Source organism: Miscanthus floridulus, chromosome 14 (genome assembly GCF_019320115.1).
Source record: "Miscanthus floridulus cultivar M001 chromosome 14, ASM1932011v1, whole genome shotgun sequence".
In the NCBI taxonomy this organism is placed as follows: Eukaryota; Viridiplantae; Streptophyta; class Magnoliopsida; order Poales; family Poaceae; genus Miscanthus; species Miscanthus floridulus.
The window spans coordinates 22,703,111-22,775,199 of record NC_089593.1 but is presented as its reverse complement, the minus strand read 5'-3'; the positions used below and the strand labels follow the sequence as shown (position 1 = coordinate 22,775,199).

The 72,089-nt window shown below is 45.5% G+C and overlaps 2 protein-coding genes, 1 long non-coding RNA gene and 1 pseudogene across 4 annotated transcripts; 3 read left to right on the top strand and 1 right to left on the bottom strand.

Annotated features, from left to right (window-relative positions):
* Positions 1-784: 784 nt before the first annotated feature.
* On the top strand, positions 785-2,828 carry LOC136502759 (uncharacterized). 2 transcript variants are annotated; one of them, XR_010770690.1, is made up of 5 exons: positions 785-1,335; positions 1,620-1,732; positions 2,360-2,459; positions 2,590-2,685; positions 2,766-2,828. It is a non-coding gene; the product is annotated as an uncharacterized lncRNA (long non-coding RNA). The 2 variants fall into 2 exon arrangements; XR_010770689.1 differs by having other exon boundaries at positions 2,567-2,807.
* A 23,753-nt stretch (positions 2,829-26,581) lies between these two features.
* LOC136505782 (uncharacterized) lies at positions 26,582-29,146 on the top strand (annotated as a pseudogene).
* Positions 29,147-44,112: 14,966 nt separating this feature from the next.
* On the top strand, positions 44,113-57,485 carry LOC136505061 (uncharacterized). Its single transcript, XM_066500150.1, has 18 exons — positions 44,113-44,351; positions 45,003-45,135; positions 45,286-45,444; positions 46,156-46,218; positions 46,294-46,383; positions 46,473-46,766; positions 46,889-46,986; positions 48,211-48,246; positions 48,354-48,474; positions 48,557-48,793; positions 49,244-49,339; positions 49,421-49,486; positions 49,662-49,700; positions 49,782-49,916; positions 50,197-50,549; positions 55,793-55,886; positions 56,265-56,450; positions 57,078-57,485. Exons 2-18 carry the CDS (start codon positions 45,037-45,039, stop codon positions 57,174-57,176), a joined length of 2,265 nt encoding a protein of 754 aa, XP_066356247.1. The 5' UTR covers positions 44,113-44,351; positions 45,003-45,036; the 3' UTR covers positions 57,177-57,485.
* A 2,165-nt stretch (positions 57,486-59,650) lies between these two features.
* Positions 59,651-60,019, bottom strand: LOC136503183 (glycine-rich RNA-binding protein 10-like). Its single transcript, XM_066498339.1, has one exon. It carries the CDS (start codon positions 60,017-60,019, stop codon positions 59,651-59,653), a length of 369 nt encoding a protein of 122 aa, XP_066354436.1.
* Between the last annotated feature and the right edge of the window lie 12,070 nt (positions 60,020-72,089).

Below are 72,089 nucleotides of genomic sequence, written 5' to 3'. Positions count from 1 at the left end.
ACCCGTCGACTCTGATGCCGGTAGAAAATGAAATCATCCTAACACAAAATTTCTTGGGAGAAGCCGAAGTTAAGGTCACCATTTTTCAAATGAACCATAATTGAGTATGGATATGCTCCTCTACAGAGTGGCTACGTTGGTGCAAAGGTGGGGGATCCTGTGTCAGGAGGAGAAGAGGGAGGTCCTGCATACGAAAGTTGCAAGGCTCAAGGAGGTTGATGCTCAAGTGATGTGGCTTCAAAAGTAGAAGCAGTCTTTGGGAACCTGTGGAACGGCTGGGAAGAGAAAGCGAGCTTCAACTTAGATCTGCAGGGAGTCTGAGAAGATGATGCTAGTTGCTGCTGTTTCACCCAGTGGAAAGTCATTATGAAAACTTTCTGTTTGTGCTAAGTCTGACATAATCTCTTTGGGTTCGTTTTGGCTTTGGATTCTTAATGGTATATACCGCGTCTGCTTTGCTGTAAACGATACTTTGTCTTTTGCCAATGGTTAAAAAACTAGGGCTTGGCCCTATAATTCTAAAAAAATGAACCATAATTCAGCACATCAAATTTATCTTTAACATGCCTCATCATAGATCCAACACATCTAGATCTCTTACCCTGATATGATGAGCTGATCCGATCGGAAAATCAGTCGGAAACTTTTACATTAACATCTTTCTGTTAGGTACAACTCCGCACCAGTTTTTTTTTTTTTCACCGATATTTTTCTTACCCGCCCGCCATACCCACGCACTCCCCTCCTCTTCCGACGCTTCGGTCGCCCCCACAATCGCCCACCACGTAACCGCCAGCTCCCGTAGTGCGGAAGATGAAGAGGGAACGAGAATAGGCGCCGGCGGCACCGTCTCCTCCAGGGTGTCCACAGTCGCCGTCCCTGTCGTTCCTCTCCTTCCGAGCCTCACCGGCGCACCGTCTCCTCCAGCGGCCAGCAGGGACGACAGAGACGGAACAGCGAGCGCCTGGAGGCTAGAACAACGAGGGTACTTCCATCTACCCTTCCATATCCATCCATCCTCTCCTCGCCAAACCATTCTCCTCTCCGATCCGGCGATGTCACAAAAGTGGACATGGATACCCGTGTGTCCGGCGAGGAGTCCGATTCAAGGCCAGCCGCTTGCCTCAACGTGGCCGAGGGGGGAGGATCGCCACGGCTTGGACGCGCGATGGCCGATGGGGGCGGGTGCCGCCCGCAGCCTCGACACGCGACGGCCGAGGGGGTTGGCGCTGCCACGGCCTCGACGAGCGGGCTGCCGTGGGGTGGAAAACGGCGCGAGTATTCTTTGGAAGGACCGATCTTGGTGCTGCTTCATAGTTCAGCCGACAGTTAAAGGTTAGTGTCTGGATTCTGAAAGCAAAGAAGATTTTGTCGCTTTCTGACCTAAGGTTAGGTAACTTTATCCCATTTGTCATATATATTGTTACAACCTTTCGCTCTGATAAGAGAATCAGAAATGAGCCTATCTAATGATATCATTGACACAATCCTGGACAAGGTTCTTTTAAACATTTCATTAGAAATTAATTTGTTATTTGAGTTGTAAATTGTTCCTGTCATCCTGTGACTCTGACCATTATTGGAACTAGGACTTACATTGAGTTTTGTGTTGATGACAGACATTTTTGGATGCTGATGCAAATCAGGATGGGAAAACAGATATAACAGAGAGGGAGAATTTTCTCACAAGAAATCTCTCCCTGATCAAGATAATGACTCTGCCATAGCTCAAGTAAGAATGTACAACATAGGAAGCATATATATCTTTTATCTCCTCATGTCTAAATAAGTAAATGCTATATCATTTTAAATCCTAACTGATGCGTCTGCCAGCAAAAATGGAAAACAAACTGACCTGCAGTTATTGTTTTAAAAAAAAGGGAGCATTGTTTTCTGTGTTCAATTTTTTCTGACAACTTAAAACTTTGCTCTCATGTATTAATTAATTGTTTCAGTACTCTGTAACCTGGTGAAGTGCCGCAAGGAACCCGCTTTAAACAGTCCTCTTTTTTATAACTCCCATTTATTATAAGCATCTATTAGTGTAGTTAGCTAATTGCCTGTCTGTTGAAAAACAGGTGAGTCAAAAATGCTAAATTTTCTCCTTTTATACGATGCTTAACTATTTGTAAATGTATTTTTTATTTATTTTGCAAGATACCACATATTTGTAATTGAGAGTTGGGGTGGTTGGCAAAACAGGCAAATTGATTTTGTATTCAGTATAGAATAATCAATGCGGTATCCAATTAGTGTACAAAATGGTTACAACTTGGTTAGGCAGTTGAACTAGTAGTTGACGATGTACTCTAACGTGATTTCAAAACCAAATTCAATAAGATTGAAATTGTGCCAACAGGTGTTGTGAAGTTGGCTACTTACTCGACTCAACGTCATTCAAAGCGAAGCCTGTTCTGCACCTCTGATGGTTGATGAAGGTGAATGAGGAGAAGCCTGAGGTATTGTACTCATGCACTGTCGTTCTTGGTTTTTCAGATCATGTCAGTTATTTTATATTGGGTGGGTAGTGTCATGTCAGTTATTTTTAATTGTTGGCCTGAAGTAGTGTCATGTCAACTGTGAGGCAAGATTTATTCCTGGGATCATGTCATAGTGCGTTGCATTTGGAGCAGCGCGCGACCATCCATTGTGGCCACACACCAGCCACCGGCGGCCAACAGCCAGGTACGAGCTGCCAACCACCAGTGGCCACTGAAATTACATCCAACATAGATGCTGACCATGATGCTCCTCCATATGTATAGAGGGAGGTGGAGAGAGGTAAATATGTCGCCATAGACACAAAGATGGAGAGAGATAGCTCTATGTGTATGAAGAGTGCACTTGATGAATTTTTAATAAGTATGTGTCTCAGTAAGACTAATTATGTTATAACCATGTCCAAAGAAAATGTATATAATGATATATGTTTTTAAATTCCAAATATATTCAGGAGTTATATAAACTTAGCGATTAGTGATGCATTTTATATCATATATTATAAGGAAAATCTTTTTAATAAACATGTACGTGTCCATTTATACTAGTCTATTAAACATCCAATTTGTGGTAGAATTACATCACATCACTCTAACGTATCCGTCTAACCCTAGTAGTCCAACTAGACTATGTAGATCCGTACCGATAAATGAAAAGAATCTACGTCATTTCGCAGCAAATAAAGATAAACCGCGTACACTCATGCACGCAGATAACTGCTCCCCATATTTCATCTACTAGTAGCAGAAGCTATACTTTGGACTTGCGTGCCATGCTAACCACATGATCAAAACGCTGCGCATCACAGGGGACCTTGAGGGGGGCTGTTCGTACCCAAACTGTTCCTCGGCCGCCTCCAGCAACGCAGCCATGCACGGCTCCTTGAGGTCGCTCACACGCACCAGCACCCTCGTCTCCGTCGTCCCTGCACCGCCCTCGCCGTCGTCGCCGTCGCGGACCAGCACTATGGGGAGGTACCCTTTCGGGACCCTGGTCTTCCTCTGCTTGTCGTCGTCGCGAGTGACACCGCCGGCGGCGGGCACACGGCTCGCCAACAAAGCGGCCTTGTTGCTGCTCGCTTTCCTTGTCGTCCAAGCGGCGGCCATTGTCGTCGCTGTTTCTGTAGTAACACTATATGTGCTGTTGGATTAGCTAGCTGTTTTGATCTTATGACTTGATCGATCGATGGTCAAACTTGATGATGGACAAGGGATGCAATGCCATGCAGGGGCTTTTATAGTGGTGGATCGGTGGTTCAAAGCCAAATGGGACTTTTTCCAGATGAGTAGACAGACACTGCGTGGATTGTGTGATTCGGCATAGTGATAGTGACCGGCCTGTGCGTATACGTACATGCATGCAAATTGATGAGTCGTCGGTATTACTGTCCCCATCAACATCGTTAATCAAACTTGTTAGTAATAGAAGGCTCCTATATTGTAATGAAAACTATGGTGGTTTTTTTTTTTTTACAGTGCGTGAGGATTGAGGACACGTTTGTTAGTGCTCCGGCTCCAACTAAAACAGATTCATCTGTAGCTTCATCCATGCAGCAAATTCATTCAGGAGCTGAAGCATTTTTTTTTTACTATTTAGCAAAACAGCTTCACCTAGTAGTCCAAAAGGGTAAAATGTTCATAATACCTATCTTTTTTTTTCTTTTTTCTATTTTTTCTGAAATTTATTTCCTTGTCTCTCTCGCACACCTGCCTTATCTCTTCTTCCTCCCGTCGGTCGTCGCTCCCCTATTCCTCTTCCTCGCGCCTTCCCGCGCCGTGGCCGCGGCTCGTGGCGCCTCCACGGCCGCGCGCGTCGCCCTATGTCTTCCTCATCCCACCTCTATCAGGGCTGAGTCGCTCGTCCAGGCCAGGTTCCAGCGGGGACTTCGCTCCCCAGCCACTCTCTCCGGCGTCTCGTCCGCACGGGCTCGCCTCCCTCGCCGCATCTCGTCCGCATGGGCTCCCCGCTTTGCCCGCTGCATCTCATTCGCACGAGCTCGCTTCCCTCGCCAGGCCGCCACTCGCGCTCCTCTGTCCATTTCTCCAAGAGGCTCGCCGTGCTCGGAGGAGCAAGGTTCTTGGCTCGCAGCTGCGTCCGGCACCGGTGAGGAGGGCAAAATTGGATCTTGCCTCTCTGGCAATGCAAGGACGCACACGGAGCCGGTTGAAGCTCTTTTTTCCGCTTCATCAGGTGGCAGCGGGCTATGAGAGTGCATTTTCTGAGGATCCTCGTGAGGAGAACCTACAAAAACAGCCGTTTTGTATACGGAGCTTAAAAAAAACTGCTCCAGATTCTGCCTCGAAATCCACACCAAACTGCCCCTAATTATTTGCGTTTAGGCCTCTTTGGTTAGTACAGTTCCTTCTAAAATTTTTGTCACATCGAATGTTTGACACATGTATGTAGTATTAAATATAGACTAATTACAAAACTAATTGCACAACTTGTGACTAATTTACGAGACGGATCTTTTAAGCCTCATTAGTCCATGATTTGACAACGTGGTGCTACAGTAAACATATGCTAATGACAGATTGATTAGGCTTAAAAAAAGATCTTGTAAATTAGCCTCTATCTATGTAATTGGTTTTATAATTAATCTATATTTAATGCTCCTTATTAGTATCTAAATATTTGATGTGATATGAATTTTAGAAGTGACTAAAGAACCAAACACCCTCTTAGACTTGTAGTCAGTCAACCGACATCGTCTCTGACCACGTACGATAGTGTTCTAGGACGTGTGATCTTTCACAGGGTATGGGCTACATATAAAGGTAACATATAAGTGTAAATCAATCAATCTGTACAAATTTAAAAACTACTTATCATGACCACCAGATGCTGATCTAATGGATGGGGTCAGGGAGCTTAAGTGCAAAAAAAAAAGCCGACGGGTGGGGGTTTAAGCGCAAAAAATCCCACCTCTCACCCCTGAAAGGTCCTAATGGCTAGAGGGGGGGTGAATAGCCTAATAAAAATTTCTACAACAACACTTAACCAAATGGTTAGACAATTATGAGGCGAAGCAAGTGTTGCGCTAGCCTACTCAAAATGCAAGCCACCTACCACAATTCTAGTTTAGATAGTGTCAATTCACACAAGAGCAATGACACTACCCTATGTTAGTGTGCTCTCAAAGGTTAACTAAAGAGCCACACCAACCAAGCATGCAAGCTCTCACAACTAGCTACACTAAAGAGCTTGTCAACTAGTTTGCGGTAAAGTAAAGAGAGTGATCAAGAGGGTTATAATGCCGTGTAGATGAATGAACCAATTAATCACGAAGATGAATAACAATGATGACCAATCACCTCGGAATTAATGATGAACACAATGATTTTTACCGAGGTTCACTTGCTTGCCGGCAAGCTAGTCCTCGTTGTGGCGATTCACTCACTTGGAGGTTCACGCGCTAATTGGCTTCACACGCCAAACCCTCAATAGGGTGCCGCACAACCAACACAAGATGAGGATCACACAAGCCATGAGCAATCCACTAGAGTACCTTTTGGCGCTCCGTCGGGGAAAGGTCAAGAACCCCTCACAATCACCACGATCGGAGCCGGAGACAATCACCACCTCCGCTCGACGATCCTTGCTGCTCCAAGCCATCTAGGTGGCGGCAACCACCAAGAGTAACAAGTGAAATCCGCAATGAAACACGATCACTAAGTGCCTCTAGATGCAATCACTCAAGCAATGCACTTAGATCACTCTCAATCTCACTATGATGATGAATCAATGATGTAGATGAGTGGGAGAGCTTTGGCTTAGCTCACAAGGTTGCTATGTCAATGAAAATGGCCAAAGATGTGAGCCACAGCCGGCCATGGGGCTATAAATAGAGCCCCAATCAAATAGAGCCGTTATACCCCTTCACTGGGCACAACGCGCTCTGACCGGACGCTCCGGTCATACTGACCGGACGCTGGCCCTCAGCGTCCGGTCGCCCGATGGACGCCACGCGTCATCAGCTTCAAACGCTGTACGTCAGATTCCAACGGCTACGAAGCTGACCGGACGCTCCGGTCAAAACTGACCGGACGCTAAAGCCCCAGCATCCGGTCGTTTCCAGTAAGCTCCCCGAGGCATGTTTTTTCGACCGGACGCGTCCGGTCCACCTTGACCGGACGCAGACCAGCGTCCGGTGCTCAACCCTACCTACTGTGTCGTCTGACAGCTCGACCGGACGCAGCCTTTCAGCGTCCGATCGCTGAATGACCCAGCGTCCGGTCAGTAGACCGACGCCAGCATCATTTCGACCAACTCTATTTTAACTCTAACTTCTTCACCCTTGCTCAACTGTGCCAACCACCAAGAATTTTGCATCCGGTGCAATAGAAAATAGACATTTCATTTTTCTAAAAGCGCCGAATCCTGCCTCGCAAGCTCGGTGGGAGGGAGAGAGGGACCCAAATCCATCTCAACCCTGCAAACACCTTGTGCACATGAGTTAGCATATTTTCACAAATGTTATCAAGGGTGTTAGCACTCCACTAGATCCTAAATGCATATGCAATAAGTTAGAGCATCTAGTGGCACTTTGATAACCGTATTCCGATACGAGTTTCACCCCTCTTAATAGTACGGCTATCAAACCTAAATGTGATCACACTCTCTAAGTGTCTTGATCACCAAAACAAAATAGCTCCTACAAGTTATACCTTTGCCTTGAGCTTTTTGTTTTTCTCTTTCTTCTCTTCAAGTTTAAGCCCTTGATCATCTCTATGCTATCACCATTGTCATGTTATGATCTTCATTTGCTTCTCTACTTGAAGTGTGCTACCTATCTCATGATCACTTGATGAACTAGGTTAGCACTTAGGGTTTCATCAATTCACCAAAACTAAACTAGAGCTTTCAATCTCCCCCTTTTTGGTAATTGATGACAAACCTTATACAAAGATATGAATTAAAATTCAATTGAATTCATGTTGCTTGCCCAAGCATATTTACCATGTGTAAAAGGATATGGACAAGTTTCGTGAACCCTAAGTGGTAGCAATTGCTCCCTCTACATATGTGCTAAGAGTTTGGATTGAAGCGTGCATATATGCTTAGATAGGAAATGTAGGAGTCAATGTCTACCATATGATGCTAAGGTATAAAAGATGAACCTTTGAAGCGTGATACCAATCGGAGTGCACCAATATACCATCCTTAACATCATGGTTAGCTCAATACCACTTAGAAATATTTGGAAGTGAAATCACTAGATATCCTATACATGCTAGTTTGCATTTCATCATTCAAATCTACAACTAGCATACATCACACAAGCATGGATATTATAAATATGGAACTTATGCCATACAAGCAAACATATGACATGCATGTTTAAATGCACCATACAAGTTCATGAGCTTGCTCCCCCTACTTGTGTGCTCAAAATTTTAGTTGATCCCTTTTCTTTGTTTCTCTCCCCCTTATCCCCTTTATCTTTGTTTTTCTCCCCCTTTATCATCAATGACCACAAAGGTTCTAAATAGAATTACTTGTAGGGTCGAGATTATCAATGTCAATCAACGGGGTGAGGGTCATTTTCCTAAATTTGGTTCAATTCTAGATTATTTCCCAAAGATATTTAACTCGGTTTGATCCAAGGACAAGCTTCTTCACACCTCCAAATAAGGGTTATCTTGTACCATGTTGAGTTAAACACTTATAGTTCATTTCCTAGATTAAACACTAGGTTTACAAGCCCATAAACATGTCATATGCCATCACTAGATCAAGTCAAGCATAGAAGCAATAGTGATACCATATTGACATCAAAATTCATTTGATTTTCATGAATGAGCCTAATAAGATAGAACCACTTGCAAGGTCCTAATGAGATTGAAAATATGACTAAATGCACTAAACATGTCCTTAGCAAGGATGTATGTCATGCCAATCAACTTTTACCTTAGATTGCTCGAAGGAGAGGCATGTCATATGAGTGGGGGTGCATCAACACATATTTGAGAAATCCAATATGTTCAACTCATTCCTTAGCTTGCAAAACCTTTTCTCATCCAATGGCTTGGTGAATATATCGGCAAGTTGATCTTCGGTGCCTATACTCTCAATGCAAATGTCCCCTTTTTGTTGGTGATCTCTTATGAAATGATAGCGGACATCAATGTGCTTTGTTCTTGCATGTTGCACCAGATTGTTTGTCAACTTGATTGCACTCTCATTGTCACATAGCAATGGCACCTTTTTGAACTTGATTCCAAAATCACTCAAAGTGGCCTTCATCCAAAGTATTTGTGCACAACAACTACCGGCGGATATATATTCGGCTTCGGCGGTTGATAATGCAACACTATTTTGCTTCTTTGATGACCATAAAACAAGTGATCTTCCCAACAATTGACATGTGCCCGATGTGCTCTTTCTTTCAACCTTGCATCCCGCATAATCCGAGTCGAAGTAACCAACGAGCTCAAACTTTGCTCCTTTGGGATACCACAAACCAATATTTTGTGTATGCTTCAAATACCTCAATATCCTCTTTGTAGCCTTCAAATGACTTTCTCTTGGTGAGGCTTGAAATCTTGCACACATGCATACACTAAACATGACATCTGGCCTTGATGCGGTCACATAGAGTAGGCTTCCAATCATAGACCGATACAACTTTTGATCCACCATGTTTCCACTTGCATCACTATCCAAGTTGCCATTGGTTCCCATTGGTGTGCTAATGACTTTGCTATCAATCATTCCAAACTTCTTGATAATATCCTTGATGTACTTGCCTTGACTCACAAATGTACCATTCTTCAATTGCTTGATTTGAAGACTAAGGAAGTAACTCAACTCTCCAATCATGGACATTTCAAACTCATTAGCCATCATTTTTTCAAACTCATCACAAAATTCTTGATTGGTTGATCCAAATATAATATCATCAACATATATTTGCAACACAAATAGATCTTTTCCAATCTTCTTGATGAAAAGAGTGGTGTCAACCTTGCCCATGGTGAACCCTTTAGAGAGTAGGAAGTCCCTCAATCTCTCATACCATGCTCTAGGTGCTTGCTTCAAGCCATACAATGCTTTCTTCAACTTGTACACATGGTTGGGCTTCTTATCATCTTCAAAACCGGGAGGTTACTCAACATATACTTCTTCATTGATATAACCATTGAGAAATGCACTCTTGACATTCATTTGATAGAGCTTGATGTTGTGAGCACAAGCATAGGCTAGCAAGATTCTAATTGCTTCCAATCTAGCAACCGGGGCATATGTTTCTCCAAAGTCAAGACCTTCAACTTATGTATAGCCTTGTGCTACCAATCTTGCTTTGTTCCTTACAACTATCCCATCTTGATCTTGCTTGTTTCTAAAGACCCATTTGGTTCCAATCACATTGTGTCCCTTTGGTCTTTCTACCAATTTCCATACTTGATTTCTTGTGAAGTTATTCAATTCTTCATGCATAGCATTCACCCAATCAATATCCTTCAAAGCTTCATCTATCTTCTTTGGTTCAATGGATGACACAAAAGAGAAGTGTTCACAAAATGATGCTAATCTTGATCTTGTTTGTACACCTCTTGAGATATCACCAATGATTGTATCCAAAGGATGATCTCTTGCAATACTTGTTGGTTAAAGCAATGGAACTTGATTGCTTGCACTTGCTAGATCATTGGGTTGAGATGATGTACTAGTCACTTGACCTTGATCAATATCATGAGAGTTACTTGCACTAGCTTGATTTGTATCATCTTGCACATTAGAGTTGGAGAGCACTTGCACTTGATCATCTTCATCATCAATCACTTGCCTAGGCCTCAATTCACCAATATCCATGTTCTTCATGGCATTTGAAAGTTGAATGCCTCTAACATCTTCTAAGTTCTCATTCTCTTCTTGTGAACCCTTGGTTTCATCAAATTCAACATCATGAACTTCCTCAAGAGTACCACTATCCAAATTCTAAACTCTATATGCTTTGCTTGTGGTGGAATAACCAAGTAGGAATCCTTCATCACATTTCTTATTAAACTTGCCCAATCTTGTGCCTTTCTTCAAGATATAGCATTTGCAACCAAAGACCCGAAAATATGCAATGTTGGGCTTTCTACCATTCAAGAGCTCATATGGTGTCTTCTCTTTCAATCGGTGACAATAGAGGCGGTTGCTACAATAGCAAGCCGTGTTGATAGCTTCGGCCCAAAAAGATTGACTCACATTGTACTCACTAAGCATAGACCTTGCCATATCAATGAGAGTTCTATTCTTTCTCTCAACAAGGCCATTTGATTGAGGTGTGTACTTGGCCGAGAATTGATGTCTAATTCCAAATTCATCACACAACTCATCAATTCTAGTGTTCTTAAACTCACTACCATTGTCACTTCTAACTCTCTTGATAGTTGTTTCAAATTCATTGTGAATGCCTTTGACAAATGATTTGAATGTTGCAAATACATCACTTTTGTCCACTAGAAAGAATACCCATATGTATCTAGTGTAGTCATCCACTATCACCAATCCATATTTATTTCCACCGATACTAGTGTATTGTGTTGGCCCAAACAAATCCATGTGCAATAACTCAAATGCTTTACTAGTGCTCATCATGCTTTTCTTAGGATGGGTGTTTCCAACTTGTTTGCCGGCTTGACAAGAACTACAAAGCTTATCCTTTTCAAACACAACATCTTTCAAGCCTTTAACTAAGTCATGCTTAATCAATCTATTCAATTGTTTCATTCCAATATGACCAAGCCTTCTATGCCATAACCAACCCATGCTAGACTTAGTGAACAAGCATGTAGACAATCTAGCTTCACTAGCATTGAAATCAACCAAGTATAGATTCTCATATCTAAAGCCTTTGAAGATCAAGTTAGAGCCATCTACACTTATGATCTCTACATCATCTATTCCAAATATGCATTTGAATCCAAGATCACACAATTGAGCTACGGATAGCAAATTAAAGTTTAAGCTCTCTACTAGCAACACATTGGATATGCTCATGTCATTGGATATAGCAATCTTACCAAGCCCTTTGACCTTGCCTTTGCCATTGTCACCAAATGTGATACTATCATAGCCATCATTGCCATTGGTGTTGATCGAGTTGAACATTCTAGCATCACCGGTCATGTGTTGAGTGCACCCACTATCAAGAACCCAATACCTTCCTCCAGCTTTGTAATTGACCTAAAAAAGAAGATCAATTCTTTTTAGGTACCCAAACTTGCTTGGGTCCTTGAAGGTTAGTAACCAAGCTCTTTGGCACCCAAATGGCTTTCTTCTTTGAGCCCATCCATGGTTTGCCAATGAACTTAGCCTTCACACCATTTGTACCCTTAACAAGCATATAGGAAGAATTAAGCTTAATAGAGGATACATTAGCATTTTTGCTTTTGTTGGTGCATTCATGCTCTCTATGACCAACTTGCTTGCAACTAGTGCAAAACCGATCATTGTTCTTCACAAAACTTGTCTTGTGAGGAGTAAAGGCTGCCTTGCCTTTCTTGGGGGTATAGCCCAATCCCTCTTTGTAGAGAGAAGCTCTTTGGCTACCCAAGGCCATAAGCAAGCGGTCCTCGCCACCATAAGCCTTAGCCAAGGTGTGAGTGAGCTTAGTTACCTCCTTCTTGAGGTTCTCATTCTCAACCACTAGTGAGGTATCACAAGTGTGACCATCACTACTAGATGAGGTAGAAGTGGAAGTGCTACAAGAAGGGTTAGTTGGAGGAACCATGATAGGCATAGATAGTGATGTATCAATTAAATCACAAGTTACACCTACATCGCAAGTTTCAACATGCTTCTTTTTATCTTGTTCATTAAGCAAAGTGGAATGAGCTTTTTCAAGCTTTTTGTGAGCCTTGCCAAGCTTCTCATGGGCATCCTCTTGCCTCTCATGAGATGCACTAAGCTCATCAAATGCTTGCTTAAGGGCTTTTAGTTCCTTACGCAAGCTTTTGCATTCCTTTCTTGAGATGTCAAACTGTTCTCTAGCATCTTCTAGCATGTCAATTAATTCATCTTTTGTAGGTTCATCATCATCATTATCACTATCACTATCATGTTCACTATCACTTCCATCATCACAAGTTTGTACCTTAGTGGCCTTAGCCATGAAGCATGATGGAGAGTCGAAGAGAGAAGGCTTCTCATTGATTGCTATACTTGCAAGAACCTTCTTCTTGGTGGTCTTGTGATCATCACTATCATCATCATCATCACTTGAGGAAGCATCACTATCCCAAGTGACCACATATGATCCACCCTTCTTCTTCTTGAAGAATGTCTTGTCCTTCTTCTCCTTCTTTTCTTTCTTGTCCTTCTTCTTGTTCTTCTTGTCATCATCATTGTCGCTATTATATGGGCATTGAGCAACAAGATGATCTTTGCTTCCACACTTGAAGCATCTTCTTGACTCATCTTTGTTCTTGGATGAAGACTTCTTTCTTCTTGCACGGTAGCCTTTCTTTACCATGAACTTGCCAAACCTCTTGACAAAGAGAGCCATCTTCTCATCATCATTATCATCCCATGAATCATCATCCTCACTTGATGTTTCTTGCTTTGCTTTGCCCTTGGATGATATGGCCTTGAATGCCACGCTCTTCTTCTTGTCATCCTTCTTCTCATCTTTCTTCTCCCTCTTTTCTTCCTTCTCATCATCATCTCTATAAGCATCATCGGTCATGATATCTCCCAAGATTTGATTTGGTGTCATTGTGTTCAAACCACTCCTCACTAGCAAGGTGACCAACATTTTAAATCTCCCGGGCAAACATCTCAAGAACTTGTTTGAGAAGTCCTTGTCCTCTATGTTCTCACCAAGTGCTTTGAGATCATTTACAATCACCTCCATTCGGTGGAACATGTCCGGCATACTCTCATCCTCCTTCATCTTGAAGCTTGCAAACTTTTCTTTGAGGATGTATGCCTTTGCACCCTTCACGGCTTGAGTACCTTCAAATGATTCTTCCAACTTCTTCCAAGCCTCATGTGCTATCTCAATATTTTTGATTTGCTCAAATGTTCTTGCATCAATTGCATCATGAATGGCACTTAGAGCAATATCATTGTTTTGGAGAAGTACTTCTTCGGTGGCGGTGGGATTTTCCGGATCACCAATCTCAATTTTGGTTTCTACCACCTTCCACACCTTTCTATTGATTGACTTGATATGTGTGGCCATCTTTAACTTCTAATAAGAATAATTTGAGCCATCAAATTGGGGTGGCCTCTTGGTGTTGTTGATTTGAGCCATTTTAACACCGAAGGTTGTTAAGCCTCAAATAACGGTGACCTCGGCTCCGATACCACTTGAAAGGTCCTAATGGCTAGAGGGGGGTGAATAGCCTAATAAAAATTTCTACAACAACACTTAACCAAATGGTTAGACAATTATGAGGCAAAGCAAGTGTTGCGCTAGCCTACTCAAAATGCAAGCCACCTACCACAATTCTAATTTAGATAGTGTCAATTCACACAAGAGCAATGACACTACCCTATGTTAGTGTGCTCTCAAAGGCTAACTAAAGAGCCACACCAACCAAGCATGCAAGCTCTCACAACTAGCTACACTAAAGAGCTTGTCAACTAGTTTGCGGTAAAGTAAAGAGAGTGATCAAGAGGGTTATACCGCCGTGTAGATGAATGAACCAATCAATCACGAAGATGAATAACAATGATGACCAATCACCTCGGAATCAATGATGAACACAATGATTTTTACCGAGGTTCACTTGCTTGCCGACAAGCTAGTCCTCGTTGTGGCGATTCACTCACTTGGAGGTTCACGCGCTAATTGACTTCACACGCCAAACCCTCAATAGGGTGCCGCACAACCAACACAAGATGAGGATCACACAAGCCACGAGCAATCCACTAGAGTACCTTTTGGCGCTCCGCCGGGGAAAGGTCAAGAACCCCTCACAATCACCATGATCGGAGCCGGAGACAATCACCACCTCCACTCGACGATCCTCGCTGCTCCAAGCTGTCTAGGTGGCGGCAACCACCAAGAGTAACAAGCGAAATCCGTAGCGAAACACGATCACTAAGTGCCTCTAGATGCAATCACTCAAGCAATGCACTTGGATCACTCCCAATCTCACTATGATGATGAATCAATGATATAGATGAGTGGGAGAGCTTTGGCTTAGCTCACAAGGTTGCTATGTCAATGAAAATGGCCAAAGATGTGAGCCACAGCCGGCCATGGGGCTATAAATAGAGCCCCAATCAAATAGAGCCGTTATACCCCTTCACTAGGCAAAACGCGCTCTGACCGGACGCTCCGGTCATACTGACCGGACGCTGGCCCTCAGCGTCCGGTCACCCGATGGACGCCACGCGTCATCAGCTTCAAACGCTGTACGTCAGATTCCAACGGCTACGAAGCTGACCGGACGCTCCGGTCAAAACTGACCGGACGCTAAAGCCCCAGCGTCCGGTCGTTTCCAGTAAGCTCCCCGAGGCATGTTTTTTCGACCGGACGCGTCCGGTCCACCTTGACCGGACGCAGACCAGCGTCCGGTGCTCAACCCTACCTACTATGTCGTCTGACAGCTCGACCGGATGCAGCCTTTCAGCGTCCGGTCACTGAATGACCCAGCGTCCGGTCAGTAGACCGACGCCAGCATCATTTCGACCAACTCTATTTCAACTCTAACTTCTTCACCCTTACTCAACTGTGCCAACCACCAAGAATTTTGCATCCGGCGCAATAGAAAATAGACATTTCATTTTTCTAAAAGCGCTGAATCCCGCCTCGCAAGCTCGGTGGGAGGGAGAGAGGGACCCAAACCCATCTCAACCCTGCAAACACCTTGTGCACATGAGTTAGCATATTTTCACAAATGTTATCAAGGGTGTTAGCACTCCACTAGATCCTAAATGCATATGCAATAAGTTAGAGCATCTAGTGGCACTTTGATAACCGCATTCCGATACGAGTTTCACCCCTCTTAATAGTACGGCTATCAAACCTAAATGTGATCACACTCTCTAAGTGTCTTGATCACCAAAACAAAATAGCTCCTACAAGTTATACCTTTGCCTTGAGCTTTTTGTTTTTCTCTTTCTTCTCTTCAAGTTTAAGCCCTTGATCATCTCTATGCTATCACTATTGTCATGTTATGATCTTCATTTGCTTCTCTACTTGAAGTGTGCTACCTATCTCATGATCACTTGATGAACTAGGTTAGCACTTAGGGTTTCATCAATTCACCGAAACTAAACTAGAGCTTTCAATCTCCCCCTTTTTGGTAATTGATGACAACCCTTATACAAAGATATGAATTGAAATTCAATTGAATCCATGTTGCTTGCTCAAACATATTTACCATGTCTAAAAGGATATGGACAAGTTTCATGAACCCCAAATGGTAGCAATTGCTCCCCCTATATATGTGCTAAGAGTTTGGATTGAAGCTTGCACATATGCTTAGATAGGAAATATAGGAGTCAATGTCTACCAAATGATGCTAAGGTATAAAAGATGGACCTTTGAAGCGTGATACCAATCGGAGTGCACCAATATATCATCCTTAGCACCATTGTTAGCTTAATACCACTTGGAAACATACTTTAGAAAGATACCACTTGTAAAGACTTACTTGGAAATGAAAGTTATCTAGTGATTTCATTACATCATTCAATCTTACAACTAGCATATATCACACAAGCATGGATATTTTGAATTTTAGAACTTGTGCCATGCAAGCAAACATATGAAATGCACATTCAAATGCATCATCCAAATTCATGAGCTTGCTCCCCCTACTTGTGTGCTCAAAATTTTAGTTGATCCCTTTCATTTGTCATATTTCTCCCCCTATGTCATATATCAAGATATCTTTATGTTTCACTCCTTTTATGATATTTCTCCCCCTTTTTCACTATTTTTACTACTATCTTTGTTTCTCTCCCCCTTTGTCATCAATGACCACAAAGGTTCTAACTATAGATAGTATTACTTGTAGGGTCGAGATTATTAATGTTAATCAATAAGGTGAGGATCATTTTCCCATATTTGGTTCAATTTAGAATATATGCCAAAGAAATTTAACTCGGTTTGATCCAAGGACAAGCTTCTTCACACCTCCAAATAAGGGTTATCTTGTACCATGTTGAGTTAAACACTTAGAGCTCATTTTCTAGATCAAACACTAGATTTACAAGCCCACAAATGTGTCATATTCTACCACTAGATCAAGTCAAGCATAGAAGCAATAGTGATACCAAATAAACATCAAATTCATTTGATTTTCATGAATGAGCCTAATAAAATAGAACCACTTGAAAGGTCCTAATAAGATTGAAAATATGACTAGATGCACTAAACATGTCCTTAGCAAGGATGTATGCCATGCCAATCAACTTTTACCTTGGATTACTCGAAGGAGAGGCATGTCATGAGTGAGGGGTGCATCAACACATATTTAAGAAATCCAATATATTCAACTCATTCCTTAGCTTGCAAAACCTTTTCTCATCCAATGGCTTGGTGAATATATCGGCAAGTTGATCTTCGGTGCCTACACTCTCAATGCAAATATCCTCTTTTTGTTGGTGATCTCTTATGAAATGGTGGCAGACATCAATGTGCTTAGTTCTTGCATATTGCACCGGATTGTTGGTTAACTTGATTGCACTCTCATTGTCACATAGCAATGGCACTTTCTTGAACTTGATTCCAAAATCACTCAAGGTGGCCTTCATCCACAGTATTTGTGCACAACAACTACCGACGGATATGTATTCGGCTTTGGCGGTTGATAATGCAACACTATTTTGCTTCTTTGATGACCATAAAACAAGTGATCTTCCTAATAATTGACATGTGCCCGATGTGCTCTTTCTTTCAACCTTGCATCCCGCATAATCCGAGTTGGAGTAACCAACTAGCTCAAACTTTGCTCCTTTGGGATACCACAAACCAACATTTGGTGTATGCTTCAAGTACCTCAATATTCTCTTTGTAGCCTTCAAATGACTTTCTCTTGGTGAGGCTTGAAATCTTGCACACATGCATACATTAAACATGATATCTAGCCTTGATGCGGTCACATAGAGTAGGCTTCCAATCATGGACCGATACAACTTTTGATCCACCATATTTCCACTTGCATCACTATCCAAGTTGCCATTGATTCCCATTGATGTGCTAATGACTTTGCTATCAATCAAGCCAAACTTCTTGATCATGTCCTTGATATACTTACCTTGACTTACAAAAGTACCATTCTTCAATTGCTTGATTTGAAGACCAAGGAAGTAACTCAACTCTCCGATCATAGATATTTCAAGCTCATTAGCCATCATCTTTCCAAACTCATCACAAAATTCTTGATTGGTTGATCCAAATATGATATCATCAATATAGATTTGCAAAACAAATAGATCTTTTCCAATCTTCTTAATGAAAAGAGTGGTGTCAACTTTCCCCATTGTGAACCCTTTAGAGAGGAGAAAGTCCCTCAATCTCTCATACCATGCTCTAGGTGCTTGCTTCAAGCCATACAATGCCTTCTTCAACTTGTATACATGGCTGGGCTTCTTATCATCTTTAAAATCAGGAGGTTGCTCAACATATACTTCTTCATTGATGTAGCCATTGAGAAATGCACTCTTAACATCTATTTGATAGAGCTTGATGTTGTGGGCACAAGCATAGGCTAGTAAGATTCTTATTGCTTCCAATCTAGCAACCGGGGCATATGTTTCTCCAAAGTCAAGACCTTCAACTTAAGTATAGCCTTGTGCTACCAATCTTGCTTTGTTCCTTACTATTATCCCATCTTGATCTTGCTTGTTTCTAAAGACCCATTTGGTTCCAATCACATTGTATCCCTTTGGTCTTTCTACCAACTCCCATACTTGATTTCTTGTGAAGTTGTTAAGCTCTTCATGCATAGCATTCACCCAATCAACATCCTTCAAAGCTTCATCTATCTTCTTTGGTTCAATGGATGACACAAATGAGAAGTGTTCACAAAATGATGCCAATCTTGATCTTGTTTGCACACCTCTTGAAATATCACCAATGATTGTATCCAAAGGATGATCTCTTGCAATACTTGTTGGTTGGAGCAATGGAACTTGATTGCTTGCACTTGCTAGATCATTGGGTTGAGATGATGTACTAGCCACTTGATCTTGATCAATGTTATGAGAGTCACTTGCACTAGCTTGATTTGTATCATCTTGCTCATTTGAGTTAGAGAGTACTTGTACTTGATCATCTTCATCATCATTTACTTGCCTAGGCCTCAATTCACCAATATCCATGTTCTTCATGGCATTTGAAAGTTGAATGCCTCTAACATCTTCCAAGTTCTCATTCTCTTCTTGTGAACCCTTGGTTTCATCAAATTCAACATCATGAACTTTCTCAAGAGTACCACTATCCAAATTCCAAACTCTATATGCTTTGCTTATAGTGGAATAACCAAGTAGGAATCCTTCATCACATTTCTTGTCAAACTTACCTAATCTAGTGCCTTTCTTCAAGATATAGCATTTGCAACCAAAGACCCAAAAATATGCAATGTTGGGTTTTCTACCATTCAAGAGCTTATATGGTGTCTTCTCTTTCAATCGGTGACAATAGAGGCGGTTGCTACAATAGCAAGCCATGTTGATAGTTTCGGCCCAAAAAGATTGACTCACATTGTACTCACTAAGCATAGACCTTGCCATATCAATGAGTGTTCTATTCTTTCTCTCAACAAGGCTATTAGATTGAGGTGTGTACTTGGCCGAGAATTGATGTCTAATTCCAAATTCATCACACAACTCATCAATTCTAGTGTTCTTGAACTCACTACCATTGTCACTTCTAACTCTCTTGATGGTTGTTTCAAACTCATTGTGTATGCCTTTGACAAATGATTTGAATGTTGCAAATACATCACTTTTGTCCACTAGAAAGAATACACATGTGTATCTAGTGTAGTCATCCACTATCACAAATCCATATTTGTTACCATCAATACTAGTGTATTGTGTTGGCCCAAACAAATCCATGTGCAATAACTCAAATGCTTTACTAGTGCTCATCATGCTTTTCTTAGGATGGGTGTTTCCAACTTGTTTACCGGTTTGACAAGAGCTACAAAGCTTATCCTTTTCAAATACAATATCTTTCAAGCCTTTAACTAAGTCATGCTTAATCAATCTATTTAATTGTTTCATTCTAACATGACCAAGCCTTCTATGCCATAACCAACCCATGCTAGACTTAGTGAACAAGCATGTAGATAATTTAGCTTTACTAGCATTGAAATCAACCAAGTATAGATTCTTATATCTAAAACCTTTGAAGATCAAATTAGAGCCATCTACACTTATGATCTCTACATCATCTACCCCAAATATGCATTTGAATCCAAGATCACACAATTGAGCCACGGATAGCAAATTGAAGTTCAAGCTCTCTACTAGTAATACATTGGATATGCTCAAGTCATTGGATATTGCAATCTTACCAAGCCCTTTAACTTTGCCTTTGCCATTGTCACCAAATGTGATACTATCATAACCATCATTGCCATTGGTGTTGATTGAGTTGAACATTCTTGCATCACCGGTCATGTGTTGAGTGCACCCACTATTAAGAACCCAATGCCTTCCTCCGACTTTGTAATTTACCTACAAAAGAAGATCAATTCCTTTTAGGTACCCAAACTTGCTTGGGTCCTTGAAGGTTAGTAACCAAGCTCTTTGGCACCCAAATGGCTTTCTTCTTTGAGCCCATCCATGGTTTGCCAATGAACTTAGCCTTCACACCATTTGTACCCTTAACAAGCATATAGGAAGAATTAAGCTTAATGGAGGATACATTAGCATTTTTGCTTTTGTTGGTGCATTCATGCTCTCTATGACCAACTTGCTTGCAACTAGTGCAAAACCGACCATTGTTCTTCACAAAACTTGTCTTGTGAGGAGCAAAGGCCACCTTGCCTTTCTTGGGGGTATAGCCCAATCCCTCTTTGTAGAGAGAAGCTTTTTGGCTACCCAAGGCCATAAGCAAGCGGTCCTCACCACCATAAGCCTTAGCCAAGGTGTGAGTAAGCTTAGTTACCTCCTTCTTAAGGTTCTCATTCTCAACCACTAGTGAGGTATCACAAGTGAGACCATCACTACTAGATGAGGTGGAAGTGGAAGTGCTACAAGAAGGGTTAGTAGGAGCAACAATGATAGGCATAGATAGTGATGTATCGATTAGATCACAAGTTAAACCTACATTGCAAGTTTCAACATGCTTCTTTTTATTTTGCTCATCAAGTAGAGAGGAATGAGCCTTTTCAAACTTTTTGTGAGCCTTGCAAAGCTTCTCATGGGCATCCTCTTGCCTCTCATGAGATGCATTGAGCTCATCAAATGCTTGCTTAAGGGCTTTTAGTTCCTTACGCAAGCTTTTGTATTCCCTTCTTGAGATGTCAAAGTGTTCTCTAGCATCTTCTAGCATGTTAATTAATTTATCTTTAGTAGGTTCATCATCATCATTATCACTATCACTATCATGTTCATTATCACTTCCATCATCACAAGTTTGTACTTTAGTGGCCTTAGCCATGAAGCATGATGGAGAGTCGAAGAGAGAAGGCTTCTCATTGATTGCTATACTTGCAAGAACCTTCTTCTTGGTGTTCTTGTGATCATCACTATCATCATCATCATCACTTGAGGAAGCATCACTATCCCAAGTGACCACATATGATCCACCCTTCTTCTTCTTGAAGAGTGTCTTGCCCTTCTTCTCCTTCATTTCTTTCTTGTTCTTCTTGTCATCATCATTGTCGCTATTATATGGGCATTGAGCAACAAGATGATCTTTACTTCCACACTTTAAGCATCTTCTTGACTCATCTTTGTTTTTGGATGAAGATTTTTTCTTCTTGCACGGTAGCCTTTCTTCACCATGAACTTGCCAAACCTCTTGACAAAGAGAGCCATCTTCTCATCATCACTATCATCCCATGAATCATCATCCTCACTTGATGTTTCTTGCTTTGCTTTACCCTTGGATGATGTGGCCTTGAATGCCACACTCTTCTTCTTGTCTTCCTTCTTCTCATCTTTCTTCTCCCTCTTTTCTTCCTTTTCATCATCTTCTCTATAGGCATCATCGGTCATGATATCTCCCAAGACTTGGTTTGGTGTCATGGTGTCCAAACCACTCCTTACTAGAATAGTGACCAATGTACCAAATCTTGAGGGTAGTCATCTCAAGAACTTGTTTGAGAACTCCTTGTCCTCTATCTTTTAACCAAGTGCCTTGAGATCATTTACAATCACTTCCATTCGATGGAACATGTCCGGCACACTCTCATCTTCCTTCATCTTGAAACTAGCAAATTTATCCTTGAGAATGTATGCCTTTGTACCCTTGATTGCCTTGGTGCCCTCAAATGATTCTTCCAATTTCTTCCATGCCTCATGAGCTCTCTTAATGTTCTTGATTTGCTCAAATGTTCTCTCATCCAAAGCATCATGGATGGCACTAAGAGCAATGTCATTGTTTTGGAGTAGCAATTCTTCGGCGACGGTGGGAGCCTCTTCATTTTCTATCTCAATTTTAGTTTCTACCACCTTCCAAATCTTCCTATTGATTGACTTGATATATGTTGTCATCTTAGCCTTCCAATAAGGATAGTTGGAGCCATCGAATTAAGGTGGCTTCTTGGTGTTGTTGATTTGAGCCATTTTAACACCGAAAGTTGTTAAGCCTCAAATAACGGTGACCTCGGCTCTGATACCACTTAAAAGGTCCTAATAGCTAGAGGGGGGTGAATAGCCTAATAAAAATTCCTACAACAACACTTAACCAAATGGTTAGACAATTATGAGGCGAAGCAAATGTTGCGCTAGCCTACTCAAAATGCAAGCCACCTACCACAATTCTAGTTTCGATAGTGTCAATTCACACAAGAGCAATGACACTACCCTATGTTAGTGTGCTCTCAAAGGCTAACTAAAGAGCCACACCAACCAAGCATGCAAGCTCTCACAACTAGCTACACTAAAGAGCTTGTCAACTAGTTTGTGGTAAAGTAAAGAGAGTGATCAAGAGGGTTATACCGCCGTGTAGATGAAAGAACCAATCAATCACGAAGATGAATAACAATGAAGACCAATCACCTCGGAATCAATGATGAACACAATGATTTTTACCGAGGTTCACTTGCTTGCCAGCAAGCTAGTCCTCGTTGTGGCGATTCACTCACTTGGAGGTTCACACGCTAATTGGCTTCACACGCCAAACCCTCAATAGGGTGCCGCATAACCAACACAAGATGAGGATCACACAAGCCACGAGTAATCCACTAGAGTACCTTTTGGCGCTCCACCAGGGAAAGTTCAAGAACCCCTCACAATCACCATGATCGGAGCCGGAGACAATCACCACCCTTCGCTCAACGATCCTCGCTGCTCCAAGCTGTCTAGGTGGCGGCAACCACCAAGAGTAACAAGCGAAATCCACAGCGAAACATAAACACCAAGTTCCTCTAGATGCAATCACTCAAGCAATGCACTTGGATCACTCCCAATCTCACTATGATGATGAATCAATGATGGAGATGAGTGGGAGGACTTTGGCTAGGCTCACAAGGTTGCTATGTCAATGAAAAATGGCCAAAGATATGAGCCATAGCCGGCCATGGGGCTTAAATAGAAGCCCCCACGAAATAGAGCCGTTATACCCCTTCACTGGGCACACTGCGCTCTGACCGGATGCACCGGTCCAACTGACCGGACCCTGGACTCAGCGTCCGGTCCACTGATGGACGCCACATGTCACTGGCTTCAAATGCTGTTCGTCAGATTTCAATGGCTACGAAGCTGACCGGACGCTCCGGCAAAACTGACCGGACGTTGGAGCCTCAGCGTCTGGTCGAGTACAGTAAGGGTCTAAAACCGGTTTTCCTCGACCGAACGCGTCCGGTCCACCTCGACCGGACATAGCCCAGCATCCGGTGGTAAACCCTAGCCACTGTACCGCCAAGTCAGCGCGACCGGACGCAGGTAGTCAGCGTCCGGTGCTTTTGGATCCAGCGTCCGGTCACTTGACCGACGCTGGCATCTCCTCCGTTCTCTTCACCCTTGCTCAAGTGTGCTAACCATCAAGTGTATCACCTTGTGCACATGTGTTAGCATATTTTCACAAATGTTTTCAAGGATGTTAGCACTCCACTAGATCCTAAATACATATGCAATGAATTAGAGCATCTAGTGGCACTTTGATAACCGCATTCCGATACGAGTTTCACCCCTCTTAATAGTACGGCTATCAAACCTAAATGTGATCACACTCTCTAAGTGTCTTGATCACCAAAACAAAATAGCTCCTATGGATTATTCCTTTGCCTTGAGCATTTTGTTTTCCTCTTTCTTCTTTTCAAGTTTAAGCCCTTGATCATCGCCATGTCATCGCCATTGTCATGTTATGATCTTTATTGGCTTCTCCACTTGAAGTGTGCTACCTTTCTCATGATCACTTGATAAACTAGGTTAGCACTTAGGGTTTCATCAATTCACCAAAACCAAACTAGAGCTTTCAACCTTCCGGTCAGAGAGGCGGGCCGGAGTCGGAAGCGAGCGTTGTTCCTCCTTAGCGAGGCCTTTCGGTCGGAGATTGGATCGCCCTTCTGGCCTGTCGTTTAGGTATTTGGGCCGGCCCAGGAGTTGCGCGTCGTTCGCAACGTCGTCTGTTGGACCGAGCCTTTGCTGGAAAGCTGGTCCATGAAGGACCCTGGGTTTATGAACCCGACACAATTTTTCATATAGGAGTATGGGTCATGGAATTTCTTTAGTCTATAGTTGAGCAAAGCCCGATTAAATCCACCAAAAATGGCTAGCTCATTACTATTTGCACGAGCATCACGCGACAAATTGTGCAACTTGTTCCAACACATGGAAATATTTTCCAGCATTATTAAAAAGCGAAAAAAATCTTTTATCTCTCGCTCTCTACACTCAATCCATCAGTTCAGCATCCCACACTCTCACCCTTCTTATTTTGAGTTTAGAGTCGTAAAACCTTCGTTGGCATTGCACCACTCATGTCATGGACTGGCCACTTGAGCCTGTTTGTGGTGCGGCATGTGTGCAGGCACGTGGATCGCCTTCCACGTCTTTTCTAAATGCACAATAGTTGCATTAGTAGTCATCTATTTAAGTTGAGACAACGAGGTTGACCCTTTATTGCACTTGTATTTATTATAGGCCTTGGGTATATTTGATTTAAGGTTGGACCAGGGCCAATAAAATCCAACAGAAATTGCTAGCTTATTAGGGCATTCCCAAATGGGATATTTCTGGTAGTTTATATCCCTATTAATTATCCTGCTAGCTAAGCAAAAATCTGACCAGTCAATCTAATTAATGAGGAAAGAGAGAAAGTCTAATGAAACTGTTTCTTAGGAGGGAAATCATGTCTACTCGTCAACCTATAGGTACGAAGAAATCGCTACTTTGGCGTTGAGATAAAACGAGCGGTTTCTACGTAGGCGGCCCCCGCGATATGACTTCCTCCTCTGCACTCGTTGTAGCACCGCTGTCACCTAGGCCGCACTTGCTACCACACTCATTGCGCCGCCACCGCCCTTTGAGGGTGGATCAACTATCGCAATGCATGGCTAAACATCACATAAACCGAAAACCAAAACCCATGTAAAGCAACTCTTATTGGATTGGGACGCGTCGCACCAAAACCTTTAGAACACAACCCACAACAAGTGCAACCAAAAGAAACCTAACAAAGAGGCAACAATCCCCGCCAGAAGGTCCCAAAAAGCATGACCTTTCGCACGCATGAGACTATTGCATTGGGTAGTCTGCGTAGTGTTGAATTATATCCTGATCAAACTTCCCGTCCTTCCCAGTGATGCCCAAGTTCCTCAAACTATTGCATTGGCCAAGGCGAGCACTCCGATGAAACGACGATCTATCATAAGACTTGCGCCTGTGTCTTGTTATTGTTGTCAATGGCGTCCTCATTATTGATAGGAGATGCATATCATCGTCTGGAGGTGGCATCACCTCCAGTAGTAGATCGATTAGGGGCTACGGTGAGGTAGGGCTATCGTCGTCGAAGACAATGTTAGGGTTTTCTTCCTCATCATCAGATCCATCTCCCACCAACACGATATCCTCATATGGGTGTCAACCTGTGCTCCTTCAATCTTCGCGATGTTGATATCCATGGGAATAGTTGCCTGAGCAGTTCGTTTGATAGCTGAGGCTCTCTCTCTCTCTCTCTCTCTCTCTCTCTCTCTCTCTCTCTCTCTCTCTCTCTCTCTCTCTCCTTGATCTATCTCGACAAAAGGTTGGTTGGATCCATCCTTGGTGACAGCGAGGGCAATTAGGGGGGGTGTTGAGTAAGTTGAATTGGCCTGTCCAAAGGGGTTTAGTCCATTTCACCTATCTATTCACATCAGAATTTTATATAAATCTAGATAGATTGATTTTAGGGTCATCTTTTTGTTCTTCATTTGACTTCCACGCTAACAAGCTTTTAGAGTTGTCTTTTTTCTTCTTCTTTGTTTGACTTTCACACTGACAAGCTTGTCAAGTATCTGTCAGACAGTCGCCGCTATCTCACCCTTTGGTCCACTTGTTTAGGGCAGCTTAACTCAAACTGCTAGATTTGGCACCCTTCCGGCCACAATGATGGTAGGGACAATCTAAAGTGGAGGCGGGCTGGCTGAGCCTTCACTCCTTACAAAATTATCCAAAGCCTACACTTCAGCTCTAGATGGGACGACTTCTCATGCCAAGTTGCCCACCTTTGTTGCACTACCACATCTCCGCAAACATTCTTCACCATGGTCCGCGGATATCTTTTCTCCTCTGTCGTATATCCAAAACCTTAAACCCTGAACCCCTAGCAGTAACACCAAAATCCCCTAAACCTCTTGTATCTTTTTTATTAAAAAAAAGAATATGGTCAGGCGAGATTGCGCTCATAAGATGAGCACGTCGTAGGTTGGTACACTGACAAAAAGGATTCTTTCCAAACCAACGGATCAATTGAGGTCCTGTTGAACTATAAACAATACAACAACCTGTTACTCTGTTAGACCTGCTCCGTTATTCTTTGCACGTACGCGTAGAGCTGGGAGCCCAGCAATCGTTATTCTTTTTTTTTTCTTTACAGAAAGCTACGTAGTAGGTTCCTTGGCCAAGCAAAGACGTTTGCTCTGAAAACGTTCCACCACATTTCTGCCGCCGTGTCGATCGGTCTCTTTGATTTGATCAACGTGTACGAACGACGACTGAACAGCAAGAACCAATCAAGTAGCCTTTCCGCCGACCTGAGCCTGAGCATCTCTTCATTCCAAACCCACCCCGGAGAGGAATGCATCCGTGCCGTGCTACCAATGCAAAGGCACCCCGCCGGGCGCTGGCCATCCTGCCTCCAAGCTCGATCAAGACGCGCTCACATTTTGGGTCCAGTCCAGACCTGCTCCGACTCCGAGGTTTAAGCCCCACAGGAATCCACCCCACACGCATGGAACCACCACCACAGATCGTTCACGCCGCCGCGGCAAGCCAGGCGGGCGCCAGCCATGGACCTCGACCTCGACCTCGCCGTGCAAGTCACCTGCCCGCCCGCGCCCGGCGAGGACTTCGCCTTCGTCACCACCGAGACCGATGCCGCCTTCCTCGTCCTCGCTCACCTCCCTGGTACATACGCACGCAGCATCCATCCTGATCGATCGATCGTCCGCTCGTAATTCTCCTCCGATCCGTTGGCGTTGCGTGCGCGTGCAGGCTACGCCAAGGATGAGATCGAGGTCAGCGTGGGCGAGGCCAGTGGCGTGCGCGAGCAAGGACGCGTTCACGGTGGACAGCGCGGTGGGGAGGCTCCGCGTGGCGCACCGCCAGGCTAGGTTTTCATTATAGGAAATAAAAATTTATCAGATAAATAGGATAAGTAGGATATATTGGAAATGTCGGATCAAATTAAAAAAAAAATCAAATTGCTTTGAAAAAAAATTCATAGAATTTAACTTGAAACTATTCCTAAGCTATTAAACATCACTTGTTCACAGATAAAAACATGAATAAAACATTATAGTGTGGGACCGTCGCACGGCTGAATTTGGATTGTCTGTGTGGAAGCAAGAAAGAAGAGAAAAATTTGGCCGATGTCAAATTTATCAGACCATGTGGATAGAACGGAAATTTCAGAAATTTCCATAAATTTCGGTCGATAAAAAAAACCTTGCCGCCAGGTGGTGGACGGGTTCCGCCGCGTGTTTGACGTGCCGCCGGGCGCGGATGTGGCCCGGATCACCGTCGGCTTCGACGAGGACGACGGCCTGCTCGTCGTCATCTTGCCCAAGCTGCTCCCGCCAGACGGCGACGAGGAGGAGGCGCGGCTCGACGTCGAGAGCTCCGGCTGCGTGGAAACCGACAGCGACGTCGACGTCGAGGAGGAGCTCGACCTCGGCGGCGACGAGGAGGCGTCCAGCCTCGAGCTCGAGCACGAGGACTGGATCGACGTCGAGTCGGAGGAGTCGGAGCCCGAGCCGCCTCCGCCTCCGCCGCGTGACGTGCCGGTCGTGACGGAGCTGCCCGTGGTCACGGACGTGGCCGTGGAGACTCCGGTGCCGGTGGAGACGCCGGTGCCGGTCGTCACGGACGTGGCGGTGGAGACTCCGGTGCCGGTGGTCACGGATGTGGCGGTGGAGACTCCCGTGGAGGTGGAGGAGGAGGACCGAGACGTGCCCGTGGAGACGCCGGTGGAGGTGTAGGCCGAGGCCGAGCCGCGGGTGGTCGACATCGAGTGCGACGTCGTGTTCGACCCGCCGCCGGAGCCGGAGCCGCTGATGGAGACGCCGATCGAAGTGCTCGGGCCGCCACACCGCGAGCCCGACCCGCCGGCCGACGTGCCGCAGCCTCCAGTGGACATACCCTGCGACGTAGTGGAGTCGAAGCCCGAGCCGGCCGTCGTGCAGGAGCCCGAGGAGCCGCCGCCGCCGCCAGCGGAACAACCTGTGGAAGAAGAGCCACCGGGGAAAGAGGAGGAAGAAGAAGAACCCGTGCAAGAGCCGCCGGCGGAAGAACCTGTGCGAGAAGAGCCGCCCGTTGAGGCGCCGGCAGAAGAACAAGAACCCGTGCAAGAGCCGCAGCCGGTCGAGGCGCCGGCCGAGGAACCTGTGCAGGAGCCACCCGCCGAGGAGCCGGTGCAAGAGCAGCCACCGGCTGAGGCGCCAGCCGAAGAACCTGCGCCGGAGCCGCCTGCCGCCGAAGAGCCCGGGGTGGAGGTTCCAAAGCCAACGACACCACCAGCAGAGGAGAGTTCGGGAGGGACGACCGAGTCGGAGGAAAGCAGCAGCTCTGACGGTGAGGGGAACCAAAACGGTAGCAGCAGAAATCGTCGCGGCAACAAGGGAGGAGGGCGAGGGCGGGGCCGGCGGCGGCGACGGCGACACGGCGGGTTCCGGCTCGGCTTGGTGGTCGGCCCCGTGCTGATCCTGCTCGCGCTCGCGGTGGCCGCGGCAGCAGCAACAAGTCCGGTGAGCCGGGCGGCTTTGTCACCGTGCATGTTGTTGGGCACAGGAATGACAGACACAGGTGTTGTGCGCAGTAGTGTAGCGGTGCAGTGAGTGTGGTGTGTGCTAGCATTTTGTGAACGCGTGGTGTAGAGCGTAGTATGGAATGGAGTTTTTCGTGTGATTGCTATAACAAAGTACAGATGATTTTTCAGATTGCAATCATCTGTTCCGAGGTCCTTTACGCTTCAAACAGAATTTCTCAATGTCATAGTTTTCTTTTTTTTTATTCAAGGTGCTCTTTATTACTCATTCATACCAGCTAAATCGCTGGTCACCACAACCTTAATCTCATGAGGTACACCCTCCCAGGTAGCCATATGCCCACTGCGAAAATTATGACCATGAGCAGCCAAAGCGTGTGCCGCTCCATTACAAACACGATTTCAAACACTGATGTTACAGGAAGGGGACTCTGTAGCTAACAACAGTTTCATCTCAGTAATGATACCTCCGACCGCAGAGAGCCTGTGATCATCCGACTCCAGAGCTGCCTTGACGAGCGTAGCATCCGTCTCGATGTGTAAATGGGCGATCTCCATCCGAGCAGCTTCTTGCAAGCCCGCTGCGCAACCCAGGAGTTCTGCATGGAACGCATCCAGCAAGAAACCCTCTCCTCCTGCCCCCGCCTTGATTACCTGGCCTTAGTCATCTTTGATCACAAAGCCCCACCCGCCGTCCTTCCTCTCTCTTTGATAAACGCTCCATCATAGTTCAGTTTCAGGACACCCTCTGGTGGTTTTTTCCATCTAGGTCTCTGACTGTTATCCGATAATAGCGTGCGAGCCGGTGTTTTCAGAAATTTTGCAGCGTAGAGACTGCTGCCAAATTTGCCACCTCTGTATGTGACCGACTTCTCCCCTCTTCCCTTGTCTTGTTCCTCTCATTCCACCACATCCATAGCAATAGGATAACGATGAGTTGCTCCTTACCCCGTAAGCCCAGTATGGACTCTATGACTTATTCTTGCCGAGCCTGCTGCCATCAGGTTGTTGCACCTGACCCCTTCCAAATTCAGTTTGCGCCATGCAACTTTCACTTCCTTGCACTTCAAAAACAGATGCCCGCCATCTTCATCTAGTCTGTTACGTACAAATGCTGCAAAGAGTATCAGTCTTCACCCCCTGTGCTTTAGGACTATCTTCACAGCTAGAGTATTGTGGTTAATCCACAAAAAATGTTTGACTTTCGGCGGGCACTCCAGTCTCCATATCTGTTTCCAAAACTCTAACCCCCCGTTACTACCTCCTACTCCAGCATGACCAAGGCTTCTTTGTCCACTAATTTCAAAAGCTTGCTGCACTTTGTACACAGACTTCACATAGAATATACCTTTCGCATCAAAATGCCACCCAATGACATCATCCATCTCCAAGTGTGTTGGTATGGATCAAATGATTTGGACGTCCTCCTCTCTGAAAATTTCTTCAAGCAATGGGATATCCCAATGTTTAGCGTACGGGTTTGTGAGCTCATCCACCTTGGTGATGAGATTTCTTCATGGTAACTGCTTGATTGTTGTCAGTAGTAGTACCAGATCCTATCTGGACCATACGATACTGAAAACAGAAACTTACCTATTTACATGGGAGGATACGTTGTGATTTTTCAGAGGCACCCTACGTATAGAGACTACTGGACCATCTTTGTTTCCATATAATTCTACTTTGATAACATCAACAAGTTTGTCGCGGGGAAAGTTAAATGTGCCCTTGAGGGCATATGCTCCCATCCTCATTGTTGTTGGATTCGTATTGGGATGGGTGCATTGCAGGAGAGAGACACCCAATGTGAATCCAATGGCAATGGGGATGGGAGCACATGCCCCTGAGGGCAAAAAAACTACGTCGGTTCGTTGAAAGAAGAGCCGCCAGTGGAAAAAATGTGTAAGAGGAGCCGCCCATTGAGGCGCTGGCTAGAGAACCCGAACCCATGCAAGAGCCGCTACCAGTCGAAGCCCCGGCCGGGGAACCTATGCAGGATCCATCCGCCGAGGAACCGGTGCAAGAGCAGCCACTGGCCGACCGAAGAACCTACGCCGGAGCCGCCCACGGTGGACCTTCCAAAGTCAGCGACACCACCAGCAGAGAGTTCGGGAGGGACGGCCAAGTCGGAAGAAAGCAGCAGCAGCTCTGACGGTAAGGGGAACCAAAACGGTGGCAAGAAAAAACACGGCAACAAGGGAGGAGGAGGGCGAGGGCGGCAGCGTCGCGACGCCGACACGGCGGCGGCGGTGGGGGCAGCAGCAGCAAGGCCGGTGAGTCGGGCGGCTTTGTCACTGTGCATGTTCTTTGGCACAGGAGTGACAGACATAGGTGTTATGCACAGTAGCATAGCCGTGCAGTCAGTGTGGTGTGTGCTAGCATTTGCGAACGCGTGGTGTAGCGCGTAGTATGAATTGGAGTTTTCGTGTGTGTCAGGTTCATAAACCCGGGGTCCCTCATGGACCGGCTTTCCAGCAAAGGCTCGGCTCAGCAGACAACGCGCAACTCCTGGGCCGGCCCAAATACCTGACAACAGGCCAGAAAGGCGATCCAATCTCCGACTGGAAGGCCTGGCCGAGGAGGAATGGCGCCCGCTTCTGACTCTGACCCGCCTCTCCGACCAGAAGGCCTCGCTTCCGACTCCGGCCCGCCTCTCCGACCGGAAGGCCGGGCCAAACGCCACTTCCAAACTCTGACCCGCGTCTCCGACCGGGGATATACCTAACCTCTACTTACAGCTCTTCTCCGACTGGCGCAGTCGGAGCCGACTGGGACCAACCGACCGGGGACGCCCACTCGGTGAGGACCAGGTAACGGGCAGAGTAGGTAAAATAGGACACTCAAGTCAACCGCAATACCGAGGATCGTACCCTGTACACCTACAGTACCGACAGGATATGTCAGAAGGGTGCCCTGCAACCTTCCAGGCATGTCAGAACCCAAGCAGTGTTGTGGGCGCCGATATTTGCCCTATAGTGTTGTGGGCGCCATCAACTCTCATACCATGACAAGCATGGTAAGGCTCTCCCCACATGCTTCTGGCCACCAACAGTGTTGTAGGCACCATCATTTGCCCTACATGGAGAACACGGTAAAAACCTCCCATATGCGTCTGATAATCAACAGTGTTATGGGCGTCTACCATCATCTTGTACCCGACGACATGGGCTACAAGACTTAGTAGCAAGCGTACTCTCACTCACTCTCTCTCTCTCTCTCTCTCTCACTCACTCACTTGTAAAGGCCATCCCTTTCATCTATAAAAGGGGATGCGCTCTCTTCCAACAGGGGGATCAATCAGTTCACAACTCAAACAACACACACATGATCCGAACGACCAAGGATCCCAACGAACAATAGACGCTCGAACACTTAGCACATAGCGGAGCTCTCGTCACTCTTGGCCCTTCAGACCAGAGTCCGACCGGACCTCTTGCACCCTCATCTTTCTCCCTCTCGTTTGTAACCCCACAGCAAACTTTGAGCACCTAGGCTCAGGAATAAAGTCACCGACCGACTCAAACTGGACGTAGGGTACGTTGCCTAAACTAGTATAAACCCTGTGTCATTGAGTGCTAGGCCACATCCGATCACAACGTACGGCAAAACTACAAATATTTATGTGTTGGTCACTTTCTGCACCGACAGTTGACGCCGTCCGTGGGGAAGACTTTGTACGTTCACACTTTTTGTCATCGGATGGCCCACTTTTCCGCCATTTTTGCCATGGCAGGCTCAAGCGATATGAGTCGCTTTGGCTCATTGGAGTTTCCCGTACTCCCACCTGTTGGGATGTGGGTTCCACCCATCTTCGAACCGTCACAGACATTCCTCTTCAAAAGCCTAGACTTTATCGTCGACCGGCTCAGCGCGCTCCACCTCTGCGAGGAGGCACCCATCCCGGCGCCCGTTAGAGGGGCGCCCTCCATCGGCTACGGGACACCCGATGACTTTAACGGCGAGGCGCCTGTGCTTCATTCCGAGCATGCGCTCTGCTCAAACCCCGCTGTGAGTAATGTACGCTTTGTTATTTACTCGCTATTTACTATCTTTCGCCGATTCTCCGGAGGTACGCCGTTGTCCCCGCCGCGACCGCCATGCAACCAATTCCCCTATGGCCTCGCATCCCCCATGGACGCGTATGCCCGAGGGCTCTGAAGGATGCTGGCGCCACCCCTTCTCACATCTGAATTCATGGGGATGGCGAGCTACGCTCCCACCTGTTTCCACGACCTTATGGATGACGATGTTGAGAGCGACGGCTCCAACATTGGCGACGTCGAGGCACCTAGACACCCTCTGTCCTGGAAGTGCACTATGGCAGACACCCTAGGACAACCGCCGGTGGTGGTGGAGTCTCTACAGACCCACACCCCTCTGGACCCTCGTACGGATGCCCTTGCATGTGCATAGGCGCATGGCGAGGAGCTATGACAAAGGCGGCAGAACTAGTCGCCACCTACGCAGCGCGCTCGACGCACCACGATGTGCCCCGTGCGCGTAACCCGACGAGCGGTGCCCAGGGTCACGCCCGCTAGGTCCAGCATGGCATCATCCATGGGGGGGACAATCCCCCATAGTTCGCTCGGGCTAGCCAGAACATCGCTGTGGCGCCGATGCTCCTGCATGGCCTTCCTGAGCCAGACAACCCCCGGGAACAGGCAATACACCAAAACCTTCGGGCACTGGTGGAGACCGTCGCTGTTCAACAGGCGGTAGCTCCACGTCATGACACCGACTCATGGCCTCCCTCCCCACCAGGGGTAGGGACACACCAGATGCGTCGCTCCATCCGCTCACCAGTATAACCACCAGGCGCGGAACAGGAGGGCGCAGCCACGCCACAGCCTGACCCGGCACCCGCTCCACACCGACTGCCTGTGCACGAACGCCTTGGGCTAAACCAAGACGCTCACAGCATCATTAGCAGCCGGCCTTGGGCCCGACATGATGATGACATCCATCAGGCAGCAGTGAGAGCAGACAACACGGGCTCTGACTGGACCATCGAGGAGACTAGGGAGACGCACCCCAGGCATGGTCGCCGACCAAACGACCGGAGTCCTAGCCCGGATGGCCTAGGACCACGGGCCTTTGCCTGGCGCATCTAGAGAGCGTCGTTCCCACAGTGCTTTTGACCACCGACCAACATCACTAAATATACCGAGGAGACGAATCCCGATATATGGCTCAAAGACTTCCGGCTCGCCTGTCGAGCCGGGGGAGTGGACTTCATCATTCAGTATCTCCCCATCTATGTAGGGGAACATGTTCAAGCATGGTTCGAATTTCTCCTGCATGATAACATCCGTGACTAGGCGGACCTCAAGAGGGTCTTCGTTGGGAACTTCTAGGAAACGTATGTCCGTCCTAGAAACTCCTAGGACCTCAAGAGCTGCCAATAGGAGCCCAGCGAGTCCCTGCAGGATTACATCTGCAGGTTCTCAATGCAGTGCAACTCCCTACCTGATGTCGTCGACACGGACGTCATCAACGCATTCCTCTCTGGGGCAACCTGCGAGTCCCTAATCCATAAGCTTGGCTACTTGAAGCCTTGAACCACCCGTGACCTACTCAACGTCGCCATGAACCATGCCTCCAGCGAGGAGGCAGTTAGAGCGGTCTTTAATGAAGGCTAGGACAAGGGCAAGGCCAAGCGCGAGGACCAAGACGAGGGCCCCTCCACATAAAGGGCCAAGAAGAACAAGAAGGATTGGCGCCAATAGACCAACTCTGCATTGGTCGCCGTAGCTGATCGCGTAGGCAAGCAGCCCTAGTAGGGCATGCCTGACCACTTCAACAAGCTCATGGATAGCCCATGCACCAACCACGCCTACCCCGTCAAACACCTCTACAAGGACTGCGAGCTCTTCAAGCGTTTCCTACGATAGGCTGGTAGGCCAAAAGAAGGGAAATGGCAAAAGGGCGACAGCCAAGAAAGGAGGCGCAATGGGCAAGGACGAGGATAGCTTCCCTAACCCTAAGGAATGCATCATGATCTTCAAGAGATCTGACGCCATCTGCTCCAAGTGCTAGCATAAGGTATGCTACAGAGAGGCATGTGCCACTGAGACGGCCGTCTCCTCCTTCCTTAGCTGGTCGGAATCTCCAATCACCTTCGATTAGAGGGACCATCCCTTCCACGATGCCAGACCAGGACACTACCTACTCGTCATCGACCCCATTGTCCACAAGAAGCGCCTCACCAAGGTGCTGATGGACGGAGGTAGTGGCCTCAACATCCTCTACGTCGACACCCTCGACGCCATGCGTATCCCCCGGTCAGAACTCCGCCCAGCGGGCTCTCCCTTCCATGGCATGATCCTAGGAGCGCAGGTGTACCCGCTTGGGTAGATGGACCTGCCCATCACGTTTGGCAACCGAGCCAAATTCCGCTCGGAGGTCCTCACCTTTGAAGTAGTGGACTTCCTAGGGTCCTACCACGCCACCTTGGGGCGGCCATGCTACGCCAAATTCATGGTGATCCTCAACTATACCTACCTCAAGCTGAAGATGTCGAGACCAAACGGCGTCTTCACTATGGGCAGCGCCTTCTCACATGCCTTCACATGCAACCATGAGCATTTCGAGCTCGCCACCGCCATCATCAACTCGTTAGAGCTCCCACGGCTTGGGGAGTCATCAACCCTAGCAGTCCCGGACTACAACAAATCAACCTCCTCGACGACCTTTCACCCACTCGAGGAAACCAAGGCAATAGGAATTAACCCCATTGACCCAACCAAGATGGTGCGGATCAGGACCTAGCTCTCGGCCAAATAGGAATGCGAGCTCATCGACTTCCTGTGCGCCAGTCGCGATGTCTTCATATGGAAGCCATCTGACATGCCGGGCATACCCTAGGACGTTGCTGAGCACGCACTACGCCTCATCCCAAGCTCGAAACCCACCAAGCAACGCCTATGCTGCTTTGACGATCAGAGGCATAGGGCCATAGGCGAGGAGATCACCAAACTCCTAGCGGTCGGATTCATCAGAGAGGTATTCCACTTTGACTGGCTTGCCAATCCTGTTCTTGTTAAAAAGAAGACCAGGAAATGGAGAATGTGCGTTGATTATACTGGCCTCAACAAAGTATGTCCAAAGGATCACTTTCCTTTGCTGCGCATAGACCAGATAGTCGACTCCACCTCAGGATGCGAGATCCTCTCTTTTCTGGATGCCTACTTAGGCTATCAACAGATCACGATGAAAGAGTCCAATCAACTCGCAACCTCGTTCATTACCCCGTATGGTTTGTACTATTATGTAACCATGTCTTTCGGTCTAAAGAACGCTAGCACCACCTACCAAAGGTGTATGCAGCAATGCTTCACTGACCAAATCGACCCGCTAGATCAGCCTGGTTAAACCGAGCGGCCGAAACCAACAATCGCCATCTATGTTGATGACATAGTGGTCAAAACGGCTTAAGCTTGCGACCTGATCGCAAACTTGGCCGCAACGTTCGTGAACCTTCGAAGGTTCAACATCAAATTGAATCTCGAGAAGTGTGTTTTTGGGGTTCCGAAGGAGAAGCTGCTTGGATACATCATATCTAAACACGGCATCGAGGCCAACCGTGAAAAGATCACGGCCATCTCCAACATGGGCCCCATACACAATATCAAGGGCATAAGAGGCTCACTGGCTGCCTAGCCACCCTGAGCCAGTTCATCTCCTGGCTTGGCAAACGGGGGATGCCACTCTATGAGCTCCTCAAAAAGACGGACACCTTCGTCTGGACTGAGGAAGCACAACATGCTTTGGAGAGCCTCAAAGTGTCACTAACGTCGGCCCCAATCCTCATTGCTCCTGAACGGGGAGAACCCCTCCTCCTCTACATCGTGGCAAGAAACCATGTGGTGAGCGCCGCTCTGGTCGTCAAAAGGGAGGAGCCGGGACACCACCTTAAGGTCCAGTGACCCATATACTTTGTCGGGGAGGTACTCATCGACCCCAAGGTCTGGTACCCCCAGGTGCAGAAACTCCTATATGCCATGCTGATGGCAACCCAGAAGCTCCTGCACTACTTCACCGACCACGAAGTCACAGTCGTCACTTCATACTCGCTCGGAGACATCGTCCACAACCGTGATGTCGTGGGACAAATCTCCAAGTGAGCACTCAAACTCATGGGCCACGACATCAGGTATATCCCCTATACCGCTATCAAGTCTCAAGCTCTCATGGATTTTGTTGCCGAATGGATGGAGGTCTAGCTACCGACCCTAGATGTCACCCACGAGTACTAGACAATGTACTTTGACGGATCTGTAATGGCGCCCGACTTGGGGGTTGGAGTGGTTCTGATCTCCTCGGACAGGAGTAGGCTTCGCTACGCCATCTACCTCCATTTCTTGGCCTCAAACAATGTCATGGAATATGAGGCCCTCATCAATGGGCTATGCATCGCCATCGAGCTCGGCGCTACGCGACTCTACGTCCACGGTGACTCAGAGTTGGTTGTTGACCAGGTCATGAAAGAGTCCTCCTACAAAAACCCCCTCATGGCAGCATACTACCAGGAGGTGTGCAAGCTCAAAGACAAATTTCAGGGGATTGAGCTGCATCACATCCCCTGAAAGGACAACGATGCCGCTGATTTTCTCACAAAATTGGCCGCCAGACGGGATCCGTCTTCGAGCGGGATCTTCATCATCGATCTCCATGAGCCATCCGCCCGCATCCTAGAAGGTCCAAGCCAAACACACCCCGACACCAACCCGGTGCCCGAGGGCTCCAATCCCGACGCCAAGCCGGCGGTCAAGGGCTCCGACCCCAGTGCCTCCATGATGACGTCGCCCGCTGACGTCGTCGTGTTGGCACTCGATCAAACTGATTGGCGAGCGCCGCTACTCGCCTACCTCCTCGAGGAGGTTCTCCCACCCAAAAGGACTAAAGCTCGATGGGTCACTCGATGAGCCAAGACCTTCATCACGCTCGGTGATGAACTCTATAAATGGAGTCCTTTAGGGGTGCTCATGAAGTGCATCCCTACCAACCAGGGGAAGCAGCTCCTCCTCGAGGTCCATGCCGGGATCTATGGACATCACATGGCCCTAAGATCACTGGTCAAAAAAGCCTTTCACCAAGGTTTTTACTGGCCCACCGCACTATGAGATGTAGAGGAGGTTGTCTGTAGGTGTGAGGGATGCCAATTCTACGCTTGGCAAACTCATTTGCCGGCGCAGGAGCTTCAAACCATCCCCATCACCTAATCGTTCACGGTATGGGGCCTCGACATAGTAGGACCCCTCAAAAAGGGCCCGGGCGGCTTCACTCACCTGCTCGTAGCGGTCGACAAGTTCACCAAGTGGATAGAGGCCAAGCCCATCACCAACATCCGCTTGGAAGAGGCGGTCAAATTCTTCCTCGACAACATCTACCGGTTCAGCGTTCCTAACTGTATCATCACTGGCCACGGAACTAACTTCACCGGGAAGAAGTTCCTGGACTTTAGTGATGGGTATGATATCAGGATTGACTGGGCCTCGGTCGGACATCCACGTACTAATGGTTAGGTTGAACGTGCTAATGGCATGGTTCTCCAAGGACTTAAGCCACACATCTTCAACCGACTCAACAAGTATGTCGGGCGATGGGTTGTAGAGGTCCCAGCGATCCTCTAGAGCCTAAGAATGACCCCGAACTGATCCATAGGGTTCACACCCTTCTTCCTGGCCTACGGAGCTGAAACAGTGCTGCCCTCCAACCTCGACCACGGCGCCCCAAGAGTAAAGGCTTTCGATCGTGACCGGGCCACGGAGTCTCAGCAAGACGCTATCAACCTGCTCAAGGAGGACCATGAGATAACCGTCATCCGCTCTGCTCGGTACCAGCAAACTCTCCGCAGGTACCATGAAAGGAAGATCGGGGGGAGGATCCTCAAAGTCGGTGATCTCATACTCCGGAGGACCCAATCAACGAAGGAGAAACACAAACTCTGCACCATGGGAAGGTCCCTATACGGTGACCGAGATGATCCGATCGGGTGCCTACTGACTGAAGGATGACAACAACAGCGTTCTCACTAACACTTGGAACATTGAACAGCTACATCGTTTTTTCCCTAAATTCGGTCTTACCGCTTTTATTCAACACTTACCCCTGTAAAGCACCCCAGCCTAAACACTTTCGGCCTAGGTCGCTCGGGGGCTCCATGAGGGTACAATATCACCTCTCTTTTTTACTATCACATGGTAAAAACTTTTCACCTAAACAAAAGGGCATTCCATTCCTTTGATTACCCTACGTGACTTTGTTTTTACTCCCGACCAAGCGCACCTCGCCACAACCTACGGTAATGAGCAGCTGAGCCTCGCAGGCCATGCCTAGGTTCTTAAAAGTTGCAGCCTACGAAACAAATGGGCAGGTGCAAAAAAAGAAAGAATAAAAACAAAGCTATGCTAGGATAAAAAACAAGGAACAGATAGTAATTCTATCACAAAGCAGAACTGATATATTCATTAATACAAAAACTATTCACATGGGGGCTCCCCCATGAACTTAACAGTTACATTTGCTGACTACTTCTACTCCAAACGCTACTGTGGCCGCTCGACGGCATCGGCTGATGCTAAAGGTGAGGCCACGACACATGCCGCTGGACATAAACCACCACCGCAAGGGCCCCACCCGGTTCTGCTCCTTCAACTTTGTCGAAGCACAACGGGTACCTCAAGGGCGTTGCACCCATAGATGCTCAGCAGAAGAGCATGGAGCTCCGGACCTTCTCATGTAGTCGAGGTAGCTCCTAGATAGGGACGTTGTTCGCTGAAGTATGGCCACCGTGGCTAGAGGATGCCTTATCAAACTTTATGAACTGGTCAACCGGAGCAGCTACAAGGGTGAAACCCCCCACTAGCGCAGTCCTGAGTAGCTTCCCCTCCGACAAGACTCTCCTAGAGAAGATTCGCCAGAAGGAATCCACATGCGGCTCTATCCCAATGAAAGCCACGTAGACGGTGATGAAGCCGATGATGTGCAGTACCCTCCAGTGCGCCACCTCCTTCAGCAGAAGCAGCCCCTTCTCGGTGAAGGCGCCAACACCACCTCATGTACGCTGGATGACTCCTAGCTCGGCATTGCGCTCCAAAATCATGAACGGGTCTGTGAATTCTCCTTAACCTCTCCTTTCCCCTATTTAAGGAGGAGATGCAGTAGTTGAAGAAGGGCAAAGGATTGGGGCGAGAAACCCTCTCCCTTCCCCCATTCAATGCGGATGGAAAACAACGGGATGCATGACCGATAGGACACACCCTGCCCGATAGAACGGTGCCTGGTCAGACGAGACGTGGCCTGGGTATGTCCCACCACTACCACACGCTGGGCGCAAAAAACAAAGTGCCACCACGCGCAGGTGGCCCTCCACCTTCACAGGCGGGACTTGAAAAAGCCTAACTACGGGATTTTTGTCCAAAAGAGACCATCGGGCTTCCTGAGTCGATCGGATGGCTTAGGCAAACACCGAGAGACAAGTAAGAAACAGAGGGATGCCCCATGTGGGCCATGCCGACTCCATCACAAACGACGAGCATGGATCCCGGTCAGACATATCCGATAGGAGCTCCTCAAACCCCGTCACTCGCGTCATCGAGGTAACATTACCAAACACCCACTATTTCTTTTATATCATCATTCATTCACCTGTTGTCATTCATACATTCATACATGCATTCATGTTCATTCATTCCATACATCCGAAGCATCGCATATACAGTTAAATACATCACAACGCTCCGTGTTGCGTCATGAAGCGGCAGTTGCCTCATTCAACATGAGCAACGATCGATCGGGGTTTGAAGGCCGACCCACGAAGGGCTCGAGGCCACCCCGCGTCAAACAGAGCTAGGGGAGAAAACGCAGATGAGCCCCGAGCGGCCCTCACCCAGTCCGCTCCAAAGTAGACAGTGTCATCTCAACCTTCTCGTTCAATCCTAACCTCGAGCCATGCCCATATAATCTCTATCGAGGGGAGGTCAGCGGGCCACCCGGGTTGGTCTCCAAAATGATCTAGGCATCTGTCGAGTTGTGGATTAAGGAGCAGTGGAATGCCACATGAGGGCTATGCCGACCCCATCACAAACAACAGACCTAGATTTCATTTGAACGTGCTCTTTAGCGAGCTCACGAGCGCGTCACTCGAGCCATCGAGGCAAGCGACGTTAGCTCAGCCCCTCTGGTTGCGAGAAACCATGGACGGGGTAATGCACGAAAACTCAACTTGACCCCTACCAAGCCCAATGGGGCTTAGGGGCTTAAGACGCCCAACACCTCAACATGTCCGACTCTAGGATCCGGGAGTCCATCTCGCCCGATCCCTAAACTGCCTCGGCTGCACCCGATGTCAGGATCTGCGACTCCATCTCACCCGATCCCTAAAACCTACCTCGGCTACGCCCGATGCTAGGATCCATGACCCTGTCTCGCCTGATCCCTAAACTGCCTCGGCTGCGTCCAACGCTAAGATTCACGACTCTATCTCACTCGATCCTTAAACTGCTTCGACTGTGCCCGACGCCAGGATCCATGACTCTGTCTCGCCCGATCCCAAAAAACTACCTCGGCTGCGCTTGACGCCAGGATCCACGACTCCATCTCACCCGATCCCTAAAAACTGTCTCAGCTGCGCCCGACGCAGGATTCACGACTTTGTCTCGCCCGATCCCTAAAACTACCTCGGCTGCACCCGATGCCAGGATCCGCGACTCCATCTTGCCCGATCCCTAAACTGCCTCGGCTTTGCCTGATGCAAGGATCCGCGACTCTGTCTCATCGATCCCTAAAAACTGCCTCGGCTGCGCCCGACGCTAGGATCCGCGACTCTATCTCGCTAGATCCCTAAAAACTACCTTAGCTGCGCCCAATACTAGGATCCATGACTCCGTCTTACCCGATCCCTAAATAGCCTCGGCTACGCCCGACATCAGGATCCACGACTCCGTCTTGCCCGATCCCCCGTCTCGCCAGATCCCTAAAACTCCCTTGGCTACGCCCGACGCACACGCTCGCTGACAAAACCCCTCAGGCGATTCTACCCGAATCGCCCGGGGGCTCGGGGGCTACACCCACGAGTGCGCTCGTGCGCACCCTCTGTCAAGACAAAAATCCCATAGACTATTCTACCTGAATTACCCGGGGGCTCCTATCGGGTTCATAAACCTAGGATCCCTCATGGATCGGCTTTTCGGCAAAGGCTCGGCCCAGCAGACAATGCGCAACTCCTGGACCGACCCAAATACCTGACGATAGGCCAGAAGGGCGATCCAATCTCTGGCCGGAAGGCCTGACTGAGGAGGAACGACGCTCACTTCCGACTCCGGCCCGCCTCTCCGACCGGAAGGCCTCGCTTCCGACTTCGGCCCGCCTCTTCGACTAGAAGGCCTGGCTAAACGCCGCTTCCAAACTCCGACCCGTGTCTCCGACCAGGGATACACCGAACCTCTGCTTACAACTCTTCTTCGACTGGCGCAGTCGGAGCCGACTGGGACCAACCGACTAGGGACATCCACTCAGTGAGGACTAGGTAACGGGCGAAGTAGGTAAAATAGGACACTCAAGTCAACCACAATACCGAGGGCCGTACCCTATACACCTACAGTACCGACAAGACATGTCAGAAGAGTGCACTGTAACCTTCCAGACATGTCAGAACCCAAGCAGTGTTGTGGGCGTCGACATTTGCCCTACAGTGTTGTGGGCGCCATCAACTCCCATACCATGACAAGCATGGTAAGGCTCCCCCACATGCTTCTGGACACCAACAGTGTTGTATGCGCCATCATGCGCCCTACATGGAGAACACGGTAAAAACCTCCCACATACGTCTGACAATCAACAGTGTTATGTGCGCCTACCATCATCTTGTACTCGACGACGTGGGCAACATGACTTAGTAGCATGCGTACTCTCACTCTCTCTCTCTCACTTATAAAGGTCGTCCCCTTCATCTATAAAAGGAGATACGCTCTCTCATAACAGGGGATCGATCAGTTCACAACTCAAACAACACACACGATCCAAACGACCAAGGATCCCAACGAACAACAGACGCTCGAACACTTAGCACGTAGCAGAGCTCTCGTCACTCTCGGTCCTTCAGACTAGAGTTCGACCGAACCTCTTGCACCTCTCATCTTTCTCCCTCTCGTTTGTAATCCTACAACAAACTTTGAGCACTTGGGCTCAGGAATAAAGTCACCGACCGACTCAAACGGGACATAGGACACGTTGTCTGAACCAGTATAAACCCTATGTCATTGAGTGTTAGGTCACATCCAATCATAACGTATGGTAAAACTACAAATATTTACGTGAGTCTGATTGCTATAGCAGAGTACACATATTGCAAGCATCTGCTCCGAAGTTCTTTATGCCTCAAGCAGAATTTTCTGATCAATCAGCCTATTCGGTTGACTGATTCGTATCGTTGCTGGTTCGTAAAGAAGTATTATTGTCTGGTCTGTGTGAGAGAAAATACTGTTTCGACTGAAAATTTACAATCATTTATGACAAGCCACAGCCAAACGAACAGGCTGAATGTTATAGTTTTCTATCGTATGCACTGCTACCTCTGTAAAAAATATAAATCACGGTAAGTTAAAGAATCTTAATTTGGATAAGCTTATAAAAAATTACATTTAGATCTTTAATTATGTTTTATGATTAATCTAATAATACTTATTACGTATCATAAATATTAATACTTTTAAATAGATATTTGGTTAAAATTAAATAATTAAGATTTACGATTTTTTTTTTTACGGAGGGAGGAACAACCGCACAGGTCCGGGATTTGGGCGGAGCCGTTTCCGTATTCGTTGGGCGGAGCCGTGGAGGACTCAGCTCGAGCCGAAAGCCAAGTCGCCGCTGGAGTCCGCGATTTGCTGCGTGGACCGCAGCCCGGGCCCGTGCACAAGCCATCCAACGCATGCGCATCCAACCCGCCCAGCCCAGCCCATACAAGCTCAATTTCATCCGGACCACGAAGTGACGTCACTCAAGCGTCCCCGGTCCCGGCCCGGCCCAGCCCACCCAATCATAGCCAACTACACGACACCCACCTTGCCGTCCTCCCCTGCCCCGTCGCGTCCGACACTCGCCGCTGGCAACTCCCACCGCCGCCGCTGCAGCAGCCGCCCATCCGCTTCCATCGCCTCACGGACGCCGCCCGCTCCGCCTCTCCCGCCGCCCTCCTCCGGGTCCCTCGGCCGCGCCGTGGCGCGTTAAACCCTAGATCTGCTGCCCCCGCGCTGGCCGCGGCCGCGTCCCGACGTCGGCGCGCCGCCGATCGCCGCACGTCGCTCGATTCCAGGTGACGATCGGTTGCTGCTTTCTGCGGACTGCGTATCGTGGTCACGCTGCTTAGTTCATAGTTCAGCTTTTAACAACTGATCGCTCCATCTCCACTGTTTTGAATCACCGCTGTTACCGATTAATGGCTTGATTCGTGCCGAGTTTGATTTCTGTAGTGCTCGGATTCCTGCTTGGGCGCACGTGTGAGCCAGTGTTGCAGCGGTTGGTAGAATTTTGACCTTATTCTCTAGTTGTGAGTGCCAGTGTTATCGGCACAGACTTAGGTTCATGTGTCTTTTGCGTTGAACTGCTCATTGAACCCATGCTCCCGTTTCCGTAGTTTAACTAGCTTGTTTGGATACATGTGTGAAGTTTTCAGCTGATAAATTTTAGGAAATGCTGTTTTTGGCGTTAAATGATCTTATTAATATATATGGGAGGCCCAGAGTGTCTACCTTCCGTTATTTTGATTTCTGAATTGCCACGTTTCACATGAGGGCGGTCATGCATGTGTGGCACTACTAGATGTTGTTTGTACCTTCTCTGTGCACAGATTTTTCCGATTAGGTACTTGCTGAAAGCTATTTCTTCTTGTGCTATGGTGGACCATACTAGCATGTATTAGTTGTGATCCTAGTGCCCTTATGAAATATTTATCACTACTTTGTAGGTTTAGCTGCTCCGAGTTTAGATAGGTTCCTTCAATGCATCGTGTTGGGAGTGCTGGTAACACGGCTGGCTCGACTCGACCGAGAAAGGAGAAGCGCTTCACATATGTGCTCAATGATGCTGATGATAAAAAGGTATGCTGTCTATTAAAATAAGCCATCGTTTGCAGCTCTTTCAGTTTTTCCCTTTAGAACTAGCTGTTCGCAGGTCTAATATATACATTTGAAACAATCCATATTTCATTCAAAGGTCTTGCTAATGCATTTATTTCTGTTTGTTTTCAGCATTGTGCGGGGATCAATTGCTTGGCTTATCTAAATGGTTCCACATTTAGTACAAGTGATTATCTTTTTAGCGGGAGTCGTGATGGTACCTTGAAAAGATGGGAATTGAATAATGGGGATGCAAGCTTCTCAGCAACTTTTGAGTCTCATGTTGATTGGGTAGGCCTTTTTCTTTTCTTTTTTTTTACTCAACTAGACTTGCTGTTTGAAACAGCAACCAGTGCTTGAAATAGCCATTGTGTTCATAAATTTAGTTATGTTTCTTTCAAATGTTCTCTCCGAGTTAGGCCTATCATATCCATTCCCCCATCTATATATTTAACATGATGTCTGAGGTCTACTATTTGGATCCAAAGCTGAGCACATTTGTTCTAGTGTCCAACTGTCCATATATTTTACCATCAACATTTTAATTGACATTTCGAGTTCGTTTTATTAACAGACATCTAGATTGATATGTTCAAGTTGGTTTCCATCATTTTCTGCCCTTTCTTCTTTACTTTTTCTTTTTTCCGTTCTTAGTTGCAATGTTTAAATCAGAGCACCACTGGTTTATATTCGACAAAATTTAACAAAGGGCTAATGTCAAAGCGGGACTTCAAATTATTATTTTTTTGTTTGGCATGTTTGCTAGATGCTTTGTTATTTTTTTTAGAACAAAACAACGTAACCTGTAAAGAAGAGTAATCGCATGCTTTAGGACTAGTAGTTATCTGTGTCCTAATATGCCTGGAAATTTGGGAAGGTGGTGGCAGTGTATTTAGAGATACCTCCTTGGGAGTTTGAAACTAACACTTAATTTCTGTTTGTAAGTGGAATAGTAGCGTGGCTGGGTGTTTTATATTGTTTAAACTTTTCTTTATTGTGCAGGTTAATGATGCCATTATAGTTGGAGAAAAGCTTGTTTCCTGTTCCTCAGACACCACAATAAAGGTTTGTTTCCTAACACTTTCTCCTCTTAAATATTGTTCGCTGAGCGTGCACATCTTTCATTTCCTAACTTCACAGGTCTGGAATTGCTTCTCTGATGGTGCCTGTACCAGGACTCTCCGCCAGCATTCTGATTACGTGATTTGTCTCGCTGCTGCTGAGAAGAATGTAATATTATCCACGCTTCTGCTTTTCTGTGGTACTTTTAGCTTTGTCATTTTTGGTTTTACACTTGTTTTTGTGCCTCTGAATTGTAGAGCAATATTGTAGCCTCTGGTGGTCTTGGTGGTGAGGTTTTCGTTTGGGACCTTGATGCTGCTCTTGCTCCTGTAGCAAAATCTGTGGATGCAAAAGAGGATGAGGTTCCTAATGGAAACTCTGGGCCTGCTTTGTCAACATTGTGCAGCGTAAATTCTAGTAGCAATATTGCTTCCTCTAATGGTCAATCACATGGGTACAATCCAATTGCCGCCAAAGATCACAAAGACTCAGTTTATGCACTGGCTATGAATGATACAGGAACCCTTCTTCTCTCTGGTGGCACTGAAAAGGTATTACGCTCTTCATCTAATGGTATAAAAATGGATTTTTTCTCTGTGATTAGGAGACCAGTCAACAGCCAGTTTCAGTAGGCATCCCCACCCCCCTAAAGAACTATTTACTTTATTTGCAGGTTGTCCGAGTGTGGGATCCGAGAACAGGTTCAAAAAACATGAAATTGAGAGGGCACACTGACAATATCAGGGCCTTACTTGTTGATTCTACAGGGAGGTTGGTGTCTAGGCATATGCTGTTCCAGTTCCTTGACGACATTGCTTAAACATCGAACCACATCTTCCTTCTCACTGCACACTTCACTTTCATCCTAAATGCTTCCATGATTATGTATCAGTAATGTTTGAGTTTACGTATGTACGCATGTGTTGACAAATTGACAGTTGTAATACCAAGACATTTGTGTTTCCTGGTTTACAATTTAGGCCCTGTTTGGATGCAAAGTATTTTTGGAGTTTTAGAAAAATACCATGGTTTTGCGAAACACATAAGTTTTGGAGCACCATGAAGTGTTGGATGCAACAAACTTTTTGGTTTTGAAAACCATAATAGTATTTCTAAAACTTTGGAGTTTTAAAAATTCCACTCTACCTCTTCTTTCTAAACCTTGGTTTTGCACATCATGCACATCTATGGGTTCTAAAACTGCAGTTTCTTAATACTATGGTTTCTTGATGCTACAGCATCCGAACATGCACTTACTGTTCGTTCATAAAGATTTTGGATTTCTATTATTTGTGCATGAAAGAGAAGTTTGTTTATGGATGAGTTTACATATCATATGTTGACTGTTGTAATACCAAGACATCTGTGTTTCCTTGTTGTTTACCATGCTAGTACTCAGCTTGCCTGGTTTACTGCTTGCTCAGAAATATTTTGGACTTACAATTATTTGTGCATAAAGAGAAGTTTGTTTATGGATGCATGGTTTTATAGTTTTATTTTTTTTCCTGGTCAGCAATCTTTTAATGCAGTGCATATAGGATAATGTTTGCTCCAGAAACACTATTTGGAGTCAGTCAGCACTCAGAAATAACTGTTTATATCATCAATCAGTTCAAATGAGGAATTTAACCATTTAGATTAACATGTTAACGTCAATGGTGACCTTAGTTTGCAGAGTCGATGTCCTGGTTACCATCCAAGTTGAGTAATGTGGCATGTAATCCACTTTCATGTTGGTGCAATGAGTTGATGTGGAAATGGCTTATCCGCTTATGTGACACATTATATAACTATAACTATGATGGTTAAACCATGGTGGTGTACCTGGAGGCAGCTGTTTTTTTTTCACATTTTAACCTGAATATGTTTTTTGTATGGCCAAAATACTGATTTTCTGGATGATAACACTGAGTGATCTCTCACTGTGGCCTATCAGTTAAGTCCTGTCTGCTTTCACCAAACCACGTCCTAATCATTTTTTAACGATGTTTTCAGGTATTGCCTATCAGGGTCATCTGATTCCATGATAAGGTAAACACGCAGCTCCAACATCCCAACCATCTCCCTCTGTTCCATGTGTAGCATAAATGCTGTGATTAGTTTGGCATCATAGGCACATATTTTTATATACTTTGCAGACTATGGGATCTAGGACAGCAGCGTTGTGTTCATTCTTATGCTGTGCATACTGATTCAGTTTGGGCGCTTGCAAGCACTCCTTCATTTGGTCATGTCTACAGTGGTGGAAGAGACCAATCTGTGAGGAAATTGTTTTGTGTGTATTATTGAATAGTCACTATACTTCTTCATTCTGAACTTTTATGTATTCCCTGTATTGCAGGTATACCTAACAGATTTGTCCACAAGAGAGAGTGTTTTACTGTGCACAAATGAATACCCTATTCTACAGTTGTCTCTGCAAGATGACACAATATGGGTGGCAACAACTGATTCTTCTGTTTATGGATGGCCAGCTGAAGGGCGCACACCCCAAAAGGTCTTCCAAAAGGGTGGTTCATTCTTAGCTGGGAATTTGTCATTCTCAAGGGCAAGAGCATCTTTAGAAGGATCAGCACCTGTAAGCATGAGGGTTATCTTCTTTGGTCAAATTATATTTCTTTTTTTGAAGACGCTGTACCACATGCCATGATTTTTGGGTTTCTGCAGAGACACCATTAAGTTACTCTGTTTACTAGTAGTATGAAATATACGGACCATAATATGGGTGTCTGTTGTGCATAGTTGACACCATACTTGCAGGTGTAGAGGTTAACTTGAACTTGTCTAAGTGCTATTTTTGGTAGTATTAATTGCATAGGATCTAAAAAGTTCTGTAAAGAAATAAACTTAAGCTTGAGATCTTTCCCAAGTGCTCCCAGCAGGTCTTTCTTCTCAGTCTAGTATTCTGGTGATTAACAGTTTCACTTTAACTTCTTAACCTACTTACTATTCGGTTGTTGCCCTCTAGGCTCTAGTGTAATTTTAACTAATGGTAATTAATAAGGGCTTGCGATCTATTTCATTTTAGGTTCCTGTATACAAAGAGCCATCATTTGTTATCCCAGGAGTTCCAGCAATAATTCAACATGAGATAATGAATAATAGAAGGCATGTACTGACAAAGGTGAGATTTTTTTACTTATTCTTTATTACTAAACTGCAAAGAGTGGCATCATGATATGTGCACTCATCTCCTTCAATGCAGGATACCACTGGTTCAGTCAAATTGTGGGAGATCACCCGCGGTGCTGTTATTGAAGACTTTGGCAAGGTTCTTGTTTGTCCTCAATTTCTTGGATGTTTTCCCTCGGATTTATACACATTGTTAAGAACTAAAATCTGCTCATTTGTATCCCATTTTTTTATCACAGCAGTTCTTACTTGATAGCCTTTTGAACTAGCAAGATTTTTGTAGAATGCTAAACTCCTTCATTTTGATTATGCAGGTTTCTTTCGAAGATAAGAAAAAGGAGTTGTTTGAGATGGTATTACTGAAATGTCATGATTTCTATGTTTTATTAAAAAAAATTTGCTGTGTAATTTATTAATTGATTATTGATTATTAGGTAAGCATACCCGCTTGGTTCACCATGGATGCTCGATTAGGATGCTTGTCTGTCCACCTGGATACTCCACAATGCTTTTCTGCAGAAATATATGCGGTTGATCTAAATGTTGCTGGAGCACAAGAAGATCTCAAGGTTTGTACAGCCACATATCATTGTGTGTACTGGTTACATCTGTTTTCACACTTCAGTCTATAGAATTTTGTTGACCCTTTGAATATTGCTGTTAAGAGCGTAGGAAAGATACTTTTCTTCGTTGATGGATTTTTAATTCTTATTTGCTGAATAGTATTTATGACACATCAATACATGCATTTTGGCAAAACTATGATTGCTGCTACCTACAGTTCAGTGAAGTGAGATACTGAGTCTACCCAATCTCATCTTCTTAATGGTTCTCCCAATAATTGTGCAGATTAATTTGGCTCAAGAGACCCTTCGGGGTTTGCTAGTTCATTGGAGTAAAAGAAAGCAGAAATCTAGTTCGCACAGCTTGTCTAATGGTGATAGTTCAATAGGGAAAGATGTTCCGTCAAAAGACTCGCCCCGGTCAAGATCTGAGGTGGACGATGTCACTGAAAACCATGCAACTCATGTGCTTCCATCATTTGAGTTTTCTACAGTTTCACCTCCCTCAATTATCACGGAAGGTTCTAGTGGAGGGCCTTGGAGAAAGAGAATTACCGATTTGGATGGAACTGAGGGTGATCTTCCATGGTGGTGTGTGGACTGTGTTACTCACAATCGATATCCAAAGGAGAATACAAAGTAAATACTCAATACAATTCCTAATTTCTCCTCAGATGATATTTTTCCCTTGATATATGATATATCTTAAACTTTGTTCGTTGTCTGGGAGAGATTAACTTGGAACATAATAGCACCCTTCTATTTTCTAAATTTTAAGCTAATGTGGTTTTTAAGTTCATGGTGATTGATATGTCTTCAAAACAGTTCAGTTGGGGAGAGCTTTCATAATATTTCTATTTAGCTGTGATTATGTGCTACTTACAGTATGCTAACTCAAAGACATTGAACTTCTTCTTTTTAATGAATTGTTCATCTTTGAGTTCTGGTAACTACATATTACTTTATTCAGTCAACAACAACAAAGCCTTTAAGTCCCAAACAAGTTGGGGTAGGCTAGAGTTGAAACCCAACAGAAGCAATCAAGGTTCAGGCACGTGAATAGCTGTCTTCCAAACACTCCTATCTAAGGCTAAATTTTTAGGTATATTCCATCCTTTCAAGTATTCTTTTTATTGCCTCTACCTAAGTTAACTTCGGTCTTCCTCTGCCTCTCTTCACGTTACTCTCCTGGCTTAGGATTCCACTATGCACCGGTGCCTCTGGAGGTCTCCGTTGGACATGTCCAAACCATCTCAACCGGTGTTGGACAAGCTTTTCTTCAATTGGTGCTACCCCTAATCTATCACGTATATCATCGTTCCGAACTCGATCCCTTCTTGTATGACCGCAAATCCAACGCAACATACGCATTTCCGTGACAATTATCTGTTGAGCATGTTGTCTTTTCATAGGTCAACATTCTGCACCATACAACATAGCAGGTCTAATCGTCGTCCTATAAAACTTGCCTTTTAGCTTCTGTGGTATCCTTTTGTCACATAGGACACCAGATGCTTGCTGCCACTTCATCCACCCTGTTTTGATTCTATGCAATGTTTTTAAGGCGGTAAAGCGAGGCGAGGCGACCAACTACCGCCTTACGCTAAAGCGAGTAAGGCGTAAGGCGAGGCGACGCCTTACGACCATCCAACAGTGGTATAGACCAGAGAACTGGAAGCATGTTATACCTTGGTGTTGTCCAATCGAAAAAGCCAATGTTGTCCAATTGAAAAAGCCAAGCAACTTTGCGAGTCACAATCTCACGGAATAGACGTGACCCACCCCTGACTGACTTCCAGGTTGACGCAGCAGCCGTGCAGTAGACGCCAAGTCAGTCACACTCACACCACCACAGCACACCACACACTCCCCTTTCCGATCCCATTCCTCTCCAGCCTCCGCCCTCCGCTCGCCGCGCTTCTGCTTCCTCCGCCACCACCGCCGGGATGGCCGCGCGCTACCCCTACTTCGCCGTGGAGGAGTCCTCCCGCGGCATCCGCTCGGGGGAGTCCCCGGCCGCGGCGCTCCGCCGGATCCTCGCGACGCCCGGCGCGCACCAGGCGCCCTGCTCAATGGAGGACCAGAAGAGGCGACGGGAAACAGCAGCCCGCCGGCGGCTGCTCCTCGCGCGGATGGGGAACAGGGGAGGGGGAGGCGGAGCCTCGGCGGCAGCAGCTTCTACCGGCGGCGCGGGCGAACGCGTTCGGGCGGGCGAGCAGGTTCTTCCCTGCGAGCGCTCCTCTCTCTGCTCTCTGATTTCTCCTGCGCTCCTCTCTCCCCGCGTGCCTAATCTCCCGCGCGCGCGATGCTCTCCCGCGCGCGCGATGCTTTCCCCGCCCTTTCTCCCGCGCCGGCGTTTTCCTACCGTGGCCATCCCCGTATGGCGCCCGTCTTGCTCGATTTCGACGAATCGGACGCCAAATCGACGACTTCCGGACGCCATGGCAGTAAGGCGGACGCCATACCAATCTGAGGCGAGTCGTCCGCCAAGGCGTCCCGCCTGTAGCGCCTTGCCGATTAGGCGACGCCAAAGCGACGCCTTAAAAACATTGTGGCTAACATCTTCATCAATGTCCCCGTCTTTCTGTAGCATTGATCCTAAATATCGAAATGTATCATTCCTAGGCACTACTTGACCTTCCAAACTAATATTTTCCTCCTTCCGAGTAGTAGTGCCGAAGTCACATCTTATATACTCAGTTTTAGTTCCACTGAGTCTAAAACCTTAGGACTCCAAAGTCTCTTGCCATAACTCCAATTTCTGATTCACTCCTGTCCAACTTTCATCAACTAGCACTACATCGTCCGTGAAAAGCATACACCAAGGGACGTTCCCTTGTATGTCCCTTGTGACCTCATCCATCACTAAGGCAAACAAATAAGGGCTCAAAGCTGACCCTTGATATAGTCCTATCCTAATCGGGAAATCATCCGTGTCTCCATCACTTGTTCGAACTCTAGTCACAACATTGTTGTACATGTCCTTAATGAGCCCGACGTACTTTGTTGGGACTTTATGTTTGTCCAAAGCCCACCACATAACATTCCTTGGTATTTTATCATAAGCCTTCTACAAGTCAATAAAAACCATGTGTAGATCCTTCTTCTTCTCCCTATACCGCTCCATAACTTGTCTTATTAAGAAAATGGCTTCCATGGTTGACCTTTCGGACATGAAACCAAATTGGTTCATAGAGACCCGCGTTATTGCTCTCAAGCGATGCTCGATAACTCTCTCCCATAGCTTCATAGTATGGCTCATCAACTTAATTCCCCGGTAATTAGTACAACTTTGAATATCCCCTTTATTCTTGTAGATCGGTACCAATATACTTCTCCACTCATCAGGCATCTTGTTCGATCGAAAAATATGGTTGAACAGTTTGGTTAGCCATACTATAGCTATGTCCTCGAGGCATCTCCACACTTCGATTGGGATACCATCCGGTCCCATCGTCTTACCTCCTTTCATCCTTTTCAATGCCTCTCTGACCTCAGATTCTTGGATTCTCCGCACAAAGCGTCTATTGGTGTCATCAAAAGAGTCATCCAACTTAAAAGTTGTGTCCATATTCTCACCATTGAATAATTTCTTAAAATACTCTTGCCATCGATGTTGGATCTCATCCTCCTTCACCAAGAGATGCTTCCTTTCATCCTTAATGCACTTAACTTAGTTGAAGTCCCTTGTCTTTCTCTCACGAACCCTAGCCATCCTATAAATGTCCTTCTCTTCTTCCTTCGTACTAAAATGTTGGTAAAGATCCTCGTACGCTCTACCCTTTGCCACACTTACAGCTCGCTTTGCAGTCTTCTTTGCCACCTTGTACTTCTATATGTTGTCCACACTCCTGTCATGGTACAAGCGTCTATAGCATTCTTTCTTCTCTTTAATAGCCCTTTGGACTTCCTCGTTCCACCACCAAGTATCTTTAGCCTCACCTCTACTTCCTTTGGTTACTCCACACACCTCTGAGGCCACCTTCAGAATGTTGGTTGCCATCTTCTCCCATATGTTGTTTATGTCCTCTTCTTCCTTCCAAGAGCCTTCTTTGATAACCCTTTCTCTGAATACCTCTGACGTCTCTCCTTTCAGTTTCCACCATTTTGTTCTTTCAATCTTAGCTTGTTTATCCCTACGGGCACGCACCTGAAAACGAAAGTTTGCCACCAAAAGCTTATGTTGAGAAACAGCACACTCCCCTGGTATCACCTTGCAACCCAAGCATGCTCGTTTGTCCTTTCTTCTTACGATGACAAAGTCAATCTGGCTAGAGTGTTGTCCGCTACTGAAGGTCACTAGATGAGATTCTCTCTTTCTAAAGAAAGTGTTGGCTATCGTCAGGTCAAAAGCTACCGCGAAGTCCAGAACTTCCTCCCCCTCCTGATTCCTACTACCATACCCAAAACCTCCATGAACCGCCTCGAAACCTGCGCTTGTAGTTCCTACATGCCCATTAAGATCTCCTATAAAAAGCTTCTTACTACTAGGTACAGCTCTAATCAGGCCATCTAAGTCTTCCCAGAACTGTTTCTTAGCACTCTCGTCGAGGCCTACTTGGGGGGCATACGCACTGATTACGTTCAAGACCATATCACCAATGACAAGCTTGACTAAGATAATCCTATCTCCTTGCCTTCTCACTCCCACCACACTATTCTTGAGGCTCTTATCAATCAAAACTCCTACTCCATTCCTATTCGTGACTGTCCCTGTGTACCAAAGCTTGAAACCTGTATTGTCCACCTCCTTCGCCTTCTGACCCTTCCATTTAGTCTCTTGAACGCATAATATATTTACACGCCTCCTAGTCGCGGTATCAACTAATTCTCTTAACTTATCTGTAAGCGACCCTACATTCCAACTACCTAAACGGATCCTAGTTGGCTCAGATGCTTATTTTTCACTACACCCGGGCGCCGATGTAGCGCGCCACTAAGGATGCGACGACCCGATCCTTGCTCACTTGACACCGTGCCCAGATCGCGACACGGCGCGTCACGGGGGTGACGACCCGGCCCTTGCTCCGGCGCGTCGCTAAGAGGGTTACGCCCAACGGTTTTCTTTTGGGTTTCATCTCCATTAGAATGGCTAGATTTAGGGTGCGTTTGCGAGGGTGGCCCAGGCCGGCCTTGCGCTCGTGGGCTGCAGGCTCCCGTGTTTGTGGCCTTGGTCCGCGAGCGAGCCCGGCTCCCAGGAGTTAAATACGACGCTGCCGCCTGGCCCTGGAGAAACGCCGCTAGGGTTTGTTTCTGGCGAGCTCGGCTGCGCGCGGCGCTCGCGGGCGATTTCGGGCGGCAGTTGGTGGCGGTTAGCCTCTCAGCCCGGCTGCCTCTTCGATGACAAACACAGCCTCGCCTGAGCCAGGCTCACTGGGTACACAGACGCAAACAAGAGCTGTTGCACCACTTGGGGCAGGCCTGCCCAGGCCTGGGCCAGTTGGGCTGGCCAGGCCGGCCAGGTACAGGGTCGCAAACGCGCCCTTAACGTTGGCTCGCCACGCCTATCACAACCCTCCTCCTTTACCAGGGCTTGGGACCTGCTATGTTGAGACAACATAGGCGGAGTTATATTACTTTATTCAGTCCTGTTAGTTTTTCTCCTGCACTATATCTTTATACAGAGAATCACATGCAGACTGTCCCTAGAGCTTTGTGTAGTCCAAACAGTCGGATAGTGAACTATTGAAAAACATGTGTGTACAAATACATGCATCAGCATCCAATATGGTTTTGTTTACGCCCTACTGGACATTTGAGCTACTGAAGATTAATGATGCTCCCTGGCCCCTGCTATGTAAATGTGATACTGGGTGCCCTATGTAACCATTGCTTTCATGGATTATTTCTTCTTCTGATGTTCATTTATTTATGTAATGCAGATGCGGCTTTTATTTACATCCTGCTGAAGGCTCGCCTGCGCCAAACATAACTCAAGGGAAGCTTAGTGCTCCACGGATATTGCGAATTCACAAGGTAAGAGTTCTCTAAATCATTGGTCACAGCAAATGCAAGATATCATCAAATGGTGAATCCTCTAGCACACAACATATGATAAAAGCGGTTGTTGGAGATAGGGTGGGGGTGGGGGGCGGGATGAACTTTGTTAGTAAACTAGTTTGCAAAACAGCTAACTATCAACATGTTTGCATTAGACTAGCCAAGCATATACCATTTTGCATGCAACCTTAAAATAGTGATGCTTCAGGACACTAGATTTGAATCATTCAGATATTTACAGCTTGACTGAATAGCATAGAGTAATTTATTGTCATTATAAAGGAACTTCTGTTATTGTATAAGTCATCTTATTTACTCCCTGAAAGTTTACAGCTATTCCATTTCGTTGTACAGGTAGCTAACTATGTGGTTGAGAAACTCGTGCTTGACAAACCATTGGATGGAGGCTCTGACAGTGCGTTTGTTATGGGATTGACTTCTGCTCAATCACAGCTCTCAGCGCTAGATAGTTCTTCACGGCTTGGACTAAAGTCATGGCAAAAAACAAAGCCATGTATTGAGATATTGTGCAATAACCAGGCAAGTTCTCTAAATATAGCTATTTCATTATATAGTTAGACACGTTTTTACCTACATTACGAACAATTGGAAGAATACCCTGGTCCCTGTTTCTGTAGGAAAAAGAAAATTGCACAACAAACTACGTACAACAAGCTTGTGTTGTCATAAGATTTCAATTGATAATTTTCTTCATTTATTTTCCACCTTTGTTAATTGTTTTCTCCATCAATAGATTCCTATGATTATGGTGCTACTTTTAGCTCTCCATGTTTTCAAAGTTAGCTGCAGTGTGTCGACACCTTTTGAGCAGAATCCAAATCCTTAGCTAGTCAAACTCGTTAGTTTTTCTGTAAATTCTGCCATACGCTCTTTAGAAATATATCTTCTGTTCCAGTTTGAACTCAATTAATAGAGATATTCCTGGGACTGTATTTATTTGTCTCATATATTTCCTGATATTACCATGTTTGTAAATAAGCACTATAGAAATGTATTTGCAGTAAACTACCCTTATCTCCAGAATCTAATGCTTATTTCATGTTCTTCCCCTATTGCTCTTGATTTATTTATGTGGCCTGCATTATAAAGCAATTTGCTGCATAGTCTGTCTTTTGCTGTTGGGCTAAAGTGTCCTCTGTGGATCAGGTTCTATCACCAGAGATGAGTTTGGCTACAGTGCGAACATATATATGGAAGAAGCCAGAAGATTTGATTCTTCATTATAGAGTGGTCCAGTCGAGATGATCACGGCTTCAGATGTACATGCTCACATGGTTCTCCAGATATGTTCAGCATGTCTGCACGATAGATGGTGTTGTTCAAGATCACCTTGGCTTAGAGAGGAAAACGTCATCTTACAGAGGAAATATTTTGCTCTTGTGCCCCCGTAGCCGTTCCCAGAATCGAGACTTGTTTGCTTCTTTGTAAAGTTCCTGATCTTGCCCTGGTAGTAAGATGTATCATAGCACAGGTATAAGGTTCTCTGCTGGCTGCCAAGCTTGTAAATGTATAAGATTGGGTGCTTAATAAAGATCAAATGGATATGTTTTCTTTTTTTTTCTCGTTTTTCTTCGACAACGTTTGTAAGGAAAAAGGCTGATGCTCGGCTCAGACCGTGACGTTCCGAGGTCGATTATTGGATTTAACCCTGTCGCATGCTCTTGGACCTGTTTGGTTGAGATCAGGGTAAGAGGTGGACTGGATGTCGTGAGCAATAAAGCTGTTTTTGGGATATATGTTTCGAGAGCTGCTATGCCCGACGGATTAGAAAGACTGCAGAGACTCGGAGATCTTGTGAACCTTTGCAGTACAGTTATGTATTTTTTTTCCTAATAATAATAATAAACTCAAGATCGTACGACAAGTCGACAATACGGGTCATGTGAGTTGCTGAATGGTGTTTTTTTTTAATTATCTGTAAGCGTTTTACATTGAAGTATAAATGTAGAGTTTCTCTCACAAAATTCTGGTAAAAACTACCGCCCTCGTTCCGAACATAATTTAATTTTATGCACATTCCTTTTTTTTTTGTCAAAGTTTCTAAAGTTTAAACATATATAGTAGAAAACATAGATATTACGGCCTAGAGGTTACCAGAGCTTTAGTAGCACATGAGGTTCTAAGTTTGACTGTTCTGTCAATAGGTTTGTCAGATTAGTTTTTGAAGGTGCTCGTAGGGTGACTGTTCCCATCAATAGGCTTGTTGATTAGTTTTTGAAGGTGCTCATAAAGGTGAGTGTGCGTGCGTTGTGAGCGTTTGCATTGTACTTGTGTAATCTTAAAAATATATATGTTTATGAAAAATTGTTTGATATCATAAATATTAATAATTTTATATACACCCATATGTGTAAAATTATAAGTCGTTTTGACTTTTTGGTATATAGTTTTGCTATGTATATAGACATACATTATATTTAGATATCTAGATACATAGTAAGTTGATGTAAAAAAGGTCAAAGCGACTTAAGGTCGTGTTCGCTTCGCTGAGAAAATAAGCTAAAAAGTACTATTCACTGATATGTTATGAGAGAAAAATATTTTTTTTACTGAAAAAATATGCATCTCGTTCGGCTGGTAGGCTGAACAGTAAATTTTGAATGGTTTCGAATAAATTAATAGTATTATGTGAGAGAGAATAAGCTGAAATAAACTGAAACAAGCGGGAAGTAGTACAATCGAACGTCGTGATTGTTTATAATTTGGAACGTAGAGAGAGTAGTTAGGGCCACTTTGGATGTCAAAATTTTTGACAAAACGCTACTGTAGCGTTTTCGTTGTTATTTGGCAATTAGTGTCCAATCATAGTCTAATTAGGCTTAAAAGATTCGTCTCGTGAATTTCGTCTAAACTGTGTAATTAGTTTTATTTTTAATTTATATTTAATGCTTCATGTATGCGTCCAAAGATATGATGTGACGAAGAACCTTGAAAAATTTGGTATTTTTGTGCAACTAAACAGAGCCGGAGCACCCACCCTAAACTGTGTAATTAGTTTTATTTTTAATTTATATTTAATGTTTCATGTATGCGTCCAAAGATATGATGTGACGAAGAACCTTGAAAAATTTGGTATTTTTGTGCAACTAAACAGAGCCGGAGCACCCACCCCCAGCTCCCCATTCCCGTCGTCCACGGTCACCGGTCGGGGGCACCAACCAAATACCAAGTGGCGTCCTGATCGGCTGTGCTTGCGGCGGCCGCAAGACACAGCACACAGCAGAACCGAGAGCACGGCCGTCTCGAGGCCGAGCAAGCTCGGGACGAGCCGCCGGATCTTGACCTGCCGTGCCGGGCGCTGCCGTGTCCAACAGGCAATAGCGATCACTCTCACTCGCATTCACGCAGACAGAGGCAGTCACAGGACACGACACACCGGCTGCCCGGCTGGCATATTCCCCGTCCAAATCAATCAAGTACACTGTCGCGTGGCAGAGAAAAGAAAGAGAAAAAACAACAGTGAAGCACAGTCCCTTCACGCGCGCCCCGCTGGCCGTGGCCGTGGCGAAGAACCGGATGATCCTCCCCTCGCGCATTTTTTTTATTTTTAACTATTTTTAAAACTGACACTGTTTAATTTTTTTTTTCAAAACTAAGCCATGCCTGTTTGCACAGCGCGGTTAATTTACGCTGTCGCACCATGTATGGCGGCCTAGCAGGGGGCAGTCAACGACTGCGGCGACCGCTGACGTGGCAGGTCTGATGCGCCGCGCCACGCATCACGGCGCGGGGCTGTCGCGCCACGCATCACGGCGTGGTAGACTCCTTTTTCCAGTGTCTCCGTTCTTAGACGAGAAAACGCGCCGCCGCGCCCGCCCGGGCCCGACGAGCCCACGGCCGCCACGCCCGCTGCGCCCGCCCGGCGAGCCCACGTCCGACACGCCCCGACCAGCGCTCCCGCCCGCCGCGACCCCGACCGCCGCGCCCGCCGCCGTGTGTCCGTCCTCCCGTACTCCATCTCCATCTCCCCATGTCTCGTTGCCTCTCTTATTGCCGCCACCGCCCCTCCATCTCCCCACTGTCGCACGCCGCCCGTCCTCGTCGCCGCCCCTCCATCTCTCCGCACTGTCTCGAGACGTGAAGGACATTGCTGCGCTGCCTATCGTCGTCCTCCAGAAGGGGGGGGGGGATTGCCGCCGGCCGACCATTGCCGCCAGCAGCCATCTCCTTTCCATTGGTGGATTGTGGTGACCCATAATCTTTGTCGAGGTAATGCTCTTCTGCATCTCTATCAATTTTTTTTTTGCTAAGGTTAGGATTAAAATTTAATTTGACTGGATAGAGATTTATATAATTAGTTAGCAAAGATATTTAGTGAAGTTAGTAAATATAAGTTATGTATAGTTTTACAGTTAGTTTTGCAGTTAGCTAGATATGTATAGTTAGTAAAGTTACTTAGTATAATAAGTATATGTATTAATATTAGTGTGTTTAGTGTAGTTAGCTAGTATAGTTAGTTAGAATTGTTGGTATATGTATTAATATTAGATTAGTTAGTATAGTTAGTTGGTATAGGTGTAGTCAGTTAGTTAGTACGCACAATGATTTCGATGACCTGATGAAGTTTTTGAAATGCTTTTATAGATGAATTGTTGTGTTAGAGTTTTCTACGGAGAAAGTATTAGGAGAGAAGATAATATGTTTGAGGATATGGAAGAAGAATTAGAATAGTTTGATGAACCTCCTAGTTTCTACGATCTTTGTGGACGTTTGAATGAAAAGTTTGGCGGTGATTATACACTGAAAGGGAGGTTTGATAGTGAAAAGACTAGGGCACACTACATAATGATGCCCTTGCGGGACCATGCTCACCGGTCCCGCTACAATAGGGTAATCCAAGGTTCCAATGTGGCCATGGCTGAGGTGGTTGTGGAGAATGGGTACATGATTTCATGTCTTGCATCTAATAAAATGGTTGTAATTTAACAAACAAAAATCAAAATATCACAAATTAATGTCAATGAAAACTATTTGCGTTGCAACAAATAAAATATAACCTACATTTTGGTAAACATGTAAATTATATAAAAACTATACTTTGATAAAAAAAATAAAATTTGATACATCAACAGTGTGTCCATATATTTATTTATATATAAAAGTTGAGATGCAAACTCAAACAAGCAAAATTCATATAAAAAATGACCTTAGAACACATGGTAATCATAATTCTAACAAACCAATTAACCTTAACATTGGCAATCCTAATCTTAATCCTTCAATCCAACGTTCTAACGAACTCATACTTTTCTCCATACCCTACCTACTCATTCAAATTCTTTGATCCACCGTGGAGGTCGAGGAGGAGCTTCATCAACTTGACAACGCCGAGGAGGAGCTTCGGGGAAGGAAGGGAGGGGGCCAGCAAAGGAGGGAAAGTCGGTGGCCGACCGTGGGGAAGCCAGGAGGCAATGGCACGAGCGCCACGAGCGGCCTCACCTCGAGTCAGGCAGACAGACAGAGGGAGGGAGCCAGCGCCGCAACGGGTAAATAAAGCCTCACCACGCCATGATGCACGGCACGTCGGCCCCCGTCACGTCAGCGGTCGCCGCGGACGTTGACCGCCCCATGCCGCGTCGCCATGCATGGCGCGGCAGCGAGAATTTGCCGCGCCATGTAAACAGGCGCGTCCAAAAGTATTACTTTTGAAAAAAAAACACTGTTAGAATTAAACATAGTTAAAAAAGTGTTAAAAATTAAAAAATTCTCCTTCCCCCTTATGACACGTAGCATGTTCTCCTCATGTGCCTTGCCCCGAGGCGGTGTCCGATAAAGCGCCGGCCGCCACCAACCAAACGTCGGACGCGATCATCACCACCACAGATCCCTCCGACCGCCCGCCTCCAGATCCATCTCGTCTCCATCGGCACGGCGGCTCCCGAGTCCCCACACCCGCACCTCCCTTTCCATTCCATTTCCATTAGTCGCCTGCCTTGACGCTCGGGCCCCGGGCTGTCTCGCTGCCGCGTGGGCCCAGCGTCCGGTGCCCTGGAGGTATCGTACGTACTGTACGAGTACTCGAGTAGTAGCTTGGGTGTACGTATGTACAAATGCGCGCTATACTAGAGGTCAATTAAATCGGTCGCATAGTTTAAAACTTCAAAACTCCAAGAGCTCTTGCCAACGTGTCGAGAGAGTTACCCAGCCAGCCAAAAAAATCTGACAAAAAAAGGAAAAGAAAACGGAAATCCCTTTCGCTTTGTTTCTTGTTTTTTTTTTCTGCCTTTTCCTCTATTTGACATGTGACGTACAATACTACGCTAGCACTGCCCGCCATCAGCTGGGACTAGCCACGTCAGCACATGAGGCCTGGCCCACCAACTCTGCGGCCGCGGGCCCACAGGCGGAGACTCCGGCGTCGCTGCTGTCAGTCGGGACGCGGGACCGTGGACCACTGACCAGCGACCGTCCACCGCCGCTCCCGCTCCGGGGCCCACCACCACCGGACCTGGGTAGGCCAGGCCTGGAAAGCGAACGCGTCATCCTGCGGAGCCTGCTTTGCGGTGGAGGATGGATACCGTGATGACAATGTAGACACTACACACGCTTTCCAGTTTCCAGGAAGGCGGAGCGGAGAGATTGGGCTTTGGCTGTCTCTCACATGTGGGCCCACCGTACCCGCCCCCTAGTCCACCACCTGCACCTGTACTGTACAGCTACCGCCATCATCACCACCCCCCTCCACTATTAAGGCCTTGTTTAGTTACTCTATACTTCATGTCTTATCGAATGTTTAGACACATACATGAAGTATTAAATATAGACTAAAATAATAATAATTACACAGTTTATAACTAATTTGCGAGATGAATCTTCTAAGCCTAATTAGTCTATGATTTAACAATGTGGTGATAAAAGTTACATGATCATCTAGCCATAGATTTAGCATATATATGACATTTTGGATAAATAGCAAGTCCTAAAACTTGAAGTAGTATGGGATTTAGAGATAGAGGAGGAGAGAGAGGGTACGGAGGTGCAAATCATCGGTCGCCTTCATAGAAGACGAGCTGGCCATAGGTTTGCTTGTCGGTGGCGCAGTGAAGCCCGACGGTGAAGGCGTTGTCGCGGTGGCGATGGTGCAGAGGCGGCGGTGGTTGGTGGCAGAGCTTCCCGTCGCTAGCAGCGTCCCCTCTCTAGATTGGCTAGGGTTAAGATGTAGGTGGGGTGTCTGGCGGCTCAGGTAAATCTCGTGCCTTATGTCCCGGTCCCCACCTCTCTTTTTTATAGCGCTGTGCGACGGGGCCCATCAATCATGGAGCGATTGGGTGCCCTCGATCAGGGCGTGGATCCAAGGGTCAAATTGACCGTTGAGTCAATTGGTGGAGATTAATCTAACATTCTCTCCTTGATTTCACCTTATGACTTAAACTTAACTTACTTTATCTTGTTCTCATTCTATCACAGATCAGTGCATAGAGCGTTCCTCATTGTCACGGTCAGTTGCCATTAGATTAAACAGCTACAATGCATCTCTCTGTTTTGAAATAGATTCTCAACTAGGCCCTTATTGTCCAGGAATCATAGACTTTCCCTTAAACCCATGCTGGCTAAGTGTTCTCTGAACACTCTGGGTGGTAAGCCTTTTGTAAGCGGATCCGCGAGTATCTTTTCTGTTCTTATATGCTCAAGACTAATTATATAATCCTAGATTTTGTTTTTCACAACATAATACTTTATGTCAATGTGTTTGGCGGCACCACTTGATTTATTGTTGGGATCATAACATACTGTTGGATTATTATCGCAGTATAACTTGAGTGGTTTATGTATGTCGTCTACCACTTTCAATCCAAGCATGAATTTTTTAGCCAATTCACCTGTCATGTGGCCTCATAACATGTTACAAACTCGGCATACATTGTGGACGATGTAGTGACGATTTGCTTTGAGCTTTTCCACGATATAGCTCCTTCTGCGAGAGTGAATTTGTATCCTAACGTGGATTTTTGTCATCTCCCACATAATCAGAATCCGTATACCCCTCTATGTGCAGGCAATCAGATCTTCTGTACGTTAGTATGAGACCCTTCGTACCTTGTAGGTAACGCAAAACTTTCTTTACTAATTTACAGTGTTCTATTCCTGGATTACTCTAATATCTGCCAAGTAACCCGGTAACAAATTCTAAGTCAGGACGAGTACACACTTGAGCATACTGTAAACTTTCGACAGCTAAACTATATGGAACCGCTTTCATTTAATCGATCTCATATTGGTTCCTGGGACATTCAAATTCCCCATATCTATCGTCCTTGACTATGGGAGCAGGTGAAGACTTATAATTTTACATACCGTATTTCTTTAGAACTTTTTCTAAGTATGCCTTTTGTGATAATCCTAAAACCCTCTTTTCTCTATCTCGATGAATCTCTATTCCTAGGACGAATGAAGCTTCACCGAGATCCTTCATATCAAACTTCGAGGACAAGGACTTCTTTGTTTCTAGTGGAAAGATTAACATCAGTGCTAGCGAGAAAGATGTCATCCACATACAAGACTAGGAAAATGTATTTCCCATTCTTGAACTTTTCATAAACGCAATTGTCCTCTATATTTTCTTGAAACCCAAACTTTCTTATTGTACTATCAAACTTTAAATACCACTGTCTTGAAGCTTATTTTAATCTATAAATGGATTTCTTTAGGCGGTATCCCATACGTTCTTTTCCTTCCACAACAAAACCTTTCGGTTGTGCCATGTAAAATATTTTTCTCTAGATCCCTATTTAGGAACGCCGTCTTTACATCCATCTAATGTAATTCTAAATCATAATGTGCTACCAGTGCCATTATGATTCTAAAAGAATCCTTATATGAGACTAGAGAAAATATCTCATTATAATCTATGCCTTCTCTTTGCGTGAAACCTTTCGCCACAAGTCACGCTTTAAACCTTTCTATATTTCCTTTGGAGTCATGTTTAGTTTTGTAGACCCATTTACATCCTATTGTCTTGGCTCCTTTAGGAATTGTGTCTAAGTCCCAAACACCGTTGGTTTTCATTGATTTCATTTCATATTCTATGGGTTCAAGCCACTTGGATGAGTGAGCGCTTCTCATGCCTTCTTCAAATAAGGTGGGATCACCCTTCATTTGAAATTCCTCACATTCATAAACTTCGTAGTCATCAGGAATGACTGATCTCCTAACTCTTTGAGATCTTCTAGGGGCCTCGTTAGATGACACTTGTTCTATATGAGGCTATTGTTGCTCTCCCTCATGTGTGACAATAGGTTCTTGGAGATCCTAAAGGACATGTTCCTTATATTCATTCATTGTTGCCAAAGAAGAACAAACAATAGGTGTTGTTACTACAATGTCTTGCATTGTTGGTACAACAATAACAGGTAGTGTGAAGAATGACTTCTGAACCATAAGAGTGGCACGTATATCCGCTTCTCTTCAAAACTAATTTCTCGCGCTACCATGCTCTATCTGATCATATCATCCTCCAAGAAGACAACATGTCTTGTTTCTTCAAACTTCGTTTGTCTATCAGGACAATAGAAGCGATAACCTTTTGACTTTTTTGGATAGCCAATGAAATGGCAACTAACTGTCTTATAGTCTAGCTTTCCTATGTTTGGGTTAAAGACTTTTACCTCAGCTGGACAACCCCACACACGTAAATAGTTAAGTGAGGGTTCCTTTCCTGTCCACAACTCATACGATATTTTGGGCACCGACTTACTTGGCACTCGATTAAGAATATGAATTGCGGTATTCAACGCCTCCATCCATAAACTTATCGGTAAAGAAGAGTAACTTATCATGTTTCTCACCATATCCATTAAGGTACGGTTGTGTCTTTTAGCTACTCCATTCTGTTGAAGCTCGTTCGGTGTAGAATATTGGGCTACTATGCTATTTCCCTGTAAGAACCTTACAAAAGATCCAAGAACTTGACCATATAGGGTGTGTCGACTGTAGTACTCTCCCCCATGGTCGGATCTTACTATCTTAATCTTTAAGTTGTGCTGATTTTCTACTTCGGCCTTAAATATCTTAAATTTATCCAATGCTTCTGATCTTTCTTTAATTGGATAAATATAGCCAAAACAAGAATAATCATCTGTGAATGTTATAAATAAATCATAACCATCCATACTCTTCATAGAAAAAGGACCACAAATATCTGTGTGGACTATTTCTAAAATTCCTACGCTTCGTTTGACATCTTTCTTTATTTTCTTAACGTACTTTCCTTTTATGCAATCAATGCATTGCTCTAAATTTGAAAATTCTAAAGGTGGAAGAATTGATTTCTTAATCAATCGCTCTATTCTCACCCTTGAAATATGGTCTAAATGGTAGTGCCATAATTTTGAAGATACAACATGCACTCTCTTTCGCTTATTTGTTGCATTCATAGACGATGAAGCATTCTCATTCTCAGTGCTCACATAATTCACATTCTCAGAAAGTGATAATAAATAAAGCTTATTTTATCATAAAGCAAGACCAACACACTTATTATTAATCACAATCCGACATTTGCCATTACCAAAATGACAATCATATCCATCGTCATCTAGTCATGAGATACTTATCAAGTTTCTACGCAAAGAGGGTACATAAAGAATATCTGAAAGCTATAGTCTAAAACCATCATCTAAATCTAGAGAGAGATCTCCAATGGCTTCAACTTCAGCTTCAACTCCATTTACATCTTTAATTCTTCTTTCTTCTCTTTGTAGGGTCCTCCTTGTATAGAATTCCTATAATGAATTTGTAATATGAATAGTTACACCTGAATCAATCCACCAAATAGATTTTGCATAACTTAAATACAATGATTCATCTATGAATATAATAAAATTCTTACCTCTCTTCAGAAGGCTCTTCAGGAAGTCTGGACAGTGAAAGGTCCTAATATGGCTAGAGGGCGGTGAATAGCCTATTTAAAAATCTACAAACCAACTAGAGCAATTTGATTAGTATAACAATTAGCAAAATGCAAACTTGCTCTAGCTCTATGAGGGTTGCAAGCCACATATTCAACAATTCTAGTTACTATGATCACTAGACACAATTTGCTAAGTCACTACTCACTAAGAGCTCTCACACTTGCTATACTAAAGAGCTCCACTAGATAAACTTAAGCTACAAAGCAAGCTCTCAATTCTAGCTACACTAAAGAGCTTGCTACAACTAGTTTGTGGGAATGTAAATGAGTAAGTAATGTGATTATACTGCCGCGTAGAGGAGTGAACCAATCACAAGATGAATACTAATTCAATCATTGGGAGAATACCAAAGGGCAAGAGACAACCAATGTTTTTCTCCTGAGGTTCACGTGCTTGCCGGCACACTAGTCCCCATTGTGTCGACCAACACTTGATGGTTCGACGACTAAGAGGTGTTGCACTAACCTCGTCTATACAATTGGACACCGCAAGAACCTAGCTACAAGTGAGGTAACTCAATGACATGAGTAATCCACTAGAGTTACCTTTCGGTGCTCCGCCGGGGAAGGCACAAGACCCCTCACAATCATAGTAATCGGAGCCAGAGATAATCACCAACCTCTGCTCAATGATCCTCGCTGCAACAAACCATCTAGGTGGCAGCAACCACCAAGAGTAACAAGTGAATCCCATAGTGAAATATGAACATTAAGTGCCTCTAGATGTAATCACTCAAGCAATGCACTTGAATTTCCTCCCAATCTCACAAAGATGATGAATCAATGATGGAGATGAGTGGGAGGTCTTTGGCAAAGCTCACAAGGTTGCTATGTCAATGCAAATAGCTAAAAGAGTGAGCTAGAGCCGGTCATGGGGCTTAAATAGAGAGCCCCTATGAATAGAGCCATTGGCTCAATTATTGGGCTGACCGCGGGACGACCAGACGTGCCGATCGTGTGCACGTGTCCTATTCAAATTGTTTAGCCATTCGTGCCCAATGGCTATCTCTACACACAGTAGTGCTAGTGATCAGACGCACCATTAGAAATCGATCGGACGCGGGAGACGCAGCGTCCAGTCGAGTCTAGAGAGCTCCTAGAGCCGCTCTAGGCCGACCGGACATGTCCGGTCACACCGAACCGGATGCTCTCAGCGTCCGCTCAATTATAGCATTGAAAACCCGAGACCTGCTGGTTCATATCAGACACATCTGGTGTGGCGACTGGATGCTTCTGGTCGCTACGTCCAGTCGAGTCCTGAGAACTCCCAATGCCGCTCAACTACGACCGGACGTGTCCGGTGTGGCCGATCGAACGCACCCCTGTGTCCGGTCCACTTTGGACCAACACCTTGCGCTCCACGTCACCTCGATCGGATGCTAAATAGTGATTTCTCAGCGTTCGGTTACTGCAACGACCTAGAGTTCGGTCACCTCATCAATTCTGCCACGACTGGATAGAATATCGGACGTGTCCGGTATGGATATTGGACACGTCCGGTCACCCCGTGACCAGCGCATTCAACTCCTTTTTAACTCTATCTTCTTTTTTTCTTGTTCAAATATGCCAACCACCAAGTGTATCACCATGTGCACATGTATTAGCATATTTTTCACAAATGTTTTCAAGGGTTTTAGCACTCCACTAGATCCTAAATGCACATGCAATGAGTTAGAGCATCTAGTGGCACTTTGATAACTGCATTTTGATATGAGTTTCACCCTCTTAATAGTACGGCTATCGATCCTAAATGTGATCACACTCACTAAGTGTCTCAACCAACAAAACAAAAAAGCTTCTATCAAGTTTCACCTTTGCCTTGAGCTTTTTCTTTTTCTTTCTTCTTTTCCAAGTTCAAGCATTTAATCATCACCATGCCATCACCATCATCATGTCATGATCTTCATTTGCTTCATCACTTGGAGTAGTATTACCTATCTCATAATTACTTTGATAAACTAGGTTAACACTTAGGGTTTCATCAATTCACCAAAACCAAACTAGAGTTTTCAGACAGTCCCTTTGGTAATGTCCATGCTTCTTGCACCATTTATACTGATCCTTTTTAACTTGAGCATTGTTGTTCTTCTGATGGTGGTCATTCTGAGGGGCTTTCCTTTGAGGTTTAGCATTTTTATTGAACTTCTTTTTGTTGCCCTTCACAAGGTTAGCAGAGTCATCCTATGAGCTTTTTAGCCTCTCCTCTTCTTGAACACACATTGCAATGAGCTTCTCTATATCCCATTTATCGAGCTATATGTTTGAAAGCTCTAGTTTGGGTTTGGTTAATTGATGAAACCCTAAGTGCTAACCTAGTTTATCAAAGTGATTATAGGATATGTAGCACTACTCCAAGTGATGAAGCAATAGCGAAGATCATGATGATGGTAATGGCATGGTGATGATCAAATGCTTGAACTTGGAAAAGAAGAAAGAGAAAAATAAAAGACTCAAGGAAAAAGTATAAATAGTAGGAGCCATTTTGTTTCGGTGCTCAAGACACTTAGCGAGTGTAATCACATTTAGGTTAGATAGCTATACTATTAAGAGGGGTGAAACTCATATTAAAATATGGTTATCAAAGTGCAATTAGATGCTCTAACTCATTGCATATGCATTTAGGATCTAGTGGAGTGCTAACACCCTTGAAATGCTTTGTGAAAATATGCTAACACATGTACACAAGGTGATACACTTGGTGGTTGGCATATTTGAGCAAGGGTTAGAAACCTCACCGGTGGAGTGTTCGCCCATAGAGTGCGGGCAGTCCAACAGTGCCACTGGTGCCCTAGATAGAAAAGATAGGGGTTCATAGAGTGACCAGACGCTGGTGGTGTTGTGACCAGACGCTGGGTTCAGAGTCCGATCAACAGCAGCAGTAAGCACGCATCTCAGTCTTGTGACCGGACACTGGCGCGGAGAGTGACCGAATGCTGGCAGGGTGTGTCCGGTCAATGCTGACGTACGCTGATGTATGGTGCATAGTGGAGACATTGAGTGACTGGACGCTGGGTGAGTCCGGTCGGGCATGACCAGACACGTCCGGTGGTGAAAATTTGCGTTTGGAACCTTACTGGAAATGACCGGACGCTGAGGTCCAGCGTCCGGTCACCTCGCAGCAGCGTGTTTGGTCATCACTTAACCATTGGGATCGGATGCTCAGTATTTGAAGAGAGAGGACACATGGCGTGTATCACACGACCGGACGCTGGGGTCCAGTGTCCGGTCAATCTGACCGGAGCGTCCGGTCAGCCCGTGTTTAGTGCAGTGAGTAGCCCAATGACTCTATTTCATGGGGGCTTCTATTTAAGCCCCATGGCCGGCTCAAGCTTACTCTCTTGGACATTTGCATTGACATAGCAACCTTGTAAGCTTAGCTAAAGCCCTCCCACTCATCTCCATCATTGTTTCATCATCATTGTGAGATTGGAAGAGAATCCAAGTGCATTGCTTGAGTGATTGCATCTAGTGGCACTTGGCATTCGTGTTTTGCTGTGGGATTCACTTGTTACTCTTGGTGGTTGCCACCACCTAGATGGCTTGGAGCAGCGAGGATTATTGAGCAGAGGTTGGTGATTATCTTCGGCTCCGATCGTGGTGATTATGAGGGGTCTTGTGCCTTCTCCGACAGAGAGCCCAAAGGTAACTCTAGTGGATTGCTCATATCATTGAGTTACCTCACTTATGGGTAGGTTCTTGCGGTGTCCAATTGTATGGATGAGGTTCGTGCAACACCTCTTAGCCACTGAACCACCAAGTGTTGGTCGACACAACGGGACTAGCGTGCCGACAAGCACATGAACCTCGGAAGAAAATTTGGTTGTCTCTTGCCCTTTGGTATTCTCCCGGTGATTGATTTAGTATTTATCTTGTAATTGGTTCACTCCTCTATATGGTGGTATAATCACCCTACTCACTCATTTATATTCTTGCAAACTAGTTACAGCAAGCTCTTTAATGTAATTAGAATTGAGAGCTTGCTTTGTTTTTTTAAGTTCATCTAGTGGAGCTTTTTAGAGTAGCAAGATTGAGAGCTCTTAGTGAGTTGTAACATTACAAGTTGTGTGCCTAGTAATCATTGCAACTAGAATTATTGGATAGGTGGCTTGCGACCCTTGTAGAGCTAGAGCAAGTTTGCATTTCGCTATTTGTCATACTAATCAAATTGCTCTAGTTGATTTGTAGATTTTTAAATAGGCTATTCACCCTCCCTCTAGCCATATTATGACCTTTCAAGTGATATCAGAGCTGTGGTCACCGTTTGATTAAAGGCTTAACAACCTTAGTATCAAATTATGGCTCAAGTTGTATTTAACCATGTGGGGGGCAAACCACCGTTCTTTGATGGCACATGCTATGATTATTGGAAGAGAAAGATGAGGATGTATCTTGGTTCAATCAATGAAAGTATGGAAGGTGACCGAGAATGACTATGCTATCATTGATCCAGATGACCCCACCAACCAAGACAAGACCAACAAGCAATGCAATACAATGGCTCTCAACACCATATACAATGCCATTGATTCTAAGGTGTTTGAGCAAATCAAGGATTGTGAAAGAGCAAATGAGGTGTGGAGGAGATTAGAGGAAACATATGAGGGCACACTGGCAGTGAAGAGTGCTAAGTTATACATTCTCAAGGATAAGTTGACAAGCTTCAAGATGAAGGAAGATGAGAGCATTTTGGAAATGTTCCATCGATTGCAAGTGATTGTAAATGATTTGAAGGCCTTGGAAAAGAAGATCAAGGATGATGATGTTTCTCATCAGTTCTTGATGTGCTTACCTCCAAGATTTGAGATGTTGAGATTGCTTATCATAAGAAGAGGATTGAAGGAGACTACCCCTAACCAAGTACTAGGCGATGTCATGACCCAAGAGACATACCGTGTGGAAAGGGAGAGGGATGACAAGGATGACAAGAAGGAAGAAGAAGAAAAGAAGAAGAAGAGTATAGCATTCAAGGCTAGCTCATCATCATCTAAGAACAAGGGTAAGTCCAAGAAAGAATGAAGTGATGATGATGATTTTAGTGATATTGATGATGAAGCTATGACCCTCTTTGTATGTAAGATGGGAAAATTCATAAAGAAAAAGGGCTATGGTGCAAGAAAGAGAAGAGATCATACAAAAAACAAAGAATATGTGAGAAGATACTACAATTGCAAGAGTCCCGATGATGTTGTAGCAAATTATCCCTATAATAATGACAATGATGAGGATGAGAAGAAGAAGCACAAGAAGGA

Bases quoted from the DNA above. Each gene is read 5' to 3' on its own strand.
- LOC136505061 (XM_066500150.1), top strand. From the start codon at position 45,037: ATGCATCGTGTTGGGAGTGCTGGTAACACGGCTGGCTCGACTCGACCG. The intron at 49,340-49,420 runs GTGAGATTTTTT...CCTTCAATGCAG, and splicing joins GAAGGCATGTACTGACAAAG to GATACCACTGGTTCAGTCAA. The intron at 49,701-49,781 runs GTATTACTGAAA...ATTGATTATTAG, and splicing joins AAAAGGAGTTGTTTGAGATG to GTAAGCATACCCGCTTGGTT.
- LOC136503183 (XM_066498339.1), bottom strand. From the start codon at position 60,019: ATGTCCTTCACGTCTCGAGACAGTGCGGAGAGATGGAGGGGCGGCGAC.